At 40.1% G+C, this 72089-nt stretch overlaps 1 long non-coding RNA gene across 1 annotated transcript; it reads left to right on the top strand.

Moving 5' to 3' along the window:
* The first annotated feature begins 30173 nt into the window (after positions 1-30173).
* Positions 30174-50190, top strand: LOC115651522. Its single transcript, XR_004000378.1, has 4 exons — positions 30174-30184; positions 35430-35437; positions 38459-38461; positions 50107-50190. It is a non-coding gene; the product is annotated as an uncharacterized LOC115651522 (long non-coding RNA).
* The last annotated feature ends 21899 nt before the right edge of the window (positions 50191-72089 follow it).

The following is a 72089-nucleotide window of genomic DNA, read 5'->3' as shown; positions in this document are numbered from 1 at the left end:
AAAGCACTAGAAAATATGTTGTGATAAGCCATCTGCAATCCTTCTTGAATTAATATGTCCAATTTCCATCTCTAACTTTTACTATTCTTTTATGGCTTAGCTCTATGACAATGAATAATGAAGCTGTGTTTAAATCATTGTACGTCATCATATTTTCAGTGTTGGCTGAATCTTCAGGTTACATGAACATAGACTCAGTGTGGAACCACTTGTCCTGAAAGATACTTCAACCTCAGACATATAATTGTCTAGATAGACAAGACTTTGGAAAAGAACTCATAAATTACAAGCTATCACTGCCCCCACTGAATTATATTTTCATCATATGATGTGAGGAAGCAAGAGCTACTTAATTGTCTTTATCTCTACTTAAAGCCACATACTGTATTAATGGCCAGGTTGACTCGAATACAGTTCCACCACAAAATGGCATTGAACTACAAAAATAAATATTAAGGAATTCAAAGTAAGGAGAAGGAAGGAGAGAGAGACTTTTAAAACAAATGTCAACTTGTTTACAGATTTCTTTTTTCTGAACTACATGTAAAGTACATGTAATCTGGGTCATATTTTGTAAAAGCAAAATCTTTCAGAGATACAGTCAAGAATTTCAACATCCATTTATATGACTTGAACATAAATGTATGTTGTAGCAAAGAAAATTTTACTGCTTTACATGTAGTCCATTACAGAATGCATGCCCTAATGACTAAATCCTAGTCCATTTTATAACAATAGGGACATTTGCCACAAATTTTAATGAAACTGATATGGTCCTGAAGCTGTTCCCCTGAAATACCCTATTATTTCCAATAAGAATATACAGAAACTTTTAAACAAGCTTATGGCAGGCAGAAAGAAGTCTAAGCACGCAAAGTAAATAAGGCATTTTAGCAAGACAGTTTAGCATTTCCATAGTAAGTGCATGCACATAATAATAAAATCCTTGCACTTCCCTAGTGCCTTTCATCTGAGGATCTCAGTGCCATTATAAATATTAACTCTGTGAAATGCAAAGGCAGAACTGGAAATAGAACCCAAGAGTCTTGGCTCTCGGTCCACTGCTTTAGCCACTCAGTACATGCTCCTTTCCCAACAGAGTGGGCCAGCATTTTTGGGGATATAGGAGCAAACCAACTTCTCGGTCAATATGACACTATAAGGACATTGTACATAATCTTTTTTTATTAAAGTAGAGTTATGACAACAATGAACAAATTCTTCCCTATTGATGACATTTACAATGTATGTCAAGAAGACCCATCTATAATCTAATGTTGATCCAATTCTACAGGTTGCTCTGCAGCTGCCATAACTGGAAAATGTGGTGAAGATGCTAAAGAGATTTTATAAGGAGCCAGCCAGGAAACCAATCAAAGACCCAGAGGCTACTGCTGGAAACACAAATTTGAAAGTGTTCCATCTGGGATCTTGTATCTGCCAAATTTGTCACATAAGTGGTCACAGCAGTTAGGTTCTGTGCTCCACATGAGAGAGAAAGGCACCAAAGGGAGCCATTTTCTATCCGGCAATCAACAGCAAAATGCTGTGCCAACTGAAATTTTAATTATATCTACAGCAATGTGCCAATGAGCTTTGAAAATGTTTAGCTGAATAAAAGAAGTCTCTAGAATATGGAGAATCAGATATACTGAACAAAGGCATCACATTAAATAGTAACTTCTATGATTAAAAAAATCTTCAGCCATATGCGGTCTATAAAACAATCAATCAAGGTGAGAGTAAAGCTATGCCAAACTGCTTTGTTTAACTGTGTCATTGATTCTCTTTTATAGGTAGCTTGACCACTGATTGGTATAAGCGGGCATGCTTGCTACAGTCTCTGCCCCTGGATGAGCAGACATAGCACATAGTCAACCAGTGGAACTTGTTAGCAGAGGATGTCATAAAGGGCAAAAGTTTAACTAGGTTAAAAAAGAATTAGATAAGTTCATGGAGGATAGGAAGACAGGATAGTGGGCTAGATGGACCACTGATCTGACCCCAGTATGGACATTCTTATGTTTTTATAAGTCCAAAAATTCTTCTTGCTTACTAAATATTATTAATTTATAAATCAATGCAAATCAAGGCTCTTGTAACTACAAGCCTGACCATTCAGGCATAAAGGAGAGCAGTGCTAAGAATGTTTCTCCCTCCAAGCTGTCCTCAAAGGGATTTTTAAGTAGAACACTGGACAATGATTCAGGTGATGTGGATTCTATTCCCAGCTACCACTGATCTGCTGTGTGATGTAGGGAAAGGCATATCACCCTGCACCCTGTGTCTGTTTGGCCCATTTAGTCTGTAAGCTATTTGAGGGTCTGTCCTGCTATGTTTATGTGCAGCCTAGTGCAATGAACCCCTGAACTTGTAGTATTACTATTACAATAGTAAAATGACCATGATAGGGTTAACTGGGTGACTCAGAGTACTATGAGTATTATGCTTCACTGATGCCTTATTTCCTGTTTTGTATGAGGGAGCTTTCCCCTCTTCTGTTGCAATTCAGTTGAATAAAGTAGGATGTTTCCAGCCTGCCTCCTGTGAGAAAAGTGTGAGCAGTCCCTTTACACAAATTACTACACTAAAATATAACAAGAATAATTGATAACAACAAAAATATTACTGTGTACTATACCCCAGAAATTAAAAATCTCATTGGGACCAGCAGTATCACAGACATTGGATGTAATGCAATTCTAAATTCCACTATTTGAGAAGGTAACTCACAGATGCAAATCATATATGGTCTTGACGTGGTGCTATTTTTCAGAGATGAGCACTAAAGTGGTATTGGCAGTTTGGAATTGGTTGACTCTCTTTTACCACTTATCAGAAATTAAAAGTGTCTATTAAATAACTTGATTTTTTTTAGATACCCTAATTTATTACAATTAAAAAAAAACACATTATCTGAAGAGATCAAGGTTCTGCTGAACTGACCCTAATGAACCATAAGGCTTCTTCTGCTACAGCTAATACATGTTAATCAGGGCCGGCTCTAGCCATTTCGCTGCCCGAAGCACCACGGCACGCCACGGGGGGCGCTCTGCCGCTCGCCGGTCCTGCAGCTCCAGTGGACCTCCCACAGGCGTGCCTGGGGAAGCTCCACCAGAGCCGCGGGACCAGCGGACCCTTCGCAGGAACGCCTGTAGGAGGTCCATCGGAGCCGTCTGCCACCCTCCCGGTAACCAGCAGAGTGCCCCCCGCGGCATGCCGCCCCAAGCATGCGCTTGGCACGCTGGGGCTTGGAACTGGCCCTGACGTTCATGAGAAAGCAGCACTGATTCCATTTGTTATTGGTAATGCATAGCCCTGGTAAGACAGCAAATTGGGGAAGATACCAAATAAAAAATCACCCCATTCCTTCTGGGTGTTTGCTATAGAAATTCATTAATTTGTATAGCAAATGTTAAAATATCAATATATCATCAATATGTATAAGAATATAAGAACAGCCATACTGCTCAGACCAATAGTCCATCTAGCCCAGTATCCTGTCTTCTGACATTGGCCAATGTCAGGTGCTTCAGAAGGAATGAACAGAACAGGTAATCAAGTACAATGAACAGAATCCATATCCAGTGGCCCATTCCCAATTTCTGGCAAATAGAATCTCGGGACACTTCAGGGCGTGGTTTTGCATCCTTGCATATCCTGGGTAATAGTCATTGATAGATCTATCCATGAACTTATCTAGGTTTTTTTTTTGAACCCCATTATAGTCTTGGCCTTCACAAAATACTCTGGAAAAGAGTTGCACAGGTTGGTTGTGAGCTATATGAAGAAATACTTCCTTTTGTTCATTTTAAACTTGTTGCCTATTAATTTCATTGGATGACCCTTAGTTCTTGTGTTATTAGCAGGATTAAATAACACTTTCATATTTACTTTCTCCACACCAGTCATGATTTTATTGATCTCACTTAGTTGTCTCTTTCCAGACTGAAAAATCTGTTTCATTAATCTCTTTTCATATGGAAGCCTAATAATTTGTGTTTCCCTCTTCTGTACCTTTTCCAATCCCAATATAAACGTTTTGAGATGGGACGACCAGATCTGCATGCTGTATTCAAGATGTGGGTGTACCATGGTTTTATACAGAGGCAATATGATAATTTTATCTTATTATCTATCCCTTTCCTAATGATTCCCAACATTCTATTAGCTTTTTTGACTGCTGCTGCACATTGAATGAATGTTTTCAGAGAATTAAGCACAATGATTCCAAGATCTTTTTCTTGAGTCGTAACAATTAATTTAGATCCCATTCTTTTATATGTATAGTTGGGATTATGTTTTCCAATGTGCATTAATTTGCATTTATCAACACTGAACTTCATCTGCCATTTTGTTGTATAGTTACGAGGTTATGTGAGATCTCTTTGTAACTCTTTGCAGTCTGCTTTGGACTTAACTATCTTGAGTAGCTTTGTATTGTCTGCAAATTTTGCCACTTCACTGTTTGCCCCTTTTTCCAGATCATTTATGAATATGCTGAACAGTACTTGTCCCAGTACAGACCGCGGGGGAACACCACTATTTACCTCTCTCCATTTTGAAAACTGACCATTTATTCTTACCCTTTGTTTCCTGTCTTTTAATCAGTTACTGATCCATGAAAGGACCTTCCCTCTTATCCCATAACAGCTTACTTTGCTTAAGAACCTTGGGTGAGAGACCTTGTCAAAGATTTTCTGAAAACCTAAGTACACTATATTGACTGGATCCCTGTTGTTCACATGCTTGTTGACCTCCTCAAAGAATTCTAGTAGATTGGTGAAGCATGATTTCCCTTTACCAAAACCATGTTGACTCTTCCCCAACAAATCACGTTGATCTATGTGTCTGATAATTCTGTCCTTTACTATAGTTTCAACCATTTGTGTAGTACTGAAGTTAGGCTTACTGGCTTCTAATTGCCAGGATTGCCTCTGGCGCCTTTTGTTAAAAATTGGCATCACATTGGCTATTCTCCAGCCATCTGGCACAGAAGCTGATTGAAATGCTAGTTTGCATACCACTCTCAGTAGTTCTGCAATTTCACATTTGAGCTCCTTGAAAACTCTTGGGTGAATATCATCTGGACCGGGTGACTTTTTAATTTATCAGTTTGTTCCAAAACTTCCTCTAATGACATCTCTATCTGGGACATTTCCTCAGATTTGTCACCTAAAAAGTCTGACTCATTTCTGGGAATCTCCCTCAGATCCTCAGCCATGAAGATCAATGCAAAGAATTCATTTAGTTTCTCCAGAATGGCCCTATCTCCCTTGAGTTCTTCTTTAGCATCTCAACCATCCAGTGGCCCCATTGGTTATTTAGCAACCTTCCTGCTTCTAATGTTTTTTTTTATTTATTTTATTTTTTATTTTTTTTTTTTGCTGTTACTTTTTGAGTCTTTAGCTGGCTGTTATTCTTTTTTTTTTTTTTTTTGGTCCTTCCTAGTTATATTTTTACATTTAATCTTCCAGAGTATATGCTCTTTTCTATTTTCCTCAATAGGATTTAACTTCTACTTTTTAAAGGATGCCTTTTTGCCTCTAACTGCTTCTTTTACTTTGATGTTTAGCCTTGGTGGCACTTTTTTGGTCCTCTTACAAGGTTTTTTAATTTGGGATATACATTTCAATTGAGCCTCTATTATAGTGTCTTTAAAAAAAATTCCATCCAACTTGCAAAGATTTCACTTTTGGCATCGTACCTTTTAATTTCTGTTTAAATAACTTCTTCATTTTTGTATAGTTCCCCTTTCTCAAATTAAATGCTACCATGGTGGGCTGATTTGGGGTCCCCTTCCTCCAGGAATGTTAAATTTTATTATGTTATGGTTACTATTACCAAGAGGTTCAGTTATATTCACCTCTTGGACCAGCTCCTGTGCTCCACTTAGGACTAAATCAAGAATTGCCTCTCGTCCTGTGGGACCCAGGCCAAGCTACTCCAAGAAGCAGCCATATAAGGTGTCAAGAAAGTTTATCTCTGCATCCTGTCCTGAGGTGACATGTACCTAGTTAATCTGGAGATAATTGAAATCCCCCATTATTATTGAGGTTTTTTTTTTATTTTTATAGTCTCTCTAATCAACCTGATCATTTCAATCACTATCACTATCTTGGCCAGGTGGTCGGTATATTCATATTATTCAAGCACAGAATTACTATCCATAGAGATTATGGATAGTAATATCTATTATACTGTTTTGTTCATTTAAGATTTTTACTTCATTTGACTCTATGCTTTCTTTCACATATAATGCCATTCTCCCACCAGTATGACCTATTTTGTTCTTCTGATATATCTTGTATCCAGGTTATAACTGTATCACATAGATTATCCTCATTCCACCAAGTTTATGTGATGCCTATCACACCAATATCCTCATTTAATATGAGGCACTCAAGTTCATCCATTTTACCATTTAGACTCCTAGCATCTGTTTATAAGCACTTAAAAATTGTCACTGTTTAGCTGTCTGCCATTGTGTGATGTAACTGAATGGGACTCTTTTTCATTTGACTTTTTCTCATCAAATCCTACCTGTATTTAATCATTTTCCATTCTCTCCTCCTTATTAGGATAAAGAGAATCCTCATTAATAGATCTTTCCTAAGCAATGTCTCTGTCTGAACCACCTCTGCATCTGTTAGCTTTCCCCTAGCCCTTCATTTAAAAACTGCTCTATAACCTTCTTAATTTTATGTGCCAGCAATCTGGTTCCATTTTGGTTTAGGTGGAGGCCATCCTTCCTGTGTAGGCTCTGCATTTTCCAAAAGTTTCCCCAGTTTCTAATAAATCTAAACTCCTTCTCCCTAAAACATCATCTTATCCATGCATTGAGACCCTGCAGTTCTGCTTGTCTAATTGGCCCTATGCGTAGAACTGGAAGCATTTCAAAGAATGCTACCATGGAGGTCCTGGACTTCAATCTATTACCTAGCATGCCGCCTAATCCAAGGGACCAGGGACATCCCGCAGGCAAGCCTCTGAAGGCAGCCTGTCTGCCATACTTCGGGTGGCAAAATACCTAGATCCGCCCCTGCCTAGCAGGCTGCGAGGCTCACTCAGCACATGGTCCCCCAAACAGACAACACAATATACTTCAGTCAAGCAACAAGCACACCACAAACACGAATACACACACTAAAGCAACAGACTCTCTCCAAGGGTCATGTAATTGCTCCTTCTTCATCGGGACTCCCCCTTGCAAAACTCACCTGTTAGCTGCTCCTGTTTGCTAGCTTCTCTGGTTGCTTAGGAGTGGGCTTTTTAAACCTCTGTTCTCCCTGCAGTATACCATAACACTACAAGATATAAAATATTCATCTTGAACAACTGGTAATGAAGTGCTGTCTGTCACTGTTCTTTATGAAGAGATCTCAGTGCATGTGTTAATTTCTTTAGAATTGGTAAAGTCATATATTTTGCACTATATGATCTCATACAACCAAAACCCCGAATAAACAAAAATTGGCCACATTATACAGGGCCGTACAATAGTTATCACTGTGCTATGGGTTCCTGAAAATTTGGAGTGTAGTGAAGAACCACTGATGCTTTCCAGGGCCAGGGACTGCATTCTGCAGTCTGGTAGTTTGGCAAACAGGATGCTGTCTGGCATTTCACATCAGATAGTTTTAACGGGGTCATATTAGCTGGCTTACATCCTTTAAAATCATCCAACTTCTTTCCCTACCGGTTTATCCAAAGATTTTTTTGGTTTCCATAAAGACCCACAGATAAAAAAAGATTGTACGGCATATTTATTTTAAATGCCCAACTTGTTATAAAATTATTTCTGATGACCAAAAACAACAAGTTATTATCACTCATCACATAAAGGAAGAGAACAATATTGTGATAAAGCAAATTGCTTTTTGCATTATATTGTAATGCAAGAGGCTGCCATATTTAGCACCTGTAAGAATTATGTATGGTGAAGGATTTACTGAGAGAAAAAGGTAACAGAAGTCAGAGAAAATAAACAACTCGGGGTTATAGAACAGCCTGACTGTGTAAAGAATGCAGCTGGCAAAAGGTGCCTTGTATTTTTCTCCTTTTAAAAACTATGAGCTTTTTTGTCACTAGCTGCCCCTGCTCCTCCATTCCTCCAGTAGGCCATGCATTCTCCCTTGTGACAAAATCAAGTGACAGAAGCAGGAGTTAGAACTAGACAGAGAAGAGGTAGCACAGCTCCCACCTCCTCTATGCTCAAAGAAAAGGGGAGCTCCCGCTCTTCTGCCTGGTTGAAGTAAGCTGTGCTCTCACACATCTCCCCTCCTTCTTGGCTGCTATTCTGAGCTGTCCCTCCTGTTTCAATCATTTTCATTATGCCTTAGAATGTTTTGCATGTCTTCTCCCCCACAAGCCATACAAAAAATGTTGAGCAGAGGATTCATGTTGACCTGCTCAGAGCAATTCCATATGAACTGGTGATTGCTCTTTCCTCAATGCTTAGTTTTGAAAGATCTTCTTTGTCCCTTCAAGGACAGGAGCATGGGAACAAGATTAGGAATAGAGCCAGGTGGCAAACAGCTTTCCTGTCCCTCAAATATTATTGAGAATTCAAATTAATATTGGCTTTTAAAAATAATAGTGAACTGAAAAACCAAGACAAACTTCAGTTCAGGTCAATCAAAATGTGTAATTTTGAAATTGTCAGAACACTTTATTTTTATTTCAACCTTTTCTTTTCTTTTTTAACCCTTTATATCTATTTAATTTAACTTTCTAAATGAAAAGTCATTTCAAATGAAAAAACTTGTTTTTGTTTCAGAAAGGTCAAAATTAGACATTTTGACAATTTCAAAATATTTCCCAACTTTTTTTCAAGTCAAGAGCTTAATCAGAAATCAACCTTAAATTATGAATAGTTTTGATAAATTGGAATTTTACAACAAAAAACATTGCCAGAAAATTCCTGACCAGCTCTACTGAGGACATTTACTGTGCTCCTCCTTGAAGCAAAATACAGAACAAAAGAAATAGGTGAAAGGGATGATGCAAGGATGGTAAAAGACTGGCTGTCTTGTCACTCAAGAACAAAAGACAACAGCATTTTATGGTGACTGGAAATACTATTAAATGATTTAGTCATTTGTGCAGCCACATATGATCACATTACACATGATGCCCCGGATTAAGATAGATCGATTGAAGGTGACTGGGGTCCAAAATTTTCTCACGGCATGTGGGTAACATCTTGATTACTTTTAAAAAAACAGGCCTCACTCACTGGAACATAGGAACACTAGGATTTACCCAGTCTTAGAGCTGAGTGCATTAAATATTGAAAAGCATACTTTTTATAACAGGAGTTATACTGCAACAGGTCTTGTTCTGTGGCTGGCACAGAATTCCACATCTCAGCATCTGGTGACCCTGACAGCAGGAGCTACCCTGATGATGATCATGCATGAACTTTTTTAAGTGGCAGTACACAATATGCTAGCATGAGAGTGTAGAGTGTCTGCTTCACTCAGCTCAGCCTGCAACCCCCACCTTGAGTCATAAGAGCTAATCAAAGATTCATGAGTAATCCCATCATAATGAAAAAGTTCTACTGCAAAATTTTACTTTAATTCTATTTTTCTTATAAAAGAACCTTGCAGTAGAAAGTGTATGAGGAAATAAACAACCTTGCACAGTCATAAGCACAAAGATCAAGTTTGCATGAGCATAGAGGAAGAAAACATTAACTCCCAAGTTCATCCAAAGACAGTCACAGAGCTGTCACTGTTATATGTCAAGTTTATCTTGAGAGCCAGCATACAGCTGACATTATGTTAGCTCAGTTACTTTACTATACATCAAGATGAAAGATACAAAGCATGCATTTATTCACCTCTTCCCCCTCATCCAACATTTTTTTGTGCTATATGGCATTTCAATAAATTAGACCAGTTAATTTGGCATTGATGATGACTAAGGGCTGCATTGTGACATACAGGCTCATCTCTGCCTGAGGGCCAGTGACAAGTTCATTTCGTTGTAAGTTTTAGACAAAGGTTAGGACTGTTTTCTTACTATTATTTCTTCCAAATCTAGTTTCTCCATTCTTAGTTATGAAAAATATTAAAATAAGGTATTCAAATATATGTTAATATATTTTACAAAATTACAGCAGCCCTGGTAATCTTTTACATGAAGAAAAGGGGTAAGGAGTGAGGTCTTTAAATAGAGCTGGGAAAATATTATCCAAAGAAAAATATATTCAATGACTGCCACCCTTTTCTGTGTGTTTGTTACTTGGCTATGAACAGATTGGGAGTCTCTTGATTTTTGCCAAATTAAAACGGGTTGAATAATTTCAGAGAATAATTCTCTGTCTATAACTTCTTCATATACAGTGAGTTACAAATACTTGAGAATCAGTCTTCAAGCTCTTTGACTGGACTTGTGAACCTCATGGTACCGTACTTTTCTGTTCCATTATGGAATGAGCGGAACTCTCACAATTAGGTTTCCAGTGAAAGTATGAGTTAGAAAAGTGTTTTCTACAAATGTTGTGCAATATATGCTTACAATTCCCTATTTCAGCAAATATTGCTGCCTGTAAACATACTTGCTAGAATATATACAAAAAGCAAACACAAAAGGACAGCAAGCATAGTCAAAACAACTGCAATATAAAAAATCCACCCCAAAACAATTGGAATGAATATTTGCAAGATTAGCAGTATTTATTTTATTTCTTTCTGCACATTTCTAAAATACAGCTAACAGTGCCTCACCAATGTTCAGTGTTTAATGGTCATACATTAAAATAACAAAATGAAGTAATGACAGCCCATAAATATATCCACCACAGCCCACCATCCTCTTCAATGGCCTTGAGAAAGAGGAGGGAAGGGGATGGGCTTTGCAATACACCCAGAAGTTTAACAAATCTGGATCACGTGGTGGGGGAATGATTTCCAAAACTGAAGATCCTCACAGAGAACACCCGGCCAGCTGCTCTCTCTCATTTATATCGAGAGAGTTGCAGCTCAAGTATCTCTGCTGATCTCAACTGTGGCAGTATATTACGGGGAGAGAAGTGATCTGTCAGGTTGCCAGATCCCAAATTATTTAGAGATTTATGGCTTAAAACTAACATCTTGGTTTCCACCTGGAAACTTACTCGAAGCTAGTGCAGATTGTGAAGCTCGTGATGTGCTCCAAACATGCAACTCCAACCAGAGGGGTGTTAGGAAGCCTAGTTCATGCTTGCAAAGAACCCAGATGCTACATTAGGGAGCAACAGAGATAATCCAATGAGGAAGTTAATAATTCTGTATTTACAGCAGGGTTTGAACTGTACACAGTACATAAGGCATGAAGCCCCACACTGAACAATGAAGATAAAACAAAATATGAAATTGCTACTCATTTAGGGAGCACAGACCATTCTGTGGATTTGAATGATGCAGGAATCCCATGGAAAATATATGTGATCATGTAATTATGTGTATCATAATGCATATGCACAAGGGGGCAGGCAAATTTAATGTTGCCAGTGCAACTTCAATTCTGGCATTTCCTAACGTTTTAGTGCTTGACTTTGCAATCATAATAATGTTCTTTTAATATAGTTTTGTATGCAGTTTTTATAATCATATACTTATTATTAATTAATACTGCAAACATCTATAGAACTTTCTTTCCAAGACTCTTAAAGCTCATTAAACATTAATGAATTTAGCTTCACATTTTTCCTGAAAGAGGGATAAGCAGTACTACTAACTCATAGATTCTTAGATTTTAAGGCCTGAAAAGACCATCATAATTTAGTCTGACCTCCTGTACATTGCAGGCCACAGAACCTCACCTTCCTACTCCTGCAGTAGGATCCTGACCTCTGCCTGAGTTACTGAAGTGACCTTATTTTCTAAATCAGGAGCTGAGGTATAGAGAAGCTAAATCCTACATTTTCAAGTGTCCAGTTATTTTAGTTGCATACAGGAAGTGTGCAAATAAGAATGCCCAGAAATTGAGGTTACCTAAAATGAGTGGACAGTTAATTAAGTTGCCCAAAGTCACAAAAGTGAGTCAGTGGCAGAGCCAGGAATAGATTCCAGGTCTTCTTATTCCAATTTCCTTGCTGTAAGTATAATACAAACATTTTCTTCCCCTTACAAAAGCCACAGGGAACTGAAGAGGATGAAAGGAAGTTGTGGTCTAAACTGATTTAGATTCCAAACTCTCATAGGCAGAATAAGTATTTGGAAGAAACATCTGAGAAGGATGTAAGTGGGCACAGTAAAGCCAATCTCATGTATCAGAGATAGACAAGCTAAGCACTTGAGTCATGAAAGAGGACAGAATTGTACTGCAGATATAATATTACTAGTTAGCTAAGCTGGCTAGTGGCAGCAGGAGGCAGAGCCAACCAAGCAAAGGGAAAGAGCAAGGAACTGAGAGAAGGGAAGGTCATCTCAGAAGGAGATGACAGAAGGCATCAGGCACTGATCATACAGTGCCAAACAAACAAACAAACAAAAAACACAAAAACAGGCAATTGTACAAGCGAAGTACAACAACAGGAGGATTATGAGCAAGTAAGAGAATCATTAGGTAAGTATATACCAGCAATTAGGGACTGATCCAGTAAAATGCTGAGTGCTCTCGACTCCTTGAGAATGATCAGCATCTGTCTGAGGTGCTCGGGATATTGAAGGATCAGGCCATCAGTTCACTTCTGCAATTATTGGCGACATCACAGTAGTCATGATGGGGCCTTTCATGTCTCCTGTGGATCACTAGTTCAACTCCTCTCCAAATTAGTAATGTCCAACAGCTTTTGTAGCCTATAAAGTCAATTTTTTCAAGTTGGTGGTCTGATTTTTTGAGGTACTGAGCCCAGACCTCCCGCTATATTCAAGAGGAACTCAGGGGCTTCAGCACATCAAAAATCAGACCAAAGGTCAGTGAAATGTCTAAATATGGATTTAAGGCAGAGGTGGGCAAACTATGGCCCTTGGGCCACATCCAGCCCACGGGACAGTCTTGCCTGACCCCCGAGCTCCTGCCCTGGGAGGCTCACCATTGGCCCCTCTCCTGCTGTCCCCTCTCCCCCAACAGCCTCAGCTCACTTGCTCCTCTGCCATGCAATTTTCTGAGCGGTGGGGCTGTGAGCTCCTAGGTCTGTGCAGTGCTGTGCTGTGCTGTGTGGTGGCGGCAGTGGCATGGCCCAGCTCCAGCTGGGCAGTGCAGCTGTAGCGCTGCCAGCCACCAGTACTCCAGGCAGTGTGGTAAGCGGTCAGGGAGCAGGGATTTTGGATAGAACGCAGGGGAGTTTGAAGTGGTGGTTAGGGGGCAGAGGTGTGGATAGGGGTCAGGGTGGTCGGAGAGGGAACAGGGGGTTGAATGGGGACAGGAGTTCTGGGGGTAGTCAGGAGACAGGGAGAAGGGGTGGTTGGATGAGGCAGGGGTCCCAGGGGGTGGCATCAGGAAAGAGAGGAGAAGTTGGATGGGCAGCAGATATCTGGGGGCAGTCAGGGGACAGGGAGCGGAAATGTGTGGATGGGGCAGGGGTCTGAGAGGGGGCATCAGGGAACAGGGGGTTTGGATGGGGAAGGAGTACTTCAGGAGCAGATAGGAGACAGGAGCTGGGCCACGACCCCCTCTCCTAACTGGCTTGCCATACAATTTACGAAACCCAATGCGGCCCTCAGGCCAAAAAGTTTGCTCACCACTGATTTAGGGGCTGAACTTTAAGAATCTCAGCTTGTAATTTTTTCCATAGACGTTCACATCACAAAACAAAGCAGTTTTGTTTGATACTAATGGACATCTTTTTCAGCAGCCTCCACAGAGAAACCAAGGCCTATAGTGGAGCTGGGTTAATAACAGACTTTTTTGTTAAGTGGCAGTTCCCAAATATAAAATTGTTTGTTTGTTTAATTTCTGTGATACAGCATGGCCAGAGGGCAGCAGGAGAGCGTTAGCAGGGAGCCTTATTCCCTGCAAGGGGAGGAAGGTTTGCTATAGATTAACTAGAGCACCAGCAGTCAGTCATGTGATAAAAGCCCTGTGCTTCAGTCAGACAGTGTGGGAGTTGGAGCAGGAAGGTTTTGTTGGAGCAGAAAGCAGTTTGAGAAAAGAGCAGTTTTGAAGAGAGATAAAAGGAAAGTTTGGAGGAGTGCTGTGGTGGGCTGAGAAATCCAAAAGAAACCCTAGGTAAGGGGCACCTGGCTTGTGTAGAAGGAGGGCAAGAAGCCCCTTCACAAGCTGAAGGACAGGAGAGAGAAGTTGCCCAGGGGAAGGAACTGCTAATTCAAGTGGTTCACCACAAACCTCAGGGCCACTGGGTTGGGACCTGGAGAAGATGGTGGGCCCAGGTCCCTCCCTCTCCACTCCCCTCCTCAAGGACACTAGTGGGGTAATTAAAATGCTGGTTCAGAGGCAAGGAATGGTGCCCTGAACCTCCCCCAAAGAAGAGAGAGTGTGAGACCCAGCATAACAGTGCTGGCAATTTCCACATTTCTAAGAAACAAAAAGTAAAGAACAAAACATTTATGGTCAAGAATAGCTTTATTTTTTACCTGAAATGAAGTGTTTTGTTTTGACTTCAAATATTTTTTAAATGCTTTGGATTTTTTTTATAACAAAATAAATTTTGAACCAAAAAGTTGAAACATTTAGTGTTTGAAAATGTCAAAATTAAACATTTTTATTTTTTTCACCAAAATATTTGGCTAAATTGACACAAATTAGCAAAATATTTCCATATTTTATGCTGAATAGTGCCAATTTGACAATTTAGCAGAATGAAGTCCTCGCTAAATTGAAAAGATCTGGCATGACTATCAACAGTGCAGATGTCTCCTAATCTAGCGCAACCTCAAACCATACTACACCTGGAAGTGAAAAGGGTGCTTGGTTACCAAGACCCATGCAATCTTTGGTTTCTGCAAATAAGAACATCAGTTAGTGCTAATTGTGAAGATGGATAGCTATCAATGAAAATGACTTTTGGCCTCTGCCATTTGGACTGGATTTGGGAAAATCAATTGATAAAAATCAACCAAAGAGATAAACAGCACAGCCATTCCCTAAGGCTGTGATTCTCTACCAGAGTTACGTGTATCCCTAGGGGTTTGCAGGTCTTCCGGGGCGTACATCAGCTCATCTAGATATTTGCCTAGTTTTATAAAAGGCTGCATAAAAAGCACTAGCAAAGTCAGTACAAACTAAAACTTCACACAGACAATGACTTGTTTATACTGCACTATATAGTATACATTGAAATGTAAGTAGAATATATGTATTCCAATTGATTTATTTTATAATGATATGGTAAAAATGAGAAAGTAAGCAATCTTTCAGTAATCTTATGCTGTGATACTTTTGTATTTTTAAGCCTGATTTTGTAAGCAAGTAGATTTTAACTGAGGTGAAACTTGGGGGTATGCAAGACAAATCAGACTTCTGAACAGTAGTCTGGAAAGGCTGAGGACCATTGCCCTAAGGGATCTGGAAACCAGATAAAATTGAGGGAATTATGTATTATAAGATATTACACCATACACCAATTTAAAGGGATTGAAAAATGTTCTTGATGAAAGAAGAAGAAATCTTGTACTTTAACTAAAAGTGTTTCTTTACTTCTCTAATCTTGGGCTTCTTTTATACAATACAGATCTGGTTTCCAGAGGTTCTAAGCACTGGCAGGTCCAGCTGGCTTCAACTGGAGTTACTGGTGCTTAGCAGCTCTGAAAATCAGGCCCTAATTTTGACAAATGGCAGCACTACTTTGTTGTGAAAATTTCAGTGTGCTAACTGAAGCTGATTATAGGGCTTGCAGGACACTTCTCATGTACTATTTGCCAAAAATTAAAAATATTGAAAATTCAAATATTTGGACAAAAATGAAATATTTCAATTCACAATGAGAAGAGTAGATTAAATTGAGAGGGTTGTTTTCCTTTGTGTTAGAGAAAGAAATGGGGTGGAATTATGAGTTGAGTGGGAGCATATAACCTTGTTTTTAATGTCGCTACAATTTTGCATATATGTTTAAAATTGTTTTTATATGTGCCTAAACTCTGTGGTAGTGCACATTAAAAATCAAATTCAAATATATAAACCAACACAGCACTCTAGTAAAAAATAAAACAAAACAAATGACGACAATGGAGTCATGGGAAGGCTATAATAAAGATAGGCCACATATAAAAGTTATTGATATTAGTGAGTTTGCTGAAATATATTTTTTGGAGAAACCAGACTACAGGATCACACAGGAATAACGAGAGAGAGAAATTAATCCTATACAGTTTCTCTCCCCTTGCATATTTTCACAACATACCAGTTGACACATGTTAATGGAATTCATTCATTCATTCACTGTTTTCAAAATGACTTGACCCTATGTATATAAAATAAAGTATAATAGAAGTGTTGTTTCACATTCCTATGATCTGATAGGCACTTCTATACAAGCAACATAGATGCCAAATTTTCAAAAGGGTGGCATCCTTTTGGCAGAAGTAGTTTGTACCACTAGATTGGCACCTATGTCTGAATTGCACGTGCAAATCTGAGGGCAAGTCTATACTACAGCCAGGATCAATGCTTTGAGATCGATCCACTGGTGGCCGATTTAGCAGGTTTAGTAAAGACTTGCCAAACCGACTGCAGATCGCTCTCCAGTCAACCCCTGTGCTCTACTCCCAGTGAGAAGAGTAAGGTCACTTGACAAGAGATTTTCTCCCATCAACCCCCCGTGTAGACCCCAGCCTCAACCTTAGGTACATCGACTCCAGCTACAATATTCACGTAGCTGGAGTTGCATAGCGTAGGTCGACTTACCGCGGTAGTGTAGACATAGCCTGAGTTTCTGCACTTCCTACTACCTAGCTGAATCATAAATTGTGCTGACAGAAAAGGTGATCAGATGAAAATTTGGGCCATAAAGAAAATAGGTATTGTATACAGTATATATTTGCCTTCAATTATTCTTAAATATTTATTTACTTATGACAGAACAACAAACTCCAAAACTATACATTAAAAAATACTCTGCCAAATTTCCATGCTGTGGATTTCTTTCCAGAATGATTCCTTTTCCTTGTGTGTTAGTACCTAGAAGCCACCAAATTAGTTTATCATCACTATATTTTCTTTTTCTCGTCGGTATTTGACTCTAATATCTGTTTGTGGTAGCTGGTAGATCCAATATATGACTGGGGCCTAAGTCTCTGTCTCTGCTAGTTCTGTGCCTGAGGTTCTTGTCTTTTGCCACAAAGTCTATTTTTGTCTATATTTTCTCCTGCTGATCCTGCTTTTATATTTATTACCCCTCAGACTCTTGGTGCTGGACTCCGGTTCTTTCATAGAATCATAGATTTTAAGGTCAGAAGGGACCATTATGATCATCTAGTCTGACCTCCTGCACAATGCACCCACCCACTCACTGACCTCCTGTATCAAACCAGTGTATAAGCCACTGAAGTCCTCAAATTATGGTGTAAAAACTTCAAGGTGCAGAGAACCTTCCAGCAAGTGACCTGTGCCCCACGCTGCAGAGGAAGGCGAAACCCCCCCAGGGCTTCTGCCAATCTGCCATGAAGGAAAATTCCTTCCCGACCCCAAATATGGCAATCAGCTAAACCCTGAACATGTGGGCAAGACTCACCAGCCAGACACCCAGGAAAGAATTCTCTGTAGTAAATCAGATCCCACCCCATCTAACATCCCATCACAAGCCATTAGGCATAGTTACTGCTAGTAGTCAAAGACGAATTAATTGCCAAAATTAGGCTATCCCATTATGCCATCCCCTCCATAAATTTATCAAGCTTAATCTTGAAGCCAGATAAGTCTTTTGCTCCCACTACTTTCCTTGGAAGGCTGTTCCTGAACTTCACTCCTCTGATGGTTAGAAACCTTCATCTAATGTCAAGTTTAAACTTCCTGATAGACAGTTTAATCTTAGTTTGGCTCTGTTTTTCCTAAATTCAGATTGCCTTTCCTGCCTGATATACAGCAACATATGTGGCAAATAACTGGCATGACACTGATGGAAATACCATGTGTGATCTGTGTGTATTTATTATTTTCACTTGTTACATTATGGGACAAATTAGCAAAGATCAGCCCCCTCGTGCATGTACACAAATTTGCACGCTTAAATATATGCATTCAGATTTGTTTTGTGCAAATTCTGATGCTCCCTCTATTTTCAATAGTCTATCACCTGCACATGGAAACTCTAGAATTTGCAGCCACAAATCCCATTGTAGGGACTAAGGTGTGATTCTAAAACTCACCATCATAGGAGTTATCTTATTAATAGTGTTAGTGCAAGTATTTGTAGATACCTAATGTAAGCATATATACATGAATGCACAAGTTGAATTTCCAACAGATACCCTCTCCAAACTCATTTTCAGATCCAAATTTTCTTATGGCTCCTAACTTTATAATACATAGACCTGGTTGGAAAATGCATTTTTCACCCCTCTGTCATGGAAGATTTTGACTTTTTTGGAAAAATATTGAAAATCCAAATATTTTGGACAAAAACAAAATATTTCAATTCACAATGAGGCTGCGGCCTCATCGAAGTTGTAGTTTGGGTGCCATATGCTCCCATTCTCATCTATGGTTTGGGTTCTCTGGTTAGACTACATCTCCCATAATGCACTTTCTCCCAGCTTGTTGAGGGTAGGTAGGAGTCAGAGGAATCTATGGCTATGGTGCATCATGCGCTGACTCCCAAAAATATTTTGTTTAAATTTTCCTAAGAGAAAATTGAAATTTTTCCATGGAAAAATGAAAGATTCCCAACAAGCACTATCAATAAGATCCACCTGTCAGTATGAATCATCAGAAATTACTCTACTTTTTTCTATATAGGGCTTTAACAACTGACCAGATGACTCAACAGAAGATCCTTGGATACTTGTACAGAGTCCATAAGCTTAGTAACCTATTATGAGGCAATAAAGTTATTGTGAAAGCTGTTCAAAGAGCTAATTTTGTAAATCAAAGGAGCCAATATTTTGTGTCCTAGTCAAATTAAACAGCAGGGGTGATCCAGTATACAGTCTTGTGATTTTCAGTACCTGCACAGTCTCAAGACAGTTTAGTTATTAATAGCTTGCATTTTGGTCCACGAATGAAGGATATTAATGTTCCAGGAAAATCTACAGCATTTTCTATTTCATGATGATTTTAATTGAATATCGCTATCTGGGATCAGGATTTTAGGAGTCTTCTGAGAAATATCTTGACCCTTAAAGCCAGTCCGGAAATTGAATTTATTCTCAGAGCTCTTAAACATCTTCCTTCTGATTTCAGATTATCAGTTTTCATTGCATCGGAAAGATGGTCACTTGAAGGGAAAGCAGAGAAGGAAAGGCTAGCCTAATTTCTTGAAAGGTCAGCCACTTGAGCGTTCGTTTGTTTGAATATTTTGTACTTGCTTAAGATATACAGCTGAAATGGGTTATGTAAGATATCTGGATAGTTTTTCCATTTTCCATTATGAAACTACTTGAAAAACCTCTCTAGTAATTAGTTTTTATAGATACAAATGGAGCTACAGTGAACTTTTCTTCAAGGTTGCAAGCTCTGACCGAGCTGAATAGCTGATTTCATTTTTCATTGTGAATATGGCATGTGCTACAATGAATCTTATGTATGTTCAGGTTCCAAGAGTGTTAGCCAACATAATAATTGACATGAATATCACTCTGCAACTGTTTTAGCTATGTGTTTTGGGTCCCACAAGCTCCTGAGGCTCTGCCTACACAATGGAACAGCTGAGCTAGCTCAATCAAATTAAAATAATATTATAATGGCATAGAGTTATAAAGTTATAAACAAACTTATAAAGTTTGTGGATGATACCAACCTGGGAGGGGTTGCAAGTGCTTTGAAGGATGGGATTATAATTCAAAATGATCTGGAAAAAATGGAGAAATGATCTGAAGTAAATAGGATGAAATTCAATAAGGACAAATGCAAAGAACTCCACTTAGGAAGGAACAATCAGTCGCACACATACAAAATGGGAAATGACTGCTTAGGAAGGAGTACTCTGGAAAGGGATCTGGGGGTCATAGTGGGTCACAAGCTAAACATGAGTCAACAGTGTAACACTGTTAAAGAAAAAGCCAACATCCTTCTGGGATGTATTAGCAAGAGTGTTGTAAGCAAGATGAGAGAAGTAATTCTTCTGGTCTACTCTGTGCTTATTAGGCCTCATCTGGAGAATTGTGTCCAGTTCTGGGCACCACATTTTAGAAAAGATGTGGACAAATTGGAGAAAGTCCAGAGAAAAGCTACAAAATTGATTAAAGATCTAGAAAACATGACCTATGAGGAAAGATTGAAAAAATGGGTATGTTTAGTCTAGAGGGGGGACATGATGACAGCTTTGAAGAACATAAAAGGTTGTTACAAGGAGGCGGGAGAAAAATATTCTCCTTAACCTCTGAGGATAGGACAAGAAACAACAGACTTAAATTGCTGCAAGGGTGGTTTACGTTTGACATTAAGAAAAAACTTCCTAACTGTCAGGGTAGTTAAACATGGGAATAAATTTCCCAGGGAGGTTGTGGAACTTCCATCATTGCAGATTTTTAAGAGCAAGTTAGACAGTCACCTGTCAGGGATTGTCTAGATAATAATTAGCTGTGCCATGAGTGAAGGGGATTGGACTAGATGATCTCTCAAGGTCCCTTATAGTCCTATGATGATATGATACAATTGGAAACAATCCTTAATACCCAAGTTAGGCTCAGATTAATACTAATAATCATATTAGTTGGTCATGTTATAGATGATGAAATGGTGCCAATTCAGGTATTGCTTGGGAAGGAGCAAATTCCCCACCTCCACAGCAGAAACCACATTGAGGTGCATTCTGATCCCCTTGCTCCTCCCACAGGGATTCTAGGCCTCACTCAGCTGGTGCATCTCCACTTTCTTTTACCCATATAGTGCGTGAGCTGATGCCACCAGAAATCAAGTTCTCTGAGGACTCTCCTGTGCTCTGCTGTACAGGAATGGACTCCTCATATGCCAGCTTGCAACACAACTCACTAAAGTTTTGCCTGGCTTCCCCTCCATACAGATGGATAGGTCAAATTGGATAGGTCAAATTGCAGATGCTTTGCAAGATAGTTTAGTACAGAACCTGATTTAGTGTGGGACCACTGCTTAAAAGTTGTTGGACCATTGTCCCCCAGCTCTGTGGTCTATGGAACTTCAAACAAGTGAAAAACCCTTGGCTGAGGGTGCATTCACCCCTTCCCAGGTCCCCCAATTTGTGCTACTGACCGACGAGTGTTAAGGGGAGTTTCAAATTAATTAATTAGTGATAAAATTAAGCTAACTCAATTGAGTTAACTTTGCTTTAAATAGTGTTTGTTTTTTTAATCTCGTGTCTGTAGGAAAGGAATCTTCCACCACAGGGTGAAACAAAAGCAGAATTTCTCTGTAGCTGATAATACCAATGGATGATAGATCTGCTCTGATCCCATTTCTTCCCTAACCCTTCCCTGCTCCAAATCAATGCTCTTGTGAAGAGATCCTCCAGAAATACTAGTCAAACAAAGAACAGGAGTACTTGTGGTACCTTAGAGACTAACAAATTTATTTCAGCATGAGCTTTCGTGAGCTACAGCTCACTTCTTCAGATGCATAGAATGGAATACATAGACAGGAGATATTTATACATACAGAGAACATGAAAAGGTGGAAGTATGCATACCAACAGGAAGAGTCTAATCAGTTGAGGTGAGCTATCATCAGCAGGAGAAAAAAAACTTTTGAAGTGATAATTAAGATCCATAGAAGGTGTGAGGAGAACTTAACATAAGGAAATAGATTCAATTAGTGTAATGACCCAACCATTCCCAGTCTCTGTTTAGGCCTGAGTTAATTGTATCTAATTTGCATATTAATTCGAGTTCAGCAGTCTCTTTGGAGTCTGTTTTTGAAGTTTTTTTGTCGCAAAATTGCCACCTTCAAGTAAGTATAGCAGTCAGTTGGTTTCTGGTATAGGGTGTGTTTATGTGACCATCGCTTATTAGCACAGTAGCTCATGCTGAAATAAATTTGTTAGTCTCTAAGGTGCCACAAGTACTCCTGTTCTTTTTGTGGATACAGACTAACACGGCTGCTACTCTGAAACTAGTCAAGCAAAGTAACAAATGTCAAACCCCAATTCTACAGCCAAATATGAGAACAGTTAGTTAGCAATTAAGTACACAACTCATGACCTTTGATTAGCAGAATTGTACCAGTTCTCTTGCATCTTGGTCTCTCTGAAGCCACAAAGAAGGGGGATCTGTATTATGAATACTAGAATTTTATTTCTGTAAGTTTTCCTGGGTGACATATAATAACTAGATCCCTTCCCAAATTGAAGGTACTGGCATCCAGAAATTTGGAGAAGAAAAACAAACTTTCTGGCTAACAAGAATTACAGAGGTTGGGTGACCACATCTTCCCTGGATGTCAGGGAGGAATGATACAAATGAGGCAGAATGTCTCCATTCCAGGTGCCCCAAATAGGGATTTGCTGGGTTTTCATCCTCTCTGCCTCCAAAGGCAGAAGAAGTGATCTGGTCCTATGTTAATAACAACTAACTATGGAATGTCCAAGGCTGGATGCCTTGAAAGTAATAAAACACAAGTATTGAAAAAAGCTTCCTTTTGAAATACAGTTTTAAATATTCAGAACATAGTCTTGCCACTCTCTTTTCTATATACACCACTCGGTTATGAAGTCTTTAATATATTTGCCAGAATGCTTTAAATGATTGGCTATGCAGTGGGAGATCAATAGTATGAAATATAAATAGATTTTAATGATGACTTTCATAATTATCCTAAATGGGAGGAGAAAGGAACCCCTTTAACCCCTCTGCTGTGCTAATCAAATGTGAAGAATGATGAGCTGGACTGCCTGGGCCCAGTTCTGCATTGATCTCCATGGGAGAGCTGTCTGAGTAAGGACTGCAAGGTCAGATTTTAAAGTCTTAACGATCAATTACATAAAGAGCAGCAATACATTAATGACTTTAAAAATCAGTTGTTAAAAAAAAATCAGTTCGCAGTTACATATTTCCTAGTAGGTCCAAGAAGAGGATTAAAAGTGCTTTGCAGACATTAGTTGATTAAACCTCATAACGCTGCTATGAAGCAATGGGAACAGAGCCCATGTCCTCATTCGTACCTGTCTGCTTTAATAGTTAAGGGTGTATATTCTCTGCAGAATTAACCCAGGAGATCAGCACCTATATCTAAACCCCCAGATTACCCTAGTCTGGGTGTCCGCAACCAGATTTCAAAGCCATGCTCAAATTACTGAATCTTCACTGGCTTTACACTCACCCACGTGTGTTGCTAGGACTTCTGGGTGCATATCCCATTTTCTTTCTGCTGTAATAGGTGAACCAGCAAATTTCTTTCCCAGAAAATTGTGAGAACTTGTCTGTCCTCCTGGGTATATGGGGGGAATTGTGAGAGGACACTGGAAGGCTATCAGCACTTAAATGATTTAGCATGCATCCTCACTGCAAGGCTGGCAGGTTACCAGCCTAGGTGAATGCAACTCCTGGACTTTAGCCTATACTCTCATCTGGGCCAGTTAGCCCAGGTTTGAAGCACCAACCAATTTTGGTGAGAGTGTTTTGTGTGTGTGTTTATGGGAGGGTTGTTGGGGCAACAGCCAAATAGGAGCCTGGGTTAACTCTGCAGTGATGATGTACCCTAACACTCTTATTCTAACTATAAAACATACATATTATAATAATTTAACAAAACTGAATTTAAGAAAGGGATATTTCTCTAAATCACTGACCAGCTTTGACTGCCAGTCTCTATGCACATTTTGTGATGATCAGTAAGGGGTAACTATGACATCAGACTTGAAGTTGTAGCATGAGTGCTCATTGAAATTTTATGTTACGGCAACAGTGTACAAACAAAAGAACTGGAAGGTGACATGCTTTTCAGAGGACACAATGAGCTCTTCAGCCTAACAGCTACAACAGGAGTGGAACACTGCAGTAGTAAGCAGATTTTTATCTCTATTTTCTTCTGTACATAGATAGCTTAACAAAGTGTTTGCTTCACAGAGAAATGCAGTGACATCTGCTGAAAAAGCAGTGCTTCCATTTTGCAGGAGCATGTTTCTCCTAAGTTACCCATTAAATTAGACAGAGTGTCATGGTATAATTCCCCACTCTGAACCTTAGCGTCCAAAAGATGGGGTACCAGCATGAATTCCTCTAAGCTCAGTTACCAGCTTAGAACCTGTAGTGCTGCCACCAACCAGGAAATCCAGTGCCTGGTACACTCTGGTCCCCCAAAAAAACCTTGCCTGGGGACTCCCAAGACCCAGACCCTCTGGATCTTAACACAAGGAAAGTAAACTCTCACCCAGGCTTCCCCTCCCTGGGTTACCCTGGAAGATTACTGTGATTCAAACTCCTTGAATCTTAAAACAGAGAGAAAAATTCACCTTTTCCCCTCCTTTTCTCTCCCCCTCCCAGATTCTCCCTGAGAGAGAAAGTAATTCTAACACAGAGAAAATTAACCTCTCTCTCCCTCCCCCTCCTTTCTCCCCACCAAATCCCTGGTGGATCCAAACCCAGTCCCCTGGGGTCTCACCAGAATAAAAAAAAAAATCAGGTTTTTAAACAAGAAAAGCTTTTAATTAAAGAGAGAAAAAAACAGTGAAAATTATCTTTGTAAATTTAAAAAATGGAATAGGTACAGAGTCTTTCAGCTATAGACACTGGGAATACCCTCCTAGCCTAAGTGTACAAGTACAAATTAAAATCTTTTCAGCAAAATACCAATGTGAACTACTTTCAGCTAAATACACATTTGCAAATAAAGAAAACAACCATAAGCCTAACTCGCTTTATCTACCTAGTACTCACTAGTCTGAACTTATAAGAGCCTGGATTGGAGAGAAACTTGGTTCCACATCTGGTCCCTCTGAGCCCCCAGAGTGAATAACAACCAAACACTAACACCACACACACAAACTTCCTCCCTCAAGATTTGAAAGTATCCTGTCCCCTGATTGGTCCTCTGGTCAGGTGACAGCCTGGCTCACTGATCTTGTTAACCCTTTACAGGCAAAAGAGATATAAAGTACTTCTGTTCTATTAACTCTTAACTATCTGTTTATGACACAGAGGTACTGTACTCTCAGGCACAAAGTGAATGCATTTTGATTGGCAGTCTGAGCGGGATTTGGTAAGAATATAGAGTGGCTTCTGCCATGCATGGAGTAATGATGTGATTTCAGTCTGAATTCAGGAGTTATAAGAGAAATACCTGGGGAAATGCATGTGTTCAATTACACACTGTATACCATTAGGATTCCCCAAAGAGTTCTGCCTTCAAAAAGAAAATAGATACTCTACCACTGTTGCCGAGTCAGTTGGCTCTTTCTCAGATATACAAGGGAAAGCAGAGGGCCCATGAAGTCTCCTCTATACTTATTCCTTCTGCATAGAAACTGAATATAATCCTTATAGCTTTACTTCTTAAGGGATTACTCTATTTTAGGCAAAATCTCTCTAATCTCTTTTCCCCCACCCTCAATGTGGCTCTACATTGGCCCAAATTAGAACCAATGGCTAATAGACAATTTGAGTCCAGTCCTTTTAGAGTATCCTTTTGGCTTATTTTTTCATACTCCATTTCAGCTGAATAAGTGAGTCAATACAAAGGGCTGATATTAATGAAACTCTATACATTAATCAGCTGAAAGGGGAAAAAGGAGTGCATTTGTAAAGCAGAAGATAGCAGTATCAGAGGGGAACCTAAGCCTCTGAGTTAAGATCTAGATACAGACTTCTTCAGAGTTGGGGTGTGGATCTTGGGTTTGATTCACATATTAGAAGAAGTTTGGAAGTGGAACAAATTTCCCCAAAGCTCAGATGCATTTGGACCTCAAGTTCTGATATAAGTACTGTGATGAGGCAAGGCCAGATGGCTACAGTAAAGTAGTAAGTAACAGGTATGTTAGTCCCAGGCTAACCAAATCCCTAGGACCTTGGTAACCAAATGGCAGTTGCTCCAGGTTAATCAAGACACCTGGAGTAAATTAAGATCTTTCTAGAAGGCAGTGGAGATAACTACATTGATTGGGCCACCTGAAGCCAATCAAGAGCTTGCTGAAACTAGTTAAAAGCCTCCCAGTTAATCAGTGAGATTGGGGTGTGAGGAGCTGGGAGCAAGAGATGCAGGAGCTGAGAATGAATTCCTGGAGGACTGAGGAATACAAGCATTATCAGACACCAGGAGGAAGGTGCTGTGGTGAGGATAAAGAAGGTGTTTGGAGGAGGCCATGGAGAAGTAGCCCAAGGAGTTGTAGCTGTCATGCAGCTGTTACAGGAGGCACTATAGACAGCTGTGATCCACAGGGCCCTGGGCTGGAACCCAGAGTAGAGGGTGGTCCTGGGTTCCCCCCAAACCTCCTGACTCCTGATCAGACACAGGAGGAGTTGACCCAGACTGGGATCCACCAGAGGGGAAGATCACTGAGGTGAGCAAATCCTTCAATAAGTGCAGGACCCACCTAGGTAGAGGAGGAACTTTGTCACAGTACATAAGTACATCCCTTGAGCCAAAGTGGGAGTAATGCAACATAACTAAACTGGAATCAATAAATAAAGGCATTGGAGTCAGCTGAGGATCTGACTGAACATAACTACAACATCTCAAATTCAGCAGTGCTGCTCTCCACACTGCTATTTTTTCCACTTCTGCTCTTTCAACTGGATTAGTCTGTTCAGAAATCATTGAGAGCATCTTCTTTCCTAGAGGCCATGATAAAATATAAGGAAACTGCAGTCTAGCAGCAGTAACCATAATTTAACTGAAAATGAGACCATGCATTAAGGAATAACAAACCTCAAAAGGTTCAGAGGTTGGTTTGTTCAAATATGTCTCCAGAATTTCAGTTGCTTCTCTGAAGTGTTGTGCAGATCTCATGGGCCTGTAAAAATAGGCTGGAAATCTCATGGGAGAGAAATATATGAACCTACTAATTTCTGTTATTTTGAAAGAATCCATCTATCACCCTTCCTAGCTAAGCTGATCTGTCCTGCAGTGGAACAGAGCAATTACAAAGCTGCAGAGCAATGAAGACCCAGAGGTTCCACCTAAGAAAACACTCCAGAGAAGAGGCATTCAAAAGCTATGACAGCTAACACCCTCGATTTCTCTGGAGTACCTGCAAGTGAGACCAGAGTCAGGAGCTTAAACTTTTAATGTGTCTGTGTACTTGCATAAACCATGTTTCATCATACCATACATGTTTTTGTAGACTATTTACCCAAAGACCAGCACTATTGCAGTAGTTACTACTGGAAGAGATGGCTCTAGGGACCAAATCATTAGGATGGATATGTATAGCTGTTTTCTAGGCACAAGCTCAAATCTCAGCTGTGTTAACTCAGCCCTTCAGTATTCTGAGGTACATTAATTTTGTTCAGATTATGAGACCTTAAAAGCCAATGCCTTGTCTGTTTTGCATAATTTGCATAAGAACCAAGAGCCTCTAGTGATGTAAATTTTTGATACTTCATTGACTTCAGTACCACTATGCTAAATAACACCAACTAACTTGTTAGCCCCAAAGACCAAGTGGTATTTTGCTAATAGTAGAGATTTCTCCCAGGGCTTCCCTCCTCTTTTTTCTGTTTGCAAAGCTTTTCTTGTCTGACAGGCTACCATCCTCTTCTCCTGTAATGATTCTTTGTTGTAATCAAGCTATTACTCCATATATGTTATATATGATATGTCCTTCAGCCATCACTCACATGGGCCAATAAGTCAATGGGACCACTTGTCTGAGGAAGGACTTCAGTTCTGGGTGCATACTTAAAGAAATTTGGAATCCTTTAGTATAGAAACTGCTATATAAATCAAATTTATTATTATTTATTATTATTAAACTGTGATATTGGAGAAGCTCCAAATGTGCCAAGACATTTTTATTTAGACATGTACAACAACGTGGAATGTATCCTTTTTGCAAGCCATAATCTGTTGCATAATAAACAAGAATCATTTATGATGCAGATACACAAAATAAATCTAAGGGTGTGAAATAAGTTAACTAAATTCACATTTTAAAATATACATCTCATATACCATGCTACAGATCAAATTTATTTTTTTAAGGTGGCCTACTTGGCTTTCAATTTAGGTTTCTAAGATGCTTCCTGAATATTACAGATCAGAATAACTCCAATGAACCTTCACAGCATGTGGCAATTCATCGGTCAAAACCATAGAAGTAGTAATTGCTCAGAAGATTGAGAGCCAAATCTTGATTTCCTTGAAGTTAATAGCAAAACTCCTTTTGATTTAAATGGAACCACAATTTTGTCCTAAAAAGCACATTTCACCTTGCAAAAGTTGCTTCTTTGTTAATCATAAGCCAGCAACTTTTTTTTTACAAGACTTCTTAGACATTAGCAAATCCTGAACTTTAGTGCTACTAGGTATGTCACAAGCACATAGACTCATAGACTCTAGGACTGGAAGGGACCTCGAGAGGTCATCGAGTCCAGTCCCCTGCCCTCATGGCAGGACCAAATACTGTCTAAACCATCCCTAATAGACATTTATCTAACCTACTCTTAAATATCTCCAGCGATGGAGATTCTACAACTTCCCTAGGCAATCTATTCCAGTGTTTAACTACCCTGACAGTTAGGAACTTTTTCCTAATGTCTAACCTAAATCTCCCTTGCTGCAGTTTAAGCCCATTGCTTCTTGTTCTATCATTGGAGGCTAAGGTGAACAAGTTTTCTCCCTCCTCCTGATGACACCCTTTTAGATACCTGAAAACTGATATCAGGTCCCCTCTCAGTCTTCTCTTTTCCAAACTAAATAAACCCAATTCCTTCAGCCTTCCTTCATAGGTCATGTTCTCAAGACCTTTAATCATTCTTGTTGCTCTTCTCTGGACCCTCTCCAATTTCTCCACATCTTTCTTGAAATGCGGTGCCCAGAACTGGACACAATACTCCAGTTGAGGCCTAACCAGCGCAGAGTAAAGCAGAAGAATGACTTCTCGTGTCTTGTTTACAACACACCTGTTAATGCATCCCAGAATCATGTTTGCTTTTTTTGCAACAGTATCACACTGTTCACTCATATTAAGCTTGTGGTCCACTATGACCGCTAGATCTCTTTCTGCCATACTCCTTCCTAGACAGTCTCTTCCCATTCTGTATGTGTGAAACTGATTGTTCCTTCCTAAGTGGAGCACTTTGCATTTATCTTTATTGAACTTCATCCTGTTTACCTCAGACCATTTCTCCAATTTGTCCAGATCATTTTGAATTTTGACCCTGTCCTCCAGAGCAGTTGCAATCCCTCCCAGTTTGGTATCGTCCGCAAACTTAATAAGCGTACTTTCTATGCCAACATCTAAATCGTTGATGAAGATCAACATACTCCTTCTGGCTGTTTTGCACAACTTCTATTCACTTGAGGTAGTCTCTGGCTATGGGAGAATACAAGTGTTTAATATAAATAGGGGGTCTCATGCTGTCATAAACAGATAATTAAGGGTTAATGTCTCTCCAGGGGACCAGAGGACCAATCAGGAAACAAGATACTTTCAAATCTAGGTGGAGGGAAGCCTTTGTTTGTGGGTTTTGGTTTTGTGCGTTGTTCTCTCTGGGTCCTGGACGGGACTAGAGGTGCAACCAGGTTTCTGCCAATCTCCCTGCTACAGTCTCTTATCTATTCAGAATAGTGAGTAAGTAAAAAGGCAGTTATAGTCTTTTAACTTGTTTTTCTTTATTTGCAGATGTGTACTTGCTGGAAGTAGCTTAAATTGTGTTACTGCTGGAGAAATATTCTTTCTATTGTCTATAAGCTATAAAAACCCTGCATATTTACCATCTTGATTACAGAGACAATTTTTATGTTTTTCCTTCTTATTAAAGTTTTCCTTTTTTTTTTTTTTTTTTTTTTTTTAAGAATCTAATTGATTTTTTGGTTATCTTTTGTAAGACTCCAGGGAAGGGAGTCTACACTCACCAGGGAATTGGTGGGAGAAAGGAAAGGAGGGGAGGAAAACAACTGCTCTCTGCGTTTATCTCTGTGTCTCTCTCCGGGAGAGACGGAAGGGAGGGGAGAAGGGTGGAATCTCTGTGTTTAGATTCACGGAGCTGGAATCTGTTAATCTCTCCTAGTGTACCCAGGGCGGGGAGAATCTGGGAGGAGGAAAAGGAGGGAGAAGGGAAATGGATTATTCCCCTTTGTTGTGAGACTCAAGGAATCTGGGTCTTGAGGGTCCCCAGGGAAGGTTTTGGGGGGACCAGAGGGTATCAGGCCCTGGAATTCCTGATTGGTGGCAGCGCTACAGAATCTAAGCTGGTAATTAAGCTTAGAGGACTTTAGGCTAGTACCCATATCCTGGACGCTAAGGTCGAGTTGGGAAAGATACTATGACACATGCTTTGTAGTTTCGTAGGACAAATTCATTATACACACCAGGGACTCCTTAAATTCCTTCATTCCAACCCACAAGCTCCATGTATGCTACCTCTTATCTTTATCTATTGCAGGGACTCTCTGCAATACCCTCAAATTTTCCCCTGCCAGGGGTTCAATGTACCCCCATTCCTTCCCTCTATACCAGTGCCCCCCATTGTCATACTCATGCCTGTACTGCAACCCCCATACTGTATGCAACCCCCATTCCCACCATAGCTCCATGTTGGGGCTCTGTGTGCCCTCTCCCTACCTCTCTGGGTTCCCCAATCTCCCCCCACCAGAGATTCTATATGCCTCCCATTCTCCGGTCCCCCCATTCTCCCTCCCTTCCCGGGGCTGTGTGCCCTCCCCATGCTTATCTTTCTCTCATGTTCCCCTCTTCTCCCTTTCCCCCAACATGTTATTGGTCTGAGAGAAAAGTCAGCCATGGTGTCAACACATTAAAATCTATTGAGAGGAGGAGCAAGGCTGAGATGGGATATTGTTTTACTGGAAGGGATTACTGGGAATCATCAACCAATTGTTTGATTGATAGACAATTGCAGAGGTACTTGAAGCCATAGCTGAGCTCAACATATGGCAGGGCAATTAAACACAGCTTGTCAACTGACAAAGGGCTTATGGGGCTCAGGCTGCAGATATTTGGGCTTGGGTTGGAATATGGGCTCTGGCACCCTTTCCCATTGTGGGGTCCCAGAACTCAGGCTCCACCTTGAGCCCAAATATCTAAACCAGAGTTTTACAGTCCCCTGAATCCAAGTCAGCTGACATGCGCCAGCAGCTGGTGTTTAACCATCTACTCCATGTGTTTGCAAATTCCCTCTTTTGATTTTTCAGTTTTCCCCAAAATTACTAGTGTTCTTTCCACAGAAGCTTCAACATTCCCAAAATTTTGGAACTCATGAAATGAAACATTCAGAAGTTATTGAGTTACAGACACACAGACCAACAGAAATGCCATCAGTACCAGCCTATCAGGGGAAGAGTTAGCAATATTTTAATAATTCTCCTGGTCATATACTCCAAGATGCAATTTTCTTTAGTGCAAACGGAGACTTTAGGCACAAACATAGTGACACCATTTTCTGGACTCCATAAACATTTCTTTTGCTCCAGCTTTCTTACTAATTTTGTTTTTGCCAAGTTTAACGTTATTTTATGCATTTTACCGTACAATCCTGAACCACCGAAACACGTGGAAGGTTGCTGTTTAATAGGAAACAGGACAAAAGATGCTTTTAGTAAATTTCACATTTTCTGAAATGCTGGGGAAAGTTTTCTGTTGCCAGTGGTAGAGGGAAATTGCTAAAACTGCAGCAGCAAAAAGTATACTCTGTTCCCTTGAAAATGTGGCTGTTTCACTTTGTGTGTGAAATTATTTGCATAGTGTGAAATACTATATTATTGCAAACAAACAAAACATTAATTATTAAATTAAATTAATTAATTACAGGTATGTTTTCAGTCCAAGGGTGACACTAAACTCTACAGTTATGAGATTCTCACATTTTCTAGTCAGCATGGAAAGTTAATTTTAAAAAAATGCAACTGAAAAATCAGGAGCAATCATGCCAAAGAATACAGATCTAGACTAACACAGCTACCCCTCTGATACATGCCAAAGAAGAAACCTTTGCATCATTTGAGTTTATTACCGTGTATGCCATCTTCTGGACAAATTACAATCTAATGGTACATACTTGCTGGGAAAGGAGAAAGTAAGATTAGGAATTATAGATCTGTTATATGTTTTAAGTGTAGGCAGATAACACAAGAGATCACGAAGGAGGTACCCTGATTGTCTCAACTGCTGAAGTTCTTCTGGCTGAAGCTCTCTTTAAAGACCATCTCATGATTAGACAATATACTTTCCAAATACACACTTTTAGGATCTTCTTCAGCCAGGGATTCACAAAGAGTTCTTCCCATGGCTCTTAGATTTTATAATTTCACTAAAAGTTTGCCTGTTGGACTAAGTGTTAATTACTTTGGGTCACATTTTGCCACCATTGAGTAGTACTTTTAATTCGCATGTAATTTATCTGAAAGCAATACAACTACATGATGACAGGTAGGCTCAATGATAGAGCAGCAATTTTTTTTTGGTAAGAATTTGGGGCACCCCATTTCTGTAGCACTACTATGCAATTACCCTCTACCTTAAAATTGATAACAAGAAAAGCAAGAGTTTCTGCCAGTGAAAAGCCAGGAAACCTGAAACACTCTATTCAGCATCAAAAGATAGTAATATAGAAGCACTATAACACTCATGCTTGAAACTCACAGGGTACCACAGCTTGATTTTTGATCCAGAGGTTGAGAAAATAGCCAAGAAAATAAAATAATAATAATAAATAACATTAAAGAGCTAACTGCATGCAAAGCAGAATATTCCTATGGTGAAAAGAGTTGTTTTAATTTGAGATTTGGAGAGCGATGTCAGGTTTTCTGTAATCAGCTATTTATTTTGAAACTCATACTGGTGTGCTGTGAACATGCAGCTAGCACATCCAAGGGAGGAACAAAACAAACCCAACTGTCTAACATGAACTTTAAATTAAAGCCACAGTGGTAGCACTTTTGTGATTTAGACTGTAAGGCTCCTTTAGACACTATGTCCTACTGTTCACCTGATAAGGGCACGGAGGCAAACACAATAGGATGCAGTGTGTTGAATCTTGTATGGGTGTGGTAGTAGTGAGGGAGGAGCCCTTTTGCACCCTTACACTAGAGCTGGCCACTAACTCGTTCTTGGCACTCAAGGATTGCTCAAGTACAACACCTGCCACAGTGATAGCCTCTTCGAGGGGTAAGGAAGTGAGAGAGTATCTGTCTCTGATAGTCTTGTGCAACTAACAAGCAGCACTGGCCTCTCATGGAAGAGATTGCATCTCTTGTGAAACAGAAACCGCACAGTTGACACCATAATGCACATTTCCATAAAAGCAGACTGCTGCATAGTGGGAATGGTAATTGCTTGTTGACATTCACACAAGGCTTTTGCCCACATTTCTAAACTCCTCTTCCTTAGAATCCTCTTTGGATCTTACTGCTGCCATGCAGCATCCATGATTACTGTCAACTAACAACCCCTCCTGGAATGCTAATATTTTTATTAATGGCATTTAAAACATTCTGCAGTAACTAGACTATTTCTCTTGATTAGCCAACAGCTGTAAGATTTTTTTTAATAATTTTCACAGGATTGGTGAAAGGGCTGGAGCTAATTATTTATAATTTCACATCAGTTTATTAATTTCCAGCCCAACAGGACGTCCTCTCTTGCAAATATGCCAGGATTGGCTTTTAATTCCTCTACTCTGCTGGTTGTAAATGGGACCTAATCATGCCTAATCTGGTTTAAAATCTGTTTATCTGTATAGCTTCCCAAAATGAATAAAATGCATTAGAAGACAGTGGAATCTTTAAACCTGGTGCCAGCAGAGGAAACCCTTCCTCTACTTTTCCTACCTTCCCCAACAAGAGATGGCATTACATATAGCAAATTAATGATGGGCAAATATCAGAAATGTAGGTATGCCAAGAAAGCATTCAAATGTTTGGAAGCTTTAAGTGAACTTTTATCAAGCATTTTAGTCTAGTCCTGGTCAGGCTAAAAATTCATGGGAATTGAGTCTTGTTGTGTGCCAGACTGGAAAGAGTGAGATTTTGTATTCATGAAACTGAAGGGGCAGTGTAGCCTAGTGGCTAGAGCATTGGTTGGGCACTCAAGAGACATGAGATTCTATTCCCAGCTTTTCACTAGCCTGGGAGCTGACCTTGGAAAGGTCCACCTCTCTGGGACTCCTTTTCTCATCTGCAAAATGGGGACAATACTTAGCTCCTTTGTGAAGCACTTTCAGCGCTACTACTGGAAAGTGCTAGAGAAGAAGTATAGTATTCATTATTATATTTGTTGTTATTTATTAATTATTGTTAATATTTTATTATCATTTTAAACGTTTCAGTTGTTCCCTGAAACCATTATAAGACTGAGATACTACCATATAATTGTATTTATTATTATTTATTTATATTGCAGTGGCACCCAGAAGTCCCAGGCACAGTATAAACACACAACAAAAGGATGCTCTATGTCACAGAAAGCTTATGGTCTAAGTACTGTATGACTATACATGCCCCTCCATATTGTCACTTCTGGTTGTGGCCAGAACTAGGAAGCATGAAATTTGCAATGAGAAAGTTGCACTCATTTTATGTTTATTTGTTCATTTTCTGTTGGACCTTGAGAATTTTAGGTTTGGGACAGTACAGGTTTAGAATAGCTCATTTAGGTCATAGACTCTAGTGGAGTAGGAAGACCACTTATTCTCTTCTTCAAAATGCAACATGAGATTAGCTCTGACCATAGGAGGGTCTCTGAATAAGGAAGGGCTCACAACCCTCCTCTTCAGAGATTCAAAGCTCATTTTTGGAAATCTCAAACAAGCAAGTTCTCTCATTACATTTCTGGTGTTTCCCTTTGCCAACCACTGCAGAATTATTCTTCTCATTTTACAATAATGGTGCCAAGTCCTGGTTGCAGTAATAGTTACTACAGAATTTTAAATCAATGTAGAATATCAAAGTGCTATATACGTGCCTCAATATTTTGCAGTCTTATCCTAAATCTATATATATATACACACCTGCACATTGTACTATTATTTTAGGTTTTCCAGTCTGGGCTAGAATGCAGAAATGCAACATTACGTATTCAAATCCCAAAACATTTTGTTGTTAGTTTCTGAAAAAGATTTTCATTATATTTCAGACATTTGCTATTTCTTAGCAGAGCTAGTCCCTGTTGTAAAATTCAGATCCAAACTTCTGAAACGTTGGAAATGTTTGAGTCCAGAATTTTCATTCTGGATATTCTTTACTTTAAAAAAACATTGAGATGAGCACATTTTTAGAAGTCCCTTGATATGATGTGTTAGTGCAAAATGTAGGTCAAATATCAAATGTATTTATTCACTTTCTTTTTCCTGGTCACAACTAGGCTGGGGTCAGGGAATTCTCCCTAACTACTGAGACAAAAGAAAGGAAATAAGTATGTACTTTAACGTTACAAAGATCATTCCTTGTAGGACACATATAAAAATAAAAAATGCTGGATTTTGAAAGAGAACAGTATTTTATTTTTATTTTTAAAGATATGGAGAAAAAAATGTTCCCCAGATACCTCAGGCTAGTGTGGTAGAAGAACAAAAAAGATAATGTCTGTCCTATCTTACATGTTTGAAAAATAACCAGCAGCAACAGGACTTTACTGAGATCCAGCTTGTAAACTAATAGATAAAATTCCCCAGGAGGAGCACCCTTTCAATTCCATTTCCAATTCCATAGTGAGGATTAGTGTAGATTTAGCCCTGATGGACAGATAAAACTAGCAGTGTGTGGAGACTTACAGTTTAATAGACTGGATCTTAGGTATCAGTGCTGAAATGGACTATCAGTTAATGTAGATGGGAAAAGAGAGTTTTGGTTTTTTGCTTACCCTCATCAGCTCCCAAAATAAGAATTTATCTATCCTGTGCCTGCATTAACTAATGCTTCATATGTTCAACTGCAAGTTCAAGCAACAGCTGACAGAAGAATTGGTAGGTACAAACAATACTCTTAAATATGGATTTAAAATTCTGAATGTCTCTTCTTCTGATTGCATTTGTATCCTTTGTTCTTTTCTGATTGTGAACCTACACATACATATGTTTTAATTCAGGTTTTGGGGAATGATCGTTATTCATATAAATACCCATATTTGCTTGCCAAAAAGGGTATTTATGGTGGAAGAAGAGTTTTTGCCATTTGCTATTCTCCTGTTTGAAAACAAAAGCAAAAAAACCCAACCACATAAAAAAACCCCTACTCTGCGACCAATCACACAAAATGGTGACTGATAAATAAGTCAGTAATTGAAGTGAACGGTTCATGAGCACTCCATAAGCTTAGTTGTTTCTATGAACAGTTTGGTGAATATTTGTAAATAATAAATACCTTCACAGAAATGAAGCTAGGATCACAAATGATTCATATAGGGAAATGGGTAGAAGATTCACCAAAGCACAGATCCAGAAACTCTGTTCCTCTTCCATAACATAACCCCCCCAGCCATTCAAAATTCCCATATGTACTGAAGTACAGAGAGCTCTGTAGATCAAGCTCTGTCCTGTGTAGGATATTTAGAGAGGATCTGTAAAACAACTAGCCAGTATGAGAACACTGTAAAGTGGAAGGGGGAAATGAAATTCAGCTGTGGACAAAGTGTTTAATACTGCAGGAGACCTAGTTATGCACTCAATAGACTGACAAAACCAGATTTCTAGAATGTTTTTGGATTTTAAAAAAAGATTAAAAATGTGCATCATCCCCTTAGAGAGACAAGCTGGGTGAGGTAATACATTTCATTGGACCAACTTCTGTTGGTAATGGAGTCAACCATTTGAACTACACAGTCCTTCAGGTCTGGATAAAAGATACTACCTCATCCACCTTGTCTTTTTACTTTTCTGGGACAAACAAGGCTAACACAACTTTGCAAATATCCTCTCCCTACCACTTTTCATTTGGTTCAAAGATTGAGTCCTACTTAAATTGACATTTCAATATCTACTGTCTCTCCTCTATCCTTTCCCCTCTCTGAGAGTTATTAATTACATCGCAGTGCCTCTTCTGATCCTCTCAAAAAAGCCAAAGGTCTTGACAGCTATTCCCAGTCTCATTCTGAACATTCACAAGTATTCCAGCAGATTTATTGACTTCTATGACTAAAAAATGTTGGACCTATCTTCCTCATGGGCACTGTGTTTATTTGAGATGTTTTATGTCCCACTGGAAAAAATGGTAGATAGCTCCCAAAAATTCATGTGGATTGATAGGCCTTTGCCCCAGAGTTGAAAACAGCTCTAATCACCAAGGAGTGTGTATTGTGTGTCTGATGGTGGATTTTGTTTCTCAAAGTGTTACATACAATGTGTTGCCTTTTAAGTGCAATCCATGTTCAATTTTATCACCAAGCGCTGGGTGAAGTTTTTCCTAATATCTTCCTTGCTGAAGATTAAGCTGATTAATTCTTGTCCTACATCCAGTGTGAGAACAATTGATCACTATCCTCTTTGTAACGGCCCTTAATATATTTGAAGATTGTTATCAGGTCCCCACACAGTCTTTTTTTTCCTCTCAAGACTAAATGTGCCTGTTTTTTTTAACCTTTACTCACAGATCAGCTTTGATAAATTTTTTATCATTTTCGTAGCTCTTTTCTGGACCCACACCAATTTACCGACATATTTCTTCAAATGTGGTCCCCAGACGTAGACCCAGTACTCCATTTGATGCCTTACCAGTACCAAGTAGAGTGGGACAATTACTTCCTATGTCTTACATAAAACATTCAGGAATATTAGTCTTTTTTTGAACTGCATCACATTGTTGGTTCATATTCAATTTGTGAACTACTATAACCCACACATTCTTTTCATCAGTACTATCTCCAACACAGTTATTCTCTGTTTTGCATTTGTGCATTTGATTTTTCCTTACTAAGTGAAGTATCTTGCATTTGTCTTCATTGATTTCAAATCAATTCTCCAGTTTTTCCAAGGTCATTTTTAATTCTAATCCTGTCCTCCAAAGGGCTTGCAACCTTTCCTAGCTTGGTGTCATCCAGAAAGTTTATAAGCACACTTTCCATTCCATTATTCAAATCATTAGACCACTGAGGCCTCCAGGACTCTACTCAGTAAGTCTTCCCAGTTTGACAACAAACCATCTATAGCGACTCTTTTTATATCTTCTCAGCCAGTTGTGCAACCAGGTTATAGTAATTTAATCACTACATTTCCCCAGTATGCTTATGAGAATGTCATGTGGGACTGTGTAAAAGCCTTACTACAAATTAAGATATGTAAGGTCTGCTATTTCCCTCTATATCTCCCTATCCAATAGGCCAGTAACTCTGTCAAAGAAGGTGATTGAGTTGATTTGGTATGATTTATTCTTGACAAATCCATGTTGGCCATTACTTATAACCCAATTATCCTTCATGTGCTGACAAATTTATTGTTTAATAATTTGTTCCAGTATTTTTCCAGATATCAAAATTAGCCTGACTGGTCTAGAATTTCCCAGACCACCTTTGTTCCTCTTTTTAAAGAAGGGTACTACATTTGCCCTTCTCCAGTCATGTGGCATTTTACATATGGAGGACAGATAGCTCAGTGGTTTGAGCATTGGTTTCTTAAGCCCAGCATTGTGAGTTCAGTCCTGGAGAGGACCATCTAGAGATCTGGGGCAAAATCAATAGTTTGTCCTGTTAGTGAAGGTAGGGGGCTGGACTCAATCACCTCTTTAGATCCCTTCCATTTCTATGAGATAGGTATATCTCCATATTCTCTAGCAGTTCTCTAAGACATATCACTAATAGTTTAAGATTGCTTCAGTTAGTTCCCTAATTACCCTAAGATGAATTTCATCAGACCCTGGCAACTTAAATACATCTAATTTAGCTAAATATTCCTTAATCTGTTCTTTCCTTATTCTGTCTTGTGTTCCCTCCTCATTATCATTAATACTTAAGGTGCCAATGGACTCCTTGTAATCTTTCTAATGAAGACTGAAGGAAAAGAGGCATTAAATACCCCAGCCTTCTTGATGTCATGTATTACCTCTCCTTCCCCATTACATAGTGGACCTAAACTGTCCTTAAGCTTTCTCTTGATTCTTATAAATCTGTGTTTATAAAAACTCTTCTTATTGCCTTTTTTGTCCCTTGCTAGGTATAACTCATTTTTTCCTTAGCCTTTTTGATTTTGTCCCTGCATGCTTGTACTATTCTTATGTACTCCTCCATAGGAATTTTAAAAAACAAACAACTACAACAACAAGAACAACAAAAGCAAGGAGTCCTTGTGGCACCTTAGAGACTAACACATTTATTTGGGCATAAACTTTCATGGGCTAGATCCCACTTCATCAGATGCATGGAGTGGAAAATACAGTAGCAGATATAAGTACACAACACATGAAAATATGGGAGTGCTCATACCAAGTGGGAGGTCAGTCTAACGAGAAAATTCAATTAACAGTAGGATACCAAGGGAGGAAAAATCACTTTTGTAGTGGCAATGAGTGTCTCATTTCAAAGAATTGACAAGAAGGTGTGAGTAACAGTAGGGAAAAATTAGTATGGGAGAAATTAAGTTTTCTAATGACTCATCCGCTCCCAGTCTTTATTCAGGCCTAATTTGATGATGTCCAGTTTGCAAATTCATTCCAGTTCTGCAGTTTCACGTTACAGTCTGTTTTTGAAGTTTTTTTGTTAAAGAATTGCCACTTTTAGGTCTGTTTTTGAGTGACCAGGGAGATTGAAGTGTTCTCCTACTGGTTTTTGAATGTCATAATTCCTGATGTCAGATTTGTGTCCATTTATTCTTTTGTGTAGAGACTGTCTGGTTTGGCCAATGTACATGGCAGAGAGGCATTGCTGGCACATGATGGCATATATCACATTGGTAGATGTGCAAGTGAATGAGCCCCTGATGGTTTGGCTGATGTGGTTAGGTCCTGTGATGGTGTCCCATGTTTTCACTTTTTGTAGGATTCCTTTTTGATTGTCAGGTCATTAAAGCACTCTTGATGGAGCCATATTGGCCTTTTACTATTCCTATCAGCTTTTCTTCATAGCAGGTAGTTTGCTGTTTTGCCTTTAATGTTGTCTCTTTGAGAAAAACTGCCACCTCTCCTGAATGCCCATTTTCCTTACATTTTCTTCCCATAGTACTTTGAGGTTTTTTTAAGTCTGATCTTTTTTTGAGTACATTGTTCTTAATCTGCTGCTCTCACTTCTTCCATTCATTAGAATCATGAAATCTATCATCTCATGATCACTTTCACCCAAATTACCTTCCACCTTCAGATTCTCAACCATTTCCTGTTAGTCAAAATGAAGTCTAAAATGGCTGCCTTCCTGTCATGTCTTCCATCTTCTGAAATAAGAAGTTGTCCCCAGAACATTCCAATAACTTAGTGGACATTTTGTGTTTTGCTAAATTACTTTTCCAACAGCTGTCTGGGTAATTAAAGTGCTCCATTAGTAGCAGGTCTTGAGTTTTAGATATTTCTGTTGTTTGGTCTAGAAATGCCTCATCCAGCTCCTTCCCCTTATTTGCTGCTCTATAGTAAACCCCATGAAATGACATCACTCCTGTTTTTTTCCCCTTTTATCTTCACCCAAAGACTTTTAACTGACTTGCTTCTCATATCCTTCTAGATCTCAGAACAAGCGTACCTATTCTTTTTTCTTTGCTTGCCTGCCCTTTCTGAACAAAGTGTGCCACTTTATGCCAATATTCCAGTCATGAAGCTTATCCCAACTCCCTGTATCCTGTGTACTAAGACTTCCCGTTCTTCCTGTTTATTCTCCATACTCCTTGCATTTTGTACAGATATCTAAGATGTTGAGCACCTTCTCCTACTGAAATTTTAATTTCCCTCCCACTTGTATAGATAAAAAAGAAACAAGATAAAAAGAAACAAATGTCATTGAATAGAACACCCCCTGAAACAACTGTAGTTTATACCCTTCTTGTTCCTTTTATAACAAAGAGTCACTCTCATTATGTCCTCTGCATCTTTTGGAGAATTGAGAAGCCACAAAGTAGTATTCAAAGGGGCTATTTGTAGCATTAAGGAGTAGAGTGTTTATTAAAAGTTTATCAGAAAGAAACATGCATATCATAGGCTGCTACCAATTGTCAAATCTAACTAATTTTGGATTAAGCATATTATTCAAAGTATGTATTTTGACTAGCATGCATGTTGACACACCCCAAAAGACACAGTGTGGTGCAAAGTCTCAAAGGAAGACAAAGTCAAACAAATGCAGTCTGGAGTAGCTGGGTACAACCTCCTTGAAAGTCTGAATCAAATTCAGGAGGAACACACAGTAGAGTAAGCTATTTATTGGTTACAAACTGGTCAGAAAACAAGCATGGATGGTAAGCCCCTGGCATTTCAGCAGGTATACAAAACATGTAATTTTAGGCACTTTGGTGTCAGAAGGCAAAGTACAGTAGGAAAAGCAGAGGACCAGCTCTCTTCTCCACATATCTTCCAGGATACACACAGATCCCAGAGGATCTGCAAGATGCCAGGTCCATCTGTGGCGATTTTGTGGCCCTGATAATATGGTCTGTCAGAGCTGCCCTACCAAGTACTCCTCCTAGCCACCACTGCCCCAGTGCCTCTCTCTCACACGCAGCTGAAAGGTGGATTTCCACTATTCTACAGGTTGCTGTACGTTTATTGAACCTGAAACTCTGACATTTTCTAGAGAATCTTCACCAGTCCACACTGGCAACTGAAATGATGCCTTCAGGCCTGCTCCCACCCAGTGTGAGAATGCCCTCTTCCAACTTGCAGCTTTTTCAGCTCCTGTATTTGCCCCTGACTCCCCTGCCCCGCTCCTACATACAGATTCCAACCCTTTCAAGTCCTCTGTGGGATCTGGATAAGGAAGGAATGGTGCTGAACCTCTATTTCCTATTTATACTAACATTTTCTTTCTCTGACATTGTTTTCTGAAATAAATAAGACAAACATACAGATTAATCCTTTTTTCTTTGTCATTTTTCTTTCTAAATATGTCTGTGCCTTTCTCCACCAAACAGACACTCTCTTCATCCAAAAGAAAAATACTAAGTTCTAAAAGGTGAGGCTTCTTGGAATCTGAACACCTTAGTCAGCAGGGAACTTGTACAGCAGTAAGCAACTAGTAAGGAGCCTAGTGCACAGCTAATTGCTGCCAGCTGGCCACCTCAGGCTGTTTTCAGGTAGGAGTAGTTGCAACCTGTGTCAAGGGGCTCTTGTCAAACCCTCAGGTCACATCATACTAAGGAAGAAAATAGCAGACTAAATAGATAGGAAACATATGACACAGATTTGTTCCATGTGCTCTGTGCAGGCAAAAGGTGAAACTATTGAGGGGGAAGAAAATGACTAAGGTTTGTTGGATTTAGGCCCAGAATAGACTTCATGAACACCCTAAGGACTGCGTGTGCGGGTGGATGACCAAAGAAGCCAATTTAGTAGATTATAAAATGAGATGAACTGGTTAATCTAAGAAAGCTATTGTTAAACTTCCTCTGCCCACTTTAAGTTTCCTTGAAATGCTGGCATATGGTTAATAAGGATATGGTGTGAGGAATGACTTTCTTAATAAGCCACTGCTTTCTGTAACTACCTTCCCATGTGGCAGAGCAAAAATGGCAAAACATATTCTCTGCTTTGCATCCTGTGTAATGGGCAGGAAGTCTCATGATATAGGACAAGAACTTTTAGCATGATACAAAGCATTATGGGAGGACACTGGGTAGCAGTAGAAGGTAACTGGCTGTTGCCTACGCGTGTGTTCACAGTGACTGTTGTGTGCTCACTCTCAGCTCATTCACATCAAAGAAAAAGCCTGGGACTTTTTAAAAGAAAACTAAGGCCTTTCAAATAAATAATAGGATCAGAAAGTTGTTCCTACTGAGACTGGAAAGAGACTGAAATACTTTACATATCAGTTCAGAGGATAGTTCTGTGCATTTTTTTGATCTCTTAAATGCTTGTAAAACTAAATAAAAGAAAAACTGGGATTACACTCTCGGATAACTCTGTGGTTTCTTCACTTTTGTGAGGAGGGGCAGAGGTATATCTATAAAATCACAAATTAAAGCATAAAGAAAATCCATGAAAGAGTTAATGTTTCTTCCTCTCATCATCATCAGATTACATAACCAACTTGATGGCTTGAGAGGACTGGGAGTGACTAATGTTTTACTGCAAAAGGCCCATTAATGAAGAGTACTGAATATAAACAGGCAATCTTGTGTGAGCCTACTGGGAATTTCCTGTAATGAAATGAAATGGAGATGCCACTGAGTTCATTCAAACCCAGCACATTTTCCCACAGTTAACAGCAGCTTATATAGAACAGAATTCCATATATATTATTATGACAGAATATGATATGGGACAATTAGATTAAACTACATGTAGGCTGCTTGTTTAATAAACTTTTTATCAAATGCTTTGTTCCTACTACTAAATAAAAACATTACTGTAAGAAGGCTGTTGTGTTACTATATCACTGTCTCCAGGTTCCCACAGAGGAATCGCAGATGTCCAAAATGCAGTCAGACCTGATGGGTGATAAGCAATTGGTACACACAGTCCACAGTACATTGGTTTTGGTCTAGGAATGGGAGAACTGTGAACTTCCAGACAGGCCTCGTGCCCTTACCGGCTCTATCACGTGAGTGGTGCTCTTAGGCTAGTCTACACAAGAGGCACTACATTGGCTCAGCTCCACCGATGCAGCCACTCATCTGTAGTGTGTCTGGCTCTCCCATCGGCATAATAGTAGTAGCTGTCCCACGGACACAGTGCTGTCCACACTGGCACTTAGGTCAATGTAACTTATGTCGCTCAGGGGGTGGGGGTGACTTATTCACACCTCTGAGGGATTTAAGTGACACCGACATAAGTGGTAATGTAGACCTGACATTAGAGAGATGAGAAAGAGGAATGAAATGCAGCTAGATTTGTAAATGTAACAATTATATTTATTAATGATACTTTTCTTTTTTATATCACCATGCCTTAGGCATACTTGGTAAAGCTGAAGGTCCAGAAATCTAGACTGTATGATAATGAAGTAAGGCCATGAAGTACATAGTTTATAGTTATACATCGCTTCATCTGCATATGTTTCCATTAAAAAGATTTTTTATTATTATTATTTGATACCTCTTTCTAGCTCTTACCACATTATCAGTTGCTCTGCTATTAACATAGGTATGCTATAATAACAGTAAAAAAGAGATAATTGCTAGACATTTAGGTACTTTTAAATCATAGTAAAATTGCAGTATAAATATAAGATGAAGTTAAGTGCTTTGGTTTATAATTCTGAGAAAAATATTTTAATATCTGATTAGGTTTCCCAATCAAACTCCGGCAGCCACCAAAAAACAAAAAAGAACAAGGAAAATAGACACTTCAGGGTGGTGCAGAGGATGGAGGATGTGACAGGATGACAGTTAGTGGGGAGGAAGAGGAAATGCAGTGAAAAAAGGCATGCCAACCAACATTAATTATGCACATCCACTAGGATGCCTGAAGAGAAGGAGCCCTGAGGATGCAGATTTTTTTCCAGGGCAAACTCTACCTCTGGGCTTGGCTACACTGGAGAGTTGCAGCGCTGGTGGTGGCTTTACAGCGCTGCAACTCACACACCATTCATACTTGCAAGGCACATCCAGCACTGTATGTCCCTGAATACAGCCCTGGCTGTACTTTATCTCTGCCTGGGGAATAACGAGTGCAGTGGTGGTGATGCAGCGCTGCTCCACCAGTGTGGCCACCAAAAGCGCTGTTATTGGCCTCCAGAGGTATTCGGAAGTATCCCAGAATACTTGTTCAGCCACTCTGCTCATCAGTTCGAACTCTACTGCCCTGGCCTCAGGTGACCCGCCATTTAAATGCCCTGGGAATTTTAAAAATCCCCTTCCTGTTTGCTCAGCCAGGTGTGGAGTGCAATCAGTGAATCTTTCCATGTGACCATTCCTCCACAAGCCAGACGAGCCCCAGCATGGAGCAATGGCCAGTTGCTGGACCTCATCAGTGTTTGGGGGGAGGAAGCTGTGCAGTCCCAGCTGTGCTCCAGCTGTAGGAATTACGATACCTATGGGCAGATATCAAGGGCCATGCTGGAAAGGGGCCATGACCTGGACGCGCTGCAGTGCAGGGTTAAAGTGAAGGAGCTGTGGAGAGCCTATTGTAAAGCCTGAGAGGGAAACTGCCGCTCTGGTGCTGCCCCTATGACCTGCCATTTTTACAAGGAGCTAGATGCGATACTTGGGAGTGATCCCACCGCCAATCTGACAACCACGATGGACACTTCAGAGCTGGAGGAGAGAGGCGGAGGAGGAGGAGGAGGAGAAAACCGAGAGTGAAGGTACTGGTGTGGGGGGAGACACCCCGGAGTCCCAGGAAGCGTGCAGCCAGGAGCTCTTCTCAAGCCAGGAGGAAGGTAGCCAGTCGCAGCAGCTGCTACTTGGTGAAGGACAAGCAAAGGAGCGGGTTCCCGGTAAGGAGCTTTTATTTTCAGAATGGAAATGTTTCGGGAGAGGAGGGAGGGTTAGGGCTGCATGCATGCATGCCTAGATGTGGAATAGCCCATTAATGTGCTCAATCACATCGCGGTAATCTCTTCAAAAGTTTCAGCCAGAGCGTGGGCAATGCGCTTGCGCAAGTTTATTGAGAGAGCCACTGTGGTCCTTGTCCCAGTCAGGCTAATGCATCCACGTCACTGTGCCGCGAGGGGTGGGGGGACCTTTCCTGCACATAGGCAAACTGCATAGGGGCCAGGGCGGAATCCACATTGCTGTAGAAGACCCTCCCGCTCTTCCCAGGTGACCCGCAGCAGCAAGATATCTTGCAGGATCAACTCCTGTGGAAAATGTTGGGAGACTGTTCAGTGTAGGTGCCCCCTGCAGCTGTTTGCTTTCCCCAATACACAGAAACCCCAGTACAGCCCAGAAGCAATCAGTCTCCCTTCCCAGGTGACCCGCAGCAGCGAGATATCTTGCAGGACCAACTCCTGTGGAAAATGTTGGGAGACTGTTCAGTGTAGGTGCCCCCTGCAGCTGTTTGCTTTTCCCAATGCACAGAAACCCCAGTACAGCCCAGAAGCAATCAGTTCTCCTTACTCACCATTTCCGGGCTCCTGTGGGTTATGTGCGCTCTCTTTGGCATGGGAAAATTATGCTATTGTGAAGACTGTAAACTCCTTCACGGTGTTGGAATAACTTTCTGATGTGACATAAACAATGCTGCCTCTGTTAACTGTTGCCTTTTTTGCCTTTCTACAAGCAACCTTGACTTCTCGGATGCCCGTGTTATCAACAGCTGAAAGACTCCAAAACCTCCGGAAGAAGCCTCGAAAAAGCAAAGATGACCTGGATCATTCTGCCAGAGAGAATCAAAAACTGCAGGACTAGAGGGAAAGGGAAAGCAGGATCCACCAGAAAAACGCAGTGGCCAGGAAGAAAAGCACAAAGCAGCTGATAAGCAGCCTGGCATGCCAAGCGGACTCTATCCAGGTGCTTGTAGCCATGTAGGCCCTGCCCCTTCCCAAAGCTCTTTCCCTTGTGCCCCAACGTCAGCTCAAAACCTCCTTCCCCAGCATCCAGGTTCTAACCACCACCAGCTGCCTGCAACATCTGTGCATTCACCAACCAGCCCTGAGAACTACGACCCTTACCCTCTGCACTCAACCCTCATCACCAAGCAGTATAGGCATCTTGAAGTGCAGCAGTCATTGCACAGCACTCCAGACATGGCATATTCAAACCTGAATCTGTACAGTTCCTCACCGCACCCCCCTGCCCTTTTAGGTTCCCAAAATGTTGTTTGTCTGTCAATAAAGTTATTTTCTTTTCAATAAATTAATTCTTGGCTTTGAAAACAGTCTTTATTATTGCAGAAAGTAAAAAGATACCTTAGCCTAGGAAAGAAACAGGCACTGCAAATCAGCTTAGGAAAAACAGATTCCTACTGACATTGTAATCACTGCACTTTACTCCCATGCAAGGCACCAAACATTACTGTTGGTTTTCAGCCTCAAATTCCTCCCTCAAGGCATCCCTAATCCTTGAAGCCCTGTGCTGGGCCTCTCTAGTAGCCCTGCTCTCTGGCTTTGCAAATTCAGCCTCCAGGCATTGAACCTCAGAGGTCCATGCCTGACTGAATGTTTCACCCTTCCCTTCACAAATATTATGGAGGGAACAGCACGCGGATATAACCGCAGGGATGCTGCTTTCCCCCAAGTCTAACTTCCCATACAGAGATCTCCAGTGCCCCTTTACACAGCCAAAAGCACACTCCACAGTCATTCGGCACCGGCTCAGCCTGTAGTTGAATCGTTCCTTGCTCCTCAAGCTTCCCTGTATACAGTTTCATGAGCCAAGGCATTAAGGGGTAAGCGGGGTCTCCAAGGATCACAATGGGCATTTCAACGTCACCTACTGTGATCTTCCAGTCTGGGGAAAAAGTCCTAGTCTGCAGCTTCCTGAACAGGCCAGTGTTCCGAAAGATGCGTGCATCATGCACCTTTCCAGGCCAGCCTGTGTTAATGTCAATGAAATGCCCACGGTGATCCACAAGCGCCTGGAGAACCACAGAGAAATACCCCTTTCGATTAACATACTCAGATGCTATGTGGGGTGGCGTCAGAATAGGAATATGTGTCCCATCTATCATCCCTCCACAGTTAGGGAAACCCATTTGTGCAAAGCCATCCACAATGTCCTGCACATTCCCCAGAGTCACGGTTCTTCTTAGCAGGATGCGATTAATGGCCCTGCAAACATGCATCAAAACAATTCCAACTGTTGACTTTCCCATTCCAAACTGGTTCCCGACCAATCGGTAGCTGTCTGGAGTTGCCAGCTTCCAAGATTGCAATAGCCACCCACTTCTCCATCGGCAGGGCAGCTCTCAATCTCGTGTCCTTGTGCCGCAGGGTGGGGGTGAGCTCAGCACACAGTCCCATGAAAATGGCTTTTCTCATCCGAAAGTTCTGCAACCACTGCTCGTCATCCCAGACTTCCATGACGATGTGATCCCACCACTCAGTGCTTGTTTCCCAAGCCCCAAAACAGCATTCCTTTTCCGTGAATGCCAGAAGCAATTTAGTGTCGTACGCGTCAGGAGACTCGCAATCATCATCGGACTCCTCATCACTTTGGATCTTAAGGAATAGCTCAACTGCCAAACGTGATGTGCTGGCGAGACTCATCAGCATACTCCTCAGCAGTTCAGGCTCCATTTTCCACAGAAATCATGCTGCACAGAAACCGCTGAGAAAGTCAAGATGGCGCCAAACATGGACAGAAAAACAGAGATTGCTGGGATGTGAAGCGATGCATCACCGGGCGTTGGGACAGGAAGCAGAATGACCCGCACCCTCCGCCCCCTTCCCACAACCCACGGCACCAAAATGGGACGAGATGCTCTGCGGGATAGCTGCCCATAATGCACCACTCCCAACAGCGCTGCAAATGCTGCAAATGTGGCCACACTACAGAGCTGGTAGCTGTCAGTGTGGCCATACTGCAGCGCTTTCCCTACAGATCTGTACAAAGACATCTGTAACTCCCAGTGCTGCACACCTGCAAGTGTAGCCAAGGCCTCTGTGGCACCATTTCAGACCAACCTGCTTAACTCCCTGAAAGCTGCATATCATGCTGTCTAGAGTAACTCATAACCATGAGTGCTTACGTCAGGGGAAACTGTCAGAAAACAGGGAGACACCCCAAACTGGGGTGTGCTCTATAATTAGATTTCATCACGCCAGTGACCAATGTGTACTCCTGGATCACTGTGCCAGTCTTACCATGGAGTCACAGACTATCCCTTTAGACTTTCCAGTTGATCTTGCCACCCAGACAAACTGGACTTTGTGATAAAATATCACTTAAACCAAAAATCACACCACATAAGGTTGCTCCCAGTCCTTACCCCTGATTAATTGGTATTCTAGATCTTGCACAAAAGATAATGCTGGTAGCCAATTCTATAGTAAACTAATTAAAGGTTTATTAGCTAAGGAAAGGAAGTGAGAGTTGTTGAGAGGTTAAAGCAGGTAAAATATATGTACAGGTGAGTCACAGTCTATAATTCCAAATGGTGGTAGTGATGCAATAAACTACCAGTTTCCCAAAAGTCTCTCAGGGCTAATCAGAATAACTCTGGGGATCTTCATCTTTTTGTTCAGTTATTCCACCTTGTTAGAATCCAAACAGTCCAGAGATGAAGGATCTTTCCTTGAATCCAATCTTATAGTTTCTTTTCACAGAAAACACACTTACAGTGTCACTGCCCATGTGGGCTTTTCCTTTGATGGAGAATGAGGAATGCATTTAGAGTCTTTGACCTCCAGTCGTCATACATCATGATCACAGGCTTTGAAATCAGCCCTTTTGTTGTTAAAGTTATTCATTTGCATTCCACAAGGCTTCTGCCATGTTTGTTGAGTTACTCAGTTACAAAGGTATTTACAACGTAAATGTTTGCTATTACATTATAACAGGATAGAGATAAGTGAAAATGATTCAAGTAACGACACATTCATTTTCATGAAGTTTAAACACCAAATACACTATTATATATGGAACAATTACTTTGATCTATGCTAATGCATAAGTAAATTGATCTGGGGCTTCGACATGAGCTGGCTCCTGATCTTCCAGTATCTTATTGGACCGGAGAAACTAGATACAGACTCTGCTATGGTATTGTCATTAACAGATGGTTAAGGGTTAATGCCTCTTTTACCTGTAAAGGGTTAAAAAGTTCACCTAGCCTAACTAACACCTGACCAGAGGGACCAATGGGGGAACAAGATGTTTCAAAAGGAAGGAGGGAAGTTTTTCCTCTGTTTAGAGTTTGAATTTCAGCCGAAGTGAAAAAGATCAAGGAACCAGCCTCTTATCAGAGTAGTAAGTTTTAGAAAGGGATAAATAGGTTTATGTTTATTTTCTTTGTAACTTGTTTTGGTACCATTAGGGAATTATCAAAAATGGGTATTTGGATATTTTCTTTGTGTAACTAAATTGTGCCCAGGGGAACATCCTCTGTGTTTTGAATCTGTTGTCTGTGAGAGTAGCTGGTATGCTAATCTCTCCCAGAGGGTTTTCTTTTACCTTTCTTTTCTTTAATTAAAAGCCTTTTTCTTAACACCTGATTGATTTTTCCTTGTTTTTTAGATCCAAGGGGATTGGATCTGGACTCACCAGGGATTGGTGGGAAGAAAGGAGGTGGTTGGGATGGTTAATTTCTCCTTGTTTTAAGATCCAAGGGATTGGATCTGGACTCACCAGGGAATTGGTGAAGGAGTCTCTCAAGGCTACCCAAGGAGGGAAAGGTTTTGGGGGGACAGGGAGTGATCCAGACACTAAAATTCTGGATTTTAGCAGTGGTACCAGATCTAAGTTAGTAATTAAGCTTAGAAGTGTCCATGCAGGTTCCCACATCTGTACCCTAAAGTTCAGAGCGGGGAAGGAACCTTGACAGGTATTATTACTGGCCTGACCCTGCTCCTGTTTCTCTCTCTATGGCCTCAACTCTGAAAGCCTCCTCCCACTACAGACAGGGAGCGTAAGATACCACCCCAAACACCATTCTGAGTCAGACAGAAGTGGGAAGGACACTTTGTCCACAAATACTCTGAGCATCCTTGACTTCAGGTAGGTTGTTTCAGACACAAATTGGAATGATGTACCTGAAAATCTAAACTCCAATTGGGGAGAGGTGTGGGGGGGTGATATTCTCAACAGTACATCCTTTCTGAGTACTCCTGTTTCTGACAAAAATCATAGTATCAAAGAAATGTAGGCTGGAAGGACCTTGACAGGTCATGTAGTCCAATCCCCTACACTGAGGCAGAACTAAGCATTATCTAGACCATCCTTGACAGGTGTTTGTCTAACCTGTTCTTAAAAACCTTCAATGGCATTGATTCAACCATCTCCCTAGATAATTTGTTCCAGTGCTTAACTACCCTGACGGTTAGGAAGTTTTTCCTAATATCTAACCTAAATCTATTTAAGCCCATTACTTCTTGTACTGTCTTTCATGATAAAGGGCAACAATTCATCCCTCTCTTCTTTATAACAACCTTTTGTGTACTTAAAGACTTTTCAAAATCTTTACTCATATGTCATGTTTTCTACACCTTTAATCAGTTTTGTTGCTGTCCTCTGGACTTTCTCCAATTTGTCCACATCTTTCCTGAAGTGTAGTATTCAGAATTGGACACAATATTCCACTTGAAGTCTTATTGGTGGTGAGTAGAGTGGAAGAATTATTTCTTGTGTCTTGTTTACAACATTTTGGCTAATACTTCCCATAATTATGTAGGTTTTGTTTTTGTTTTGCAACTGTATTATATTCTTCTTAACATATGTGCAACATGCCTCTGGTGGCACATGACCTGGTAGTTTGTGATCCACTGTAGCCCTCAGATACTTTTCTGAAGTGCTCATTCTTTGTACAATTACTTATTCTTTCTTAAGTGTAGTACTTTCCATTTGTCCTTATTGCATTTCATCACATTTAGTTCAGACCATTTCTCCAGTTTGTCAAGACTATTTTGAATTCTAATCCTATTCTCCAAAGTGCTTGAACCCTCTGCTAGCTTGGTAAACTCTGCAGGCTTTATAAGTGTACTCTCTATGCCATTTTCCAAATCATTTATGAAGATATTGAATAGAACTGGATTCAGGACAAATCCCTGTGAGATGCCATTGGAAATATCCTTCCAATTGGATTGTGAGCTATTGATAGATACTCTGAGTACACTTTTCCAACCAGTTGTGAATGCATCTTATAGTAGGGTCATCTAGGCTATATTTCTTTGCCTCGTTTAGGAAAAGTCATATGAGATAGTATCAAAAGCCTTACTAGAGATGACATAGATCACATCTTCTACTTCACCCTTATCTACAAGATTGTTACACTGTCAAAGAAAGATATTCGGTTGGTTCGACATGACATGATTTTTTTCTTACAAATTCATGTTGACTGTTGTTTTTTCTAGGTACTTACAAATTGATCATTTGTTTATTTTCTCCACTATCTTTCCAGTAACGAAGCTAAGCTGACTGGTCTATAATTCCCTGGGCTGTCTTTAGTCCCTTTTTTATAGATAGGTACAATATTTGCCCTGTTCCAGACCTCTGGGATCTTTCATGTCTTCTACTATTTCTAAATTGCTAATGGCTCAGAGATCACTTCAGCCAGTTCCTTAAGTATTTGAGGATGTATTTCATCAGGCACTGCAACCTCAAGACACCTAACTAGTTTAAGGGCTGGTCTACACTACGGAGAGAAATCGATCTAAGATACACAACTTCAGCTACGTGAATAATGTCACTGAAATCAAAGTATCTTAGATCGAATTACCTATCATCCTCACAGCGCGGGATCGATGTCTGCGGCTCCCCATGTCGACTCCGCTACTGCCATTCGGGTTGGTGGAGTTCTGGGATCGATAGGAGCTCTTTCAGGGATCGATATATTGTGTCTAGATGAGACGCGATATATCGATCCCCAAGAAATCATTTGCTACCTGCCGATACAGCGGGTAGTGAAGACGTAGCCTAAGTAATTCTTAACCTGTTCTTTTCCTATTTCAACCTCAGACCTACCCCATTTACACTGATGTTTGTTATGTTAATCATCCAATCACTGCTAACTTTTTTGGTGAAAACTGAAAAAGGCATTTAACACTTCAATCATTGCTGTGTTTTCTGTTATCATCTTTCCTACCTTGTCCTTGACCTTCCTCTTGTTTCTAACATATTTGTAAAATGTTTTCTTGTTACCGTCTGTTCCCCTACCTAGCTTAATCTCATTTTGTGCTTTGGTCTTTCTAATTTTGTCCCTATTTGCTTGTGTTGATTTTTTCATATTCATACTTTGCAAATTTGTCCTAGTTTCCACTTAGAGTGGAGTCTCTGAGGTGTCTCTTGGGAATCTTTAGGGGCAATTGAGTGACTTAACTAGTTTAATGCTGAGAATGAGCCATACCGTCTATATTTACATCCTTCTGAAGGGAAAAAAAAAGGCTCTTCGTCAAACACATGCTTAAGTGAATCAAGTATTCTTGTTATGCTTGATTCTTCTCTGGGTGAATTTCACTCCCCCTCCCAGTAAAGGGACAACTGAAGTCCCACTTGTTGAGCCCTGTTTATAGCTATGTATAATGTTTATTTTTTACAATTTACTTAGAATAGGAGATGGATGACAATCAGTTTTCCCAACCCATGACAAGTGAGATTTTGATGTTTCGTCCGAATTTGAGATAGGACAGTTTTTCAAAATCTTGACAAAGATTTGAGGAAAGAAAATCTGAAACAAACAAACAAAGCATGATTTGAATCAATTGAAACATTTCCTTTTTGATAATTTATAATGTTTTGTTTCAATTTTGATCATTTTTAATTTTTACTATTATTTTTTGGCTATGCTTAGCTTGGATTTCAAAATGAAAAGTTGATTCTTACTGAAAAAAAAATTCATTTCCCAAAATATATAAATGAAGTGTTTAAACAAATTTGAACTTTTTTCTTCAACCAGCTCCACATGTAATGGAAAGTGCAAGTAGATAGGTAACTTTCACTTTTTGGTTCTCATGCACCAATCCAATTTCATTTCATTTTGATCTCCAACACTGTAAGGAAAGATTAAAAAAATACATAAATATATTTTGCTAAAAAGAGGTGATGAAACAAACTCTGTTAGGTTTTATTAACCACCCTTAAGAACAAAGCAATCATAACACCTAAATCTGGCCCCTAAACGACATTTATTTAATACTTTCATAATGTGTATGTTTACAAGCATTAACTAGTAAACTCTTCATAATACTCTGTGAGGTAAAGAAGTAGTATTATTCCCATTCAAAAGACTGACTATATCCCTTTATTTGTAGTATACTATTTATTTATTTGCTTGTGTTAAATTGGAAGCCCGAGCTAAGAAAATGGGAAAACAAAAACAATAAAACTTGTTATTAAATATCTCCAGAAGCACAATTAAAAAACCCAAGGTTTTCTACATGCAGTTAGGAAATAAAGTCAGCAGTTCCCCTTTTATGAACTAGTGACAGCAAATAAACAGATAATTTTTACATTGCCATATAACATACCTTCCACTTCTGAATCCACAGCATGCAAGCCCCAAAGACAATATGCTGTCAAATAACAATTCAATTAAACAGGTAAATCATCTATCATCAGTGCACAGTGATTAAAATGTCCTTGGTTATCAGCACTATCATCCATTAGGTAAAGGCAAGATCCATTTCAAGGGAGGAAAATCAGCAAAATGAGGTGCAGCAAATTTGATTAATCAGGTCCTAATTACCAAAGACTGACAAAACATAAAAAAAAAATAATACAGGAGCAACTAGCTTGGAAACTTTTGAACATGAAAATAATAAAGAGCAAGAGATAATGTGTTCTGTTGTCAAGTTTCAAAAGTGGCATTTGCAATCTTCAGTGAGTTGTCAGCATTAAATATTATTAACCTTTTCTCAGCATTTTGTACAAAGCATGTACGTTGCACTTTGCTTGAGATAAAACAAATTGCTTTTTTCACTGGGTTACAGCATTAAGAATGAAAAAGAGCAGGGGAGCTGACACCGGTTGTTACCAATATTTTAGGGTTCAATTATAGTATTAAAATCCAGAAGAGGCTAGGAAACAGGGTGAAATCATACTACAATAGCAGTCTGGGGTTTGCCCAGTAAGATTAAATAAGAGTGAAATCATTTCATGAAAGGTTCAGACAAATAATAAATGGCACCTATGCAGGTGAACATGGTAGAGAGAAAGCATTGACTCTCTTCTCCTTGTGCAGCTTCAGAGGGAGTGTAGAAATGGCAGGAGGTGTGGTATGGCATCATGATATACCCACAGTGATATAAGGGTCAAGGCGTTTATCTACTACATACAGTTTCTGTATCTTTATGCTGTTGGATATGCAGCACACTACTGATCGATCCTTTGTATCATAGCCAGTTAGCCCCCAAAATTTATTTTGTTTGTAAGGTTGAAATACTACATGTATCCATCAGGCAGATGTGGGGAGCAAGACAAAATATAAAGTATGGATTCTGTTTGAATAAATACTCAAAATATAGGATGATTATAGGCACCTCTTAGATCTGCAAAGCTGTACTAGAAATCTTGCATCAAAAGGCTATATTGCCAGGATTAACTAGTTCTAGTGGGCTGCTTTATATACCTGTGCTTCTAATGCCAACTAGTACCATGGGTTCTAGGGACATGGAATGCTAAAATACCATAGGGGAAATGTTTTTTAAAAATATTTCTAAACCACATGAAAGGCTTAGCTTGAGTGTGGATTGAATTTTGTGTCAGTTCATATTTTTTGCAAACTAGTTTTCTGATTCTTGATAAAGTCCCAGCAAAGTTAGGTTAGAGGTTAAGAAATTTACCCACTACATATGGTATATTATTGTAGTGCTTTTGCTTGCTTTGAATGAACAGAAGGCCTGGGCTGAACTACCTTGAATAGGTGACCATAAATTGTCAGGATGGAGCTACTTAATATCCCAATTTTACATTATGAATTAGACTCCCACAAAAAGTTACTCTTGCACATAACCCTTTTGAAACAGGCTTAGATGTCCTCTCACTCGCTTATGCTCAGGATAAAGTGAGAGATGATGTGTGTGTAAGGGGGTTGGGATGTAAGTTACAAAGCAGGAGGAGAGAGAGTTTTGGGTACCATGGAAAGGGCAGCTTGACCCTGCATCCTTCCTGATAAGAATTGTGTTGAAGTTGCTGATACATGCATTTTAGAAGATCAGGATGTGCCCCAGGAATGTTTATTGGGGCCTCAAGACTGCAAACTCTGGAAAAACCCACACCTGGTTAATCAATAATCAGAAGGAACCTCTTGCTTGACCATTGATACTGCTTGCTTAACAAGTTTTCTTTAAGGGATGTGTCATTCTATTACTAATGTATAAATAAGAGGAAAAAGTTTGAGGTAATTGGACTCTCCCTCTAGATACATCTTGTGATCCCCACTGGCAGACGGGAGAGTTGGCCACTGGAAGCTTGCCACTGTGTCACTCAAGAGCTACACTCAGCTTTGGCAATTATCGAGGGTTGGGGGTGTTTTACTAACCTGTTGCAGACCTGTGTCAGTGCTTGAGACTAAGCAAAGTTTAGCTTTAAGTGAAAGCACTCTTGTGTTGTCCTATTTGTACCACCATCTATCGGTTGGATGGCCGTGTCTCCCTGATTTATTTCCTGACACCACCTTGCACAGAGTAAAAGTTACCAAGAGCTTTTGGTTGATAGAACCCTGGGTAACATTATATATACATTGAAACAATCAGAATAAAGTGTAAATTGTCTGTCTCCCTTCCTATGCTGTAGAGAGAGAATATTAGTTCCCAATCTCCAATGAGATGACCATATGTGATACATTTCACAAGCACAAGATCCACTTAAACAATAAAAGAAGTCCAATAATACACATATTTAATATAATGTTAAACATAAACTGTTTACATGTTTCTTGGGTATATCATGTTTCCACTCAGTAGATTTTTCTGTATTTGCATGTGGGAGAAATTTTCTTGATTAAAATCTTGAACAAAGGCTAAAATAACTACTAGATTAAAATAGCCTGCTTGTTAAATCAATAAAATGGACAATGGAGTAGACAGTATACTTACTAGATTTGTAGGTGACAGCAAGCTGGAAGGGTTGCAAGCACTTTGGAAGATAGGATTAGAATTCAAAATAACCATGAAAAATTGAAGACTTGGTGTAAAATAAACAAGATAAAATTTAGTAAAGGTAAGTGCAACGTACTTCACTTCCAAAGAAAAAATCAAATACAAAATGGAGAATACCTGGCTAAGTGGTAGTACTGCTGAAAAGAATCTGCATTTATAGTTGGTCACAAATTGAAAATAAGCTAACAAGGTGATGCAACTACTAAAAAGGCTAGTGTCAATCTGCAGTGTGTTGATGGAAGTGTCACATGTAAGACATGGGAGGTAATTGTTCCACTCTGCCCATCACTGGTGAGAACTCAGCTGGAGTACTGTGTTCAGTTCTGGGTGCCACACTAGAAGAAAGATGTGGACAAATTGGAGAGCATTGAGAGGAGAATAATAAAAATGGTAAAAGTTTGGTAAAACCGTAAAAGCTTTAGAAAATCTGACCCATGAGGCAAGGTTAAAAAAACTGGGCATGCTTTGCTCTTGAGAAAAGAAAACTGAAGGGAAATCTGATAAGGTTCTTCAAATATATTAATGGTTGTTTTAAAGAGGAGAGTGATCAATTGTTCTCCATGTCCATTGAAGATAGGACAAGAAATAATGGACTTAATCTGCAGCAAGGGAGATTTAGGTTAGATATTGAGGGAAAACTCTGTAATTATAAAGGGCATTAAGCTCTTGAATAGATTCTAAGGAAGGTTGTGGAAAGCCTGTAATTGGAGATTTTTAAGACTAGGTTAGACGAACACATGTCAGAGATGATCTTTAAGGTACCTTTTAGGCCTATATTTCTGTTATTCTATGATACGCAAATTCATGATAAAATATGTGCTTTCAGTTGCTTGCATAATCTATCTATAAAGAAACCAAACAATTGACTGTATGTGCCAAAGTTTCATTGCTGGGTTTCCTGCTTTCCCCTTTCTTCTTATCTCTTTCATGATTATTTATTATATAGGCTACTTCCTTCTCTAACAAAAATGACACAAACAGAAAGTTAGCCAAAAAGAAATGACTCCTGGATTTAGTGAACAGTAAACATCACTTCATAAATCTGCAGAGCTTCTTCTGATTCAGTACATATGATTTGTTATTCCTACTATCTCTCTTGGCCAGGAGGCAAGGCCAAGTTGTATAGTTACCCTGTATGTCATTCTTACCACAAATATGTCTCTTTGGATAGCAGTAATGTTAATTACATTCTCTCCCTTTCCATTAGAGTAACTATTTGTCTCTCCCTCCCTCCTATGTCTGATTATTATGTCTACAATCTATCTACATAAGTGTTATGGGTTGTAAATATATATCTTCTCTCAGGGTGTGTATTATATGCAAATCCATTACCTTTTTCCATTACGCTAATGAATGGATTGCAATTCTGATTAGAATAATCTGGCTTCTTTGAATGACTTCTTAAAACTCAGACAAATAAAAATAAATATTTTAATTGCAAATAATTCTGGATCAAAAGCAAAGGAAAACTTCTCCTTTGCATTCAACATACAGCAAGATGGTTTAACCAAAGGCAAGGAATGCAATGTGTCACTGTTTTGGATTCTAGTGCTATTTCAGCCAAAGCTAGCAGTCAGTACGTTATTAAGGCATGCACTCCTAGCATATTGTTTCCTTAGTGATAGATGGGTACTGCTTAGGTACAGTTGATATAAATTATTTTGCTCATCTTCCCCTTTTCAAGCCATTCTGAATGCAGATACATGTCTTTAGCTAAGAATCTCCAGTGGTGAGAGACAGGATAGCAGAGGGGATCCTTAATAGTACAAAAAGGTTTTTTTTTGTTCTGAGTCACTGATTCAAATGAATCACAGGTCAAAATGTTTACCCTCTGATGGACATTCATGGTCCTTGGCTGAGCTCTCACTCACTCCTGTGAGACATGTGTCCACACAATTAAAATAGACCTGTCAGTAACTGGCATGCTTATCAATTCTCATCATGAGGCCAAAGTACAAGTTCGAATCCTACTGTGGAACTGTTTAAAGCTTTTCCACATAAACAGTTTTCCATTGGAAAGAACTGATTTGTCAGAACTGAGATGTTCTTTGAAAATGTATTGATTTTATCAACAACTTTGATGGAAACCAGACAGGGAGGTAGGCTGTCCTGCCAGGCAAACTGCTACAGACTGCTACAGGAGCTAGGATTTCCTGAGATCCTAGGCTCTTGGCTTCTTTACAGTCCAGCTGGAGGCCTGCAGGGTAGCCCAAACTTCCAGGCTCCACAGCAGCTCCTTGGCTTTCAAGCTTCCCAGCTCCTTGACAGCCTATCAGGCAAACGGCTACGGACCTGGGAAGCCTTGGAGCCATGGGAGCTGGAACCAGAACGTTTTGGTTGTTCCAAAACCCAATTTATTGAAAATGTCCCTCCTGCAAAAAATTTTGCATATCCAACTTTCTGTTATGATTCAAAACAATTTCTGTTATGGAAATGCAATTTTTTCATCCAGCTCTACCAAGCTGCCTTTTCTCCTGCAGAGATGATCTTTCCCCTAGAGATGTAAGGTTCATTGCCAATATACTATGGAAGAAGCACGAACTATCAATGCTTGTGTTATACCTGGTCTGTGGCTGGAAGTCTTCCCAGGAAATGGCTATCAACCCACCACCAACTTTGTTATAAATGTAAGTAACTACTTTACTAGTAATAGACAGGAAGGACAATGTCATTCCCCAAAATACTTTTTTGTTAATTTCTGTTGCTGAGAATAAAGGTACAATGAATAACCATGAGTTGATGTGTAGAGGAAGAGAATTTATGTAAGCCTTACTGGATGCAATTTCATTTCTTGTGTCATAAAATTCTTTAATCTTCTGTAACACTGTCTCCAGTATAAAGTGTCTTCTCTTTTGAGTCATCTTAGGCTAACAGATGTCTTTGCAGCTACCGAGGGAATCCTGAAAAACTGTCTTAATCTTATTTTGAGTTCTGATGTTGTTTTTAATCCAAACAATGAAGTAGACTCACTTCGGAATCTATTAGTCTATCTAGGCATTAAGGAAAACATCTTCACTATAATTTCTGAATGTCTCATTATACCTGGTGTGATAGACCCAGTCCAGTTGGGTACAGCAGAATAGCAGAAGGCAGATATACTGGCCACTGGATTAACAGTTTTCTGTTCCCTGACTGACCAGAGCAGGGGCTGCTCCAGGCTAATGAGAACACCTGACTCTAATTAACCTGCAAAGAATCAGGTGAGGCCATTAAGCTAATGTGACCACCTAACTCTAATTAAGGCCCCACTGATACTATAAAAAGGGCTCACTCCAGTCAGGCAGAGGAGAGCCAGGGGAGACGAAGTGTGGCTGAAGGGCTGGTTAATGAAGACACCCTCAAACCATCAGTAAGGGAACCTTAAGGTAAAAGTGAAGAAGAGAGACGCAGAAGAGCTGTGGGGAAGTATCCCAAGGAAATATAGCAACTCTGGCAGTGAAAGATTGGCTTCCAACAGCTGTTACCATTAGGGTCTCTAGGCCAGAACCCAGATTAGAGGGCAGGCCTGGGTTCCCCTCCCCCCAACCCACCACTACAGGAACATCTCCTGGGAGGGGAAGTCAGGCCCCTGTCAGGACAGGAGGCTAAACTGTTCTGAAATAAGCCCCCAAGGATAACAGAAACTGTGGAAATTCTCTCACCAACCTCCTTGCTGGCCTAAGATGAAAAGGGCTCAGTAGACTGTAACCCTGGCCCTAGAGAGAGAAGGGCTACGTGAAGGTTCACAGTGAACCACTGAGGCGAGCATAAACCGCCTAGAAGCAGGACCCATGGAGGCAAGGTCAGACCTCTGCCACAGTGGGCATTCTGTACATTTGAGGCTCAGTCCAGCTCCCACTCATTCAATGGGAATTAGATTGTGCCATCTGTACCATTTGTCAGAACTGCAATGATGCTGGAAAAGCATACTGGTAATATTTTCCTACTTACTGATTTCAACAGACATGTTAAGTTCTTTCTACACATATGGACAGATAGACCACAACTCAGGACACCATTTAAATGTGTTTATCTTTAAGCACATGCATGGATTCCACTGAAATTATCGTTAAAGTTAGGCATGAAGTGCTCTGCTGAATAAGGATGGACTGCTTCACTGGGACTATACTGAGCACAGGGATAGGGGATGATGGCCTGTCTGAACAGGTGGGAAATAAGAGAACTGTGACAGACCTATTCTGCAAGGGGGGAATGAGGCACCACACCAGAGACAATGGACTGATGTGAAGAGGTCACATGATAGCTGAGGCCCACCTATGAGGGAGTGGGGCAGCCAGCTGAGTTGACACAAGTGAGAACATTACACTATAGCTGAGGTTTTCAGGTAAGGGAGAGAAGCTGTCAACTGAGTCTGACTGGGGCTGAAGATTCAGTTATGTTTATATATCTGCTGGAACAGTTAAAGGATTCTGACCCTGGAAAGAGTGGAAGCAAATTGTGATCCTTACAGAGGGCTAAGTCATGGGAAGAGAACATAGTAATGGACATACTGGGTCAGACTAATGGTCAATCTAGCCCAGTGTCCTGTCTTCTGGCAAACGCCAGTGTCAGGTGCTTCGGAAGCAATGAACAGAACAAGGAAATCATCATGTGATTCATCCCCTGTTGTTCACTCCTACCTTTTAGCAAACAGGAATTCCCAAAGCTTGGGGTTGCATCCCTGCCATAGATGGACCTATCTTCCATGAACTTATCTAGTTCTTTTTTTGAACCTCATTATAGTTTTGGCCTTCAAAACGTTCCCTGGTAACAAATTCCATGGGTTAACTATGTGTTCTGTGAGGAAGTACTTCCTTTTGTTTGTACTAAACCTGCTGTCTATTAATTTCATTGAGTGACCCCTGGTTCTTTTATGTAACTGAGTAAATAAAATGTCCTTATTCACATTAGCTAACAAGTTACAATTTTATTGACCTCTATCATATCCCCCCTTAGTCATCTCATTTCCAAGCTGAAAAGTCCCAGTCTTTTTAATCTTTCCTAATATGGAAGATGTTCCATACCCTTAATTATTTTTGTTGCCATTCTCTTTACCTTTCCCAAATCTAATATATCTTTTTGAGATGGGTGAGTAGAACTGCACACAGTATTCAAGGTGTGGGCATGCCATGGATGCATATAGTGGCATTATGATTTTTTCTTTCTTATTATCTATCCCTTTCCTAATGGTTGCTACCATTCTGTAAGGCTATTTGACTGCCACTGCACATTGAGGAGACATTTTCAGAGAACTATCCACAATGATTCCAAGATCTCTTTTTTTTGAGTGATAAGCTAATTGAGACCCGTCATTATGTATGTATAGTTGAGATTGTGTTTTCCACTGTGCATTACTTTGCATTTATCAACATTGAATTACATCTACTATTGCCCAGCCACTAGTTTTGTGAGATTCCTTTGTAACTCTTCATAGTCTGTTTTGGACTTAACTGTCTTGAGTAATTTTATATCATCTGCAAATTTGCTACCTCACTGTTCAGCCCCTTTTTCAGATAATTGATGAATACGTTGAACAGCACTGGTCCTAGTACAGACCCCTGATGGACACCAGTATTTATCTCTCTCCATTCTGAAAACTGATCATTTATTCCTGAAATGACCTTCCCTCTTGTCTTATGACTGCCTACTTTGCTTAAGAGACTTTGAGGGACCTTGTTGAAAGCTTTCTGAAAGCCCAAGTACACTATATCAACTGGAACACCTTTGCTCACAAGTTTGTTGACTCTCCCTTCAAAGAATTCTAATAGATTGGTGAGGCATGATTTCCTTTTACCAAAGCCATGTTGACTCTTCACCAATAAAACATATTCATTTGCGTGTCTGATAATTCTGTTCTTTACTATAGCGTCAACCAAATTGCCTGGTACTGAAGTTAGGCTTATCAGTCTGTCATTACCAGGACTGCCTCTGGAGACTATTTTAAAAATTGCTGACACATTAGCTATCCTCCAGTAATTAGATATAGAAAATTTAAATGATAGGTTAGATAGCACACTTAGTATTTCACAGTGTCATATATGAAACTTTTGGGTGAATGCCATCTGGTACTGGTGATTAATTACTGTTTAATTTATCAATTTGTTCCAAAACCTCTTCTACTGACCTCCTCAATCTTGAACAGTTCCTCAGATTTGTCACCTAAAAAGAATGGCTCAGGTGTGGGAATCTGCCTCTCATCCTCTTCAATGAAGACCAATGCAAAGAATTAATTTAGTTTCTTTGCAACAGCCTTATCTTTTATGAGTGTTCATTTAATACCTTTGTCATCCAGTAGCTCCCCTGATTGTTTGGCAGACTTCCTACTACCAATGTACTTAGAAGGTTTTTTTGCTGTTAGTTTTTGAGTTTTTGGCTGGTTGCTATTCCAATTCCCTTTTAGCTTGCCTAATTATACTTTTACATTTAATCTTGTCAGAGTTAATGCTCCCTTCTAGTTTATGTAGTAGGTTTTAACTTCCAATTTTTAAAGTATGCTAGAGTGAAAGTGATTACAAAGTGATGATCATGAGTATAAGAAATTGTAGGAAGGAAAACAGCAGAATAAAGACAATGGGCTTCAGGAAGGCAAACTTCAGTAAACTCAGAGAATTGGCAGGTGATATCCTGTGGGAAGCACATGTAAGGGGAAAAAAGTTAAAAAAAGCAGGCAGTTTGTTTAAAGAGACATTATTAAGGGTACAAGAGCAACCTATCGCAATACGTAAGATCAATAGGAAGTATGGTAGAAAGTTACCCTGCTTTAACTTTAAGAGATCTTCAGTGACTTGAAACTCAAAAACAGAATCATAAAAGAAGTGAAAATTAGTTCAAGTTACAAAGAATGAATATATATATAATTGCCAAATATATAAATAATAATAGAAGATATACCAATCTCCTAGAACTAGAAAGGACCTTGAAAGGTCATCAAGTCCAGTCCCCCGCCTTCACTAGCAGGACCAGGTACTAATTTTTGCCCCAGATCCCTGGGTAGCCCCCTCAAGGATTAAACTTGCAACCCTGGGTTTATCAGGCCAATGCTCAAACCACTGAGCTATCCCTTCCCACAACACAAAAATGTTGGGACAAAATTAGAAAGGCCAAAGCACAAAATGAGATTAGGTAGGGGAATAAAGAGTAACAAGAAAGCATTTTACAAATATGCTAGAAACAAGTGGAAGACAAAGGATAGGGTAGGCCCATTACTCAAGGAGGTGGGAAGGACAATAACAGAAAACACAACAATAATCAGTGTTAAATGCCTTTTTTGTTTCGCACTTTTCACCAGAAAAGTTAGCAGTGACTGGATAACTAATGGCACATCTTCAAAGGCAACGTTAAAGTGCTGCTGGGGCAGCCCTTTAATGTGGCTTGTGTAGTTGCGGCAGAGCTCTGGGAGAGAGCTCTCCCAGCACTCTAAGAAACCACCCCCATGAGGGGAATCACTATCAGCACTGTCTACACTGGTACGTTACAGCGCTAAAACTTGCTGCGCTCAGGGCAGGGCCAGCGCTACCATTTAGGCAACCTAGGCAATGGCCTAGGGCGCCAGAATTTTTTGGGGGTGCTATTTTTCCAAGGGGGCGGCACGTGGGTCCGGTGGACCTACCACAGTCATGCTGGCAGACGGTCCACTGCTGGAAAGGCTCTGGTGGAGCTGCCACAGTCATTTCGGCAGACGGTGCGCTGTTCTAAAAGCTCCGGAGGACCTACCGCAGTCATGCCTGCGGCAGGTCCACCGGAGCCTTTAGATCAGCAGACCGCCCGCTGGCATCACTGCGGAAGCTCCACCGGAGCCTTTCCAGCAGCGGACCATCCGCTGGCATGACTGCGGTAGGTCCACCGGACCCGCCAGAGGCAGTGAAATGGCCATCCGCCTAGGGTCTCAGAAGCCCTGGCGCCACTTCTGGCTCAGGGAGGTGTTTTTTTACACCCCTGAGTGAGAAAGTTGCAGCGCTGTAAAGTACCAGTGTAGACAAGCCCTAACATAGAGAACATCAGTATAAATGAGATAGGATCTGATTCTAAAAGACAAAATGAACAAGTTAAGAATTACTTAGGGTATGGCTACATTTAGAGCTGCATAGTGCTGCCGTGGGAGCGCTCCCGCCGCAGTGCTTTGAAGTGCAAGTGTGGTCGCGGCGCCAGCACTGGGAGAGAGCTCTCCCAGCACTGCACGTACTCCACCTCCCCATGGGGATTAGCTTACAGCACTGAGGCAGTGTTTACACTGGCGCTTTGCAGCGCTGTAACTTGCTGCGCTCAGGGAGGTGTTTTTTCACACCCCTGAGTGAGAAAGTTGCAGCGCTGTAAAGCACCAGTGTAGCCAAGCCCTTAGAGAAGCTAGATGCCTGGTTAAATACACCCTAGAATACTTAAGGAACTGGCTGAAGAGATCTCAGTCATTAGCAACTACGTCTGAGAACTTGTGGACAATAGGAGAGATCTCAGGGCACTGGGAAAGGGCAAATGGAGTACCCAACTATAGAATGGAGTTTAAAGACAGTCCAGGGCATTATAGACCAATCAGCTTAATTTTGGTACCTGAAAAAATAATGGAGCAAATCATCATTCAATGTGTTAACATGTAGAAAAAAATAAAGTATTATTCATCAAGAAAAAAAGCATGAAATCAACTTATTATCCTTCTTTGACAGGTTCACAAGCCTTGTAGATAAGAGTAAAGCAGTAGATGTGATAATCTCAAATTTAGTAAGGCTTTTGAAGCTGTCTCACATGACCTTCTTATAAACAAGAGAAATATAGTTTAGACTAACCTTCTAAAAGGAGGGTGCATAACTGGCTGGAAAATTGTACTCAGCAGTTATCAAAGCCTCACAATCCAGCTGGAAAGGCAAACTGAGTGGTGTCCCACAGAGTTCTATCCTGGATGTGCTATTCAATATCTTCATAAATGTTTTGACTAATGGCATAGAGTGTTAATAATAATACAAAGTGGTGTTAGGCACTTAAAATTGTTTCTTGACTTCTTTGTATCTTTCTAAAATGAATTAAATAGTTACCTAATTGACCTTACATCTGCATTGTGATGCTATTTGTAGAAAGCGGATGTTGCAAAATTTCAGTATTATTGAGCAAGATGTCCCAACCTAGAACATACAGGAAAAAATAAACAATATCATGAATAATCATAATACATTTTAATGGATAATATGACAAACCGCAGGAACTTACAGAGATTTTTGCTCTAGGACATCAGATGTTTTCCAAGATAACTATTTAAAATTTCTTTCTGAATCTTATCCCTTTCAGTCTCCCCTCCACGAAGAAAAATGTTAACAGGCAAAGCACAAAATGTATTTTTTTTTAAAATCACTTCTACTGCCTTTGCTAAAGTGATTTTTCTCTATGGATTCACTGCAAGACTAGCAGGATAATCATCAGCCACGAAACCCAGTCTCAAAATTACAAGATTACAACACCCAACCACAATCTCAAAGCCAGTAGATGAGGTTATCTACAAAGTAATTAGACAGAAAAATTCCGCAACATCTTTCTATCAGTAAAGGAAATTAAAGTACAATGTACTTTGTTACGGTTCCTATGAAAGCTACCTCACAATCTCAAATTCTCCACATCACACTGTGACACTATTTGTATCTCTGTCATCCTGTTGAATTAACAAATATTCTTAGTTTTTAAACATTTGTGGAAAACTTACTATATCAAATGGGATGCAAATAGTGTCTTCTGGCTATGGAGGTTCTCTGTACTGTTGCCCAATGCTCTATGCAAACAAATGCGCCAACAAATTAATAATCTTGGCTCTGATAAGAGTCCAAAATTGTTTAATATTCTTTTCATGTGGAAGCTGTTGTCTGATCATTAATCATGTTTAGTTGCACCTGCAATTATTTTTTTCATATCCTTAATACGCCAATTTTATTATAATGATTTCTCTCAGGAGGCTTATAGCAGTGATTAAAGCTTTGTTAATTGTTGCATACATTATAAGATTTTTTCAAAGTCAATTTGCTCTGGGGTGGGGGCCATAAATGGCAAGGTTACAACAAGTATAGAAAGTTTTTATTTCAATTTACAAAGCTGTTTAAAATAAAACACAGGAGTTCGACTATTTTTCAAAGCCTTAGAAAAGAGTCTCACATTTATATAACCATTGGAGTTTTTCACTGAAAAGATTCCCAAAGCATTTCACATGCTTTGGGTAAAACCCACAGAAAAGGACACATGTCTCAGGGCTCTATGACATCCTTGCTAGCAGTGCAAACAACATAGGTAACACCTTGAGAATTCCTTTACACTCCTTTGCCAACAGCTGACGATATTTGTCTATACTATGATTGAACTAGTAAATCATTGCTCCCAGTTGGAACACAGCCTTTGTCTTGTTGGGAAAAATAATGGAAGAAAGAAACTGATCTGGGAGAAAAAATGTCATATCATTGTGCCCTGAAGCTTTGTAAATATAGTCTCCAGCAGAATACAAGGGGAATTTGGTTCTGTACCTAAGATACCTTAGTTCAGAACACTGACAGTCTGAATCAATGAACCTTCAGTATTCTATAGGAAGAGTGACTTGTTAGATAGAGAACACGCTGATGGGACACAGCTGATTTCTCAGAAGTTGTTACTTTGAAAATGAGGCCCAGACCGTTTAAGCAAATTTTCTGAGGAACAAACTCCTCTAAAAGGTCACCTTTGGGATTCACTATACTACTGAACTGTGCGTAGCTGTATCAACAATGCATAGTTTTCATTGTTCTTCATCCTACCCAAGTATTGTTAAAATACACTATTGAGCTCAAGAGACTTTTTAAGTAGGTTACGAGCTTTACTTATGTTCACAATGATTCTGGTACAATGCTACCACTAAATGTTTGCCTAATTAATTTGACTGTGGTTTTTCCCATACTGGAAACATTGAAATGGTATCTACTGTAGGATTTTGTACTATCATTGTAGTGTATGAGCACATCCCATAGCAAGGTTCTTAGTGCACTTCCTGGAGTCCCAGCTCTTCATCTGTTTATGGGTATAAGAAGCTCTTTTTGAGCTCTATCTCTTTTTCTTCGAATGAGACAGCTATTGTTGTAAGCATGATTCTCCTTATGGTGGATAAGCATTAGTAAAGTTGAAAGTTTTTAGCATGATGTAAAGGCAGAGGTGAAAGTAAGCCAGTACGGGCTGGTACAGCATACCAGTAAGAAAGTGGCCGCTGGTGCGGGCTCGTACACAGCAGATGTTAAAGCGCTGCCATGGCAATGCTTTAAGCACTGTACTGGCAGGGCTGCTGACGGGGGAGACACAAGGGGTAGCTGCCCCAGGACACCAGACCCTTTATATCGCTGCCAGAGTCCCGGGGCTCATGGCCGCTGCTGCTGCTACCACAGCAGCAGCTGGAGCCCTGGGGGGCATGGCCTGGGCAGGGCTGAAGGGCTGGCTGGGGGAGTCTGGTCCCAGCCCCACCCCTTCTGCCCAAGACCCCATCACTTCCAGTGGCCCAGAGCCTCCCACCCCCACCTTCCCCAGGACCCTGGCTGCACTGCATACTCTAAGTTACTTTCACCCCTGTGTAAAGGTCATCAGATTCTAGAATAATCTCTTCCGAAGTTTATTCCCCACCCTGATCTCCATAACTGTTGATGTATTTTTCTCTGTTCCATATGCTTGTCCACAACTTTGTCTCACAGTAGTGGAACTGTTTTGGTGTTTTGTAGATGTGGTCGCTAATGAAACTGGAACATGATTCACTAATCTTTTTAAAGATCAAGATCAAAGTATAGAACTGGTAGTGGAATTAGACTGGGTACTGGGGTTGCAGAGGTACAGCCCAAGGCAGGCAAAAGCAGCAAGTCCAAACCCCCATTGCTGATGATGAGTGGTTTATAGACTGCAGTCTGCCCTAGGGAGCGGGGGCTAGATGATGACTAGCAGTAGCTGCTGAGGCAAGGTGGGAATAGGGAGTTGGGTGTTCCCCTGGGTGGGGAGACCCAGAGCGTGGGTTACTGCTGGGGCAGAACACTGACATAGAGGGACACAGGGGCCAGCGGCAGGCAAGACATCAGCCAACAGAGGGTGCTCTGGAGCTGGAGAGCTAATTCCCAGGAGGACCAGCAGGAGGCGCTGCACCGGTGAGTTGTCTCATTGCTACAATTGAGAAGTTGCGAATAAATGGAAGGCACCAGTTTCCAGAAGGATGAATAGAAGTACAAGCGCTGAATGATGCACTCTACATTACAGTAGTTGTGAAATTGTTTGACTTATTTGATACAATTAGCTAAAGAAATCCAAATGTGACACACAGAATGGAGACACAGCTTAGAGAAAACTTAGGAAATCTCTTTTATTTCATTTTCACATTCAGGTGCATTGCAAACATGCCCTGAGTTTGGGATTTGTAATAAAACTTAACTAATTCCAGGTTACAGTGGAAGTTTCTCCAGCTAGTTTTCCTATCTAACCTTAGTCATCGGTTGGTCAGATTGTACAGAATGAGCCTTGGCAGCTGACATATATCTGCTGTTTGGCTCCAAAATATTGATGTTTAGACAAATCAATTACTCCTCTGGCTTTTTCGGAACTAAAATATAACGGACGACATTCTGTATCTGGTCCAGGGATCAGCAACTTTTGGCACATGGGCCATCAGGGAAATCTGTTGGTGGGCCGGGCTGGTTTGTTTGTTTGTGGGAAGCAGCAGCCAACACATCCCTCAGTCTGTGCAGCTTCTGCAGCTCCTATTGGTCTGGAATGGCGAACCATGGCCACTGGGACCTGCCATCGGTCAAACCTATGGATGCTGCAGGTAAACAAACCGGCCTGCCAACGGATTTCCCTGATGGGCGGCATGCCAAAGGTTGCCAGTCCCTGATCTGATCAAACACATTTCTTCTATGCAAACTCATCAGCTACTATCAGAGATTAATTCCCTCTGGGATATGATAAAACTTGTTCTGAAGACATATACCATCTACTGCACTTTCATAGCAAGCTCATGTTAGTCTTTTTAATAACAGTTGGGAGTAGGAGAAGCTAGAGGTGTTTGGGGATTTTAAAGAAAAGTTAAAATTTGAGTTTGTGCAATGTGCTTTGCTTTCATTAAAACTGTTTATCAAAGGAAAGTAAATTTAAACATTTTTTTTCCCTATCTAAATGAAAAGTTGCTATATGCAAACAAAGAAACTTGTTTGAAAATAAATTTGTCTTCCTTTTAAGACTGCCAAGGAAAATTGGTAATACTTCATCAGCAAAACCTCATGTCTCTTCTCCCACCCTTGAAATTAATGAGATTCAGACCTCCACAATGAGTTCTTTTTGAAATTTAGAACCTGTAATTTCAGAGTAGATTCTAAATTAGGCTAAGCAAGTTTTCTCAGCCTAAATAAGAACAAACAATTCCTGAAATCTGTTATAACAACCAAGAAGCTCATACTCATTAGTTGAAGCACTGTGAGTTGTATTAAAATATGTAGACAAAAACAAAAGTACTACTAAAAGATCTGTAAAGCTTTTCTTAGACACGTATGCTATTTAAATGTTAACAAGAATTATGTGTTCTTTCATTCACTATGTAATGATTATTGTAGACAACTCCATCAGTAGGTGGAGCCTTATCTCAGTGTTAAGTTGTTGTCATGTATGTTATTATGTGATTGATCTGACCTAGGGGTTTTGCAGGAATTTGAGTCCTGACTTGCGTGTACTGGAGTTGGTACTTGCACTGTCCCAATAAATCTAAGCGAGTATTCTAATAGTAGTGACAGTGGTTTAAAGAGGGGAAAAAGCACTTTTGCCTGAGATGAAGCTTACTGGTTATGCAGATGAGACTGGAATCTGTAATTAATTGGCAGACTGTGAATGAATGTACTGATAAAGCAGCACAGTTCTTGCAGTGTTTTCATATGGTGATGCCAAAGCATTTTATCAGCAGCTTCCTAGTTCTGATAGTGGGTCTTATAGACAATTACACAAATAAATACTTCTACAACTCCTGTGAGGGGGAATTGGCCTTTTTGAAATACTAGAAGGAAAGACAAGTCTAGAGGAGGCAGGAATGGGAACCTCTGCATAGCTGTTTGTGTACATTAAGGAACCTGTTTGATCAGGCTTTTAATTTACCTTGTCTGAAAGATGACTCAAGTAAAGCAGAACTTGCAGTACCACATCTAGAACTGGCAACACAAAGAAGGCTGTATGTGAAAAGTCAGTTTATAATAGTTTAGCAGGGGAACTTTGTAGCCTGCTGGTGGAGGATAACATACCGGATAAACCTATCGACCGGATTATACACAAAGTTCAACGTGTGGAAGCAGAAATTACGATTTCCTTAAAGGTATCAGCTGTTAATTACCAACCTCAATGTGACTCCTTTGCCAGATACAGAACTTCAAGTATTGTTAGTGAAGTGGATAAAAAATTAGAGAAGACACAAATGCAAGCTATTCACAGGCATCCTCTCAGTCAGAAGAGAGAGTGTGTCTATTTCTCAAGTGGGTCCCAGGCCAGATTACATTTGGAAGCGATGAAGAAGCAAAGGTCACTGAAGACAGATTTACCCAAGCAGAGAGAAGATACACCAGAGAAACTAGAAATTGCTGGGGCAGTAGGACCACCATCAGCAACTATTACAATGGTCCATGTGAAGAACTGCCCAGATACCTGCTACATCTACAAACATGAACAGTTCAAAAAGCACAATGCTGTTGGACTCAGGATCTGAAATAAATCTAATCCATGGTGAACACCGAGTGCTGAAGGTGAAGGAAATTTGTACTGCAGGAGTTAAATTGGTGATGATTAATCATCAGCTACTGCAGACAACAGGAGAATTCCATTTCTCTCTCAAATTGGTCTTTTTTTTCTAGTGCTGTTATATTGGGAATAGAGCATCATGAGAACTTCTGGAGTGTTAACAGAACACAGTTATCCCTGGACAATATACAGATATCCCTGCTGGATGTGAGTAGGAGGAAGTGGGGACCCTGGGAGCAAGTCTTGGAGCCATTGGTGCCTCTACCATACCTACAGGTTGATTGAGAGGAACTGATCCCTGTGGTGGCTTAGAATAAAGTTGTGGTGAAGCCAGGTCATTATGTGCTAAGACTCCTAAGGATAGAAGACTACTCCAGTAAACCTGTAGGTATGTTTGAAGCTATCAATATTCAGTCAGGATTGTTATTTAGCAGAACTCTGTTTCAAGTTGTACTAAAGAGGGAGTGCTGGGTAAGAGCAATTAATGTGACTCACC

Source organism: Gopherus evgoodei, chromosome 4 (genome assembly GCF_007399415.2).
Source record: "Gopherus evgoodei ecotype Sinaloan lineage chromosome 4, rGopEvg1_v1.p, whole genome shotgun sequence".
In the NCBI taxonomy this organism is placed as follows: Eukaryota; Metazoa; Chordata; order Testudines; family Testudinidae; genus Gopherus; species Gopherus evgoodei.
Note: the sequence above shows the minus strand (reverse complement) of the source record. Positions and strands in the feature narration are given on the sequence as shown.